This window comes from Carassius auratus, chromosome 22, assembly GCF_003368295.1.
Source record: "Carassius auratus strain Wakin chromosome 22, ASM336829v1, whole genome shotgun sequence".
NCBI classification, from domain to species: domain Eukaryota; kingdom Metazoa; phylum Chordata; class Actinopteri; order Cypriniformes; family Cyprinidae; genus Carassius; species Carassius auratus.
Window position 1 is genome coordinate 3879788 of NC_039264.1, and position 64338 is coordinate 3944125.

Sequence of the window (64338 nt, forward strand, 5' to 3'; positions counted from 1 at the left end):
AATTGTTTTTGTCTCGTCGATCTGGTACTCGGCATCACAGTATGTTACGGAGACTGATGAGTTTTGTAAAAATCTACACGTTTCAGAAGGCGGGGCATAGGGGAGCAACGATAATGTACATTATGTGAAAAATAATGTGTTTTTTTAACCATAAACCGCAGCTGTTATGGTGTGTCCACATCAAAAGTAAAGCAGGTTACTCTCTGGATGTTTTTCGGGCACTGGTGCGAAAAAAACCAAAGTCCCTTTCAAGGAAAGTCCGTTCACTCCAAGTCCAAGTCCTATCTAAATGAATGGATATTGTCTTTATACGTGTCTGAAAAGTTGTTTTTAGTTGGAATCTGACCCAGCAGAAATTACATTTTGAAAAATTTGCCCAATGAATCAATTCCCAGCTGGCATGTCAGTGTTTTTTGGCCAAAGCGTTCAGTGAAGAACATTTTAATCTCTCCTCAGAAAAACATACATCATATGACAGGACAGGTTTGGAAAATATATTAGAAACCTTTAATTAGCACTTGAGTAATTTGTGTATTTAATGGTATCAGAGAAAAATGAATGACAAGAGAAACTGACAAGGTAATTTCAGGATATTGGTTGCGCACTTGCCAATACACCCCCTTACAGACTGGGTTCACACAGACAAATCTCGCTGTCTGACCTGCGGGAGAGGCTGGCGTCCACATGCTTGGCACAAGCAAGGATTGGCAGGATTCAGCGTAGATGGCAGCAGGTGGTGCAGATGGCCGAGTCGCCACCTTCGGTTGGACGATTCGCTGTGTTGGGATTAAGTTCTGGAGGGTTATGGCTTAAAGAGTCAAACTGTAACCTTCTGTCAGACTGGAAACCTCAATGAAATTTGATGATTTATCCATAAATACTGCACTTCCATTGTGTGAAACTGATTTAATTATTGGAAATTAATGTTCGAGCTAACAACATCTGGTTTCCAGAATATTCTGGGAAAGTTCGTTTTTGGTTTTAAAACCTAAAAATAGCCTTTAGGGAACATTCTATGTAAGTTACCTTTAGTTTGTCACAAACTTTCTAGAAAGATTATATTAAGGTTACAAAAAAGAGAACATTCTCAGAACATTTTATTTGGTTCCAAAGAAAATAAACAAATTGGAACCAAATGGAACGCTCTGTGTTTGCTTCCGAAGATATCAAAGTACCAACTCCAGTGCAAATAAAACATCTTAATCTGTATTTTGATACTGTTTTCCAAAATATATATATTTTAAAGATATAGGCCACCCAAAAATACAAATTCTGTAATTATTATTCACCCTTACATCGTTCCAAACTTGCATGACTTCCTTTCATTTGTGGAAAACAAAAGATGATATTTTTAAGAATTTTGGTAACCAAACAGATTTGGCCCCCATTGACTTCCATTGTGTGTTCTTTTTTACATATAATGCAAGTCAACGTGAACCGAAACCATATGGTTACCAACATTCTTCAAAATATCTTCTATGTTCTGCAGAAATAAAAAACTTGTACAGGTTTGAATGACATGAGGGTGAATAATGATTATTGTTTTTATATATATATATATATATATATATATATATATATATATATATATATATATATATATATATATATATATATATATATATATATATATATATGTGTGTGTGTCTACAATGATTTTAAGAGTTTTGTTGTCCCTTCTTGTGGTTTGGATTCAAACAGAGATCTGACATTTTCTTTGATCACATCATGTTTTTTTCTGCATCCTCACTCGTTTAAATTTAGTGTTTTTGGAAAGATCCATGTTATGTAATTGGGTGGATGTGGTTTCTTGTTGGCAACAGATGGCCGGTGCTGTCATGAACAGATGGGGGGCCACATTGATCACAGAGGGATGTGTTGAGTTGTTTATTTCTGAACAGTCAAAACATAATTTTTATGACACTTCACATGCAACCCTGAAGCTGGTGACTCTTTAAATAAATTTATATTTAGTTAATAGATTTTGATTGAAATATGTCAAAATACCAGAAAAGCTCAAGTTGTCTTTAAATGAAACATTATATATATATGTATATATATATATATATATATATATATATATATATATATATATATATATATATATATATATATATATATATATATTAAAACTGTTATAGGCCATATTTGTTAAATTAATATATGTTAATATATATTTTATACAAATATCATTTTAGATAAGTGAATAATTTAGATTCTTTTATTAATCTTCAATTTTATTTTAGCTGAATTTAATAGCATAAACAAACAACAGCTTAATCCATGCTCTGTTGATTATTATAGATTTGTTCATGACTTATTAATGATTAGGTATTTATTTATGAAGTCCCACTGTATTCACACTGCAAGATCCAAATCAAGCCAACCCCTGTAAGTAAAAAGGAAATTCTATGCTCTGATTGGTCTATGTGGTGCACGCGGGTTCTTTAAGAGCAGGTCGCGCGCTTGTTCGCGGGCTCGCACTCTGTCGGAGCTGCCTCGTGAGCGCGCAGCTGCTGAACGCGCCCAAGTTTCGCGAGCAGACACCGAGGAGGATACTCTCCTCTCACATCACACTCAACAACGAACAGGTTAGTCAGTACTTTATTACTTATTTCGCTGTATTTAGATTTAATGCGTGTTTGAGGGCGATTTAGATGTGTGACGCGTTTTAAACGGCTTTCACGCGAGCTTAGGCGAAATCCGTTATTTTACAGAGAACCAACTAAATAACATAGATGTCATATAGGAAAACTTTAATTTATTCGACATGATTATATACTATAAAAAATATATTTAACCTTAAGGAAATTGAGATTACTGTATGTAGTTGTTTAAATCTTTATGATTATATAATTAGAGAGAAAAGTATGAAAAAGTAGGCTACCACATTTAATGTACATTTAATGTTTTTTATTTAACGTTACCTCAAGTAGCTAACGTTACTCAATCATTCAGTACTTTATGTATAAAATTTTGTCTTTTTAAAATTTTATTTAGATTGATTTATACATCTGAAAGCGGAATAAGATTTCCATTGATGTATGGTTTGTAGAGAGGCAACTATTTGAAAATCTGGAATCTGAGGGTGCAAAAACATCTAAATACTAAGAAAATCGCCTTTAAAGTTGTCCTAATGAAGTTCTTAGCAATGGAAATTACTAAGCAAAAATTAAGTTCCATCTTCATAGAACATGATCTTTACTTAATATCCTAATGATTTTTGTCATATAATAAAAATCAATCATTTTGACCCATATAATGTATTGTTGGCTATTATTGCTAATAAACCTGTGCTACTTCTGACTGGTTTTGTTTTCCAGGGTCACCTATATTACCTTATATTTTACACATTGATATGAATACCATTCAGTAGCCTACCATGGTAATTTCAAATTGCCATATTGACATTCATATTGCCAACCAACCTTTAAATCATGATGATCATCACCATACTATGCATATACTTTGTTCTTTTGGACATGTACTATAGCAGTACCATAGTATTTTTTTTTTCACCTTGTGGTAATGTTAGGACTTTTTTGTTCAGTTATGTGATCATATTTTTAATGAATACTAATATTATGTGGAATACCCTGATATTAGGATAATCTCTCATTTTGGGGCATTTCATTATTTTGAAAGCATGTGATGATGAATATGCAGTTTATTAAATATTAACATCTTTTCTCACACCATACATTTTACGAATATATATTAAAAAGCTTGAGACTCTGATCAATATTTTATGAAAGTCTGTAGCTTTATATCAAACCTAAAGAATTCAATTCATGGATTGTAGTGTGTATATATGGCTTGAAACCATTTATGAAAGGCTTCTTAAATAATGCAGTAATCTGCTTTTAATAAAATAAGACTATAAAGCATAAGCCATAGCTGATGTAATGCAGATGATATGGCACGGAACAAATACTCAGATCCAGGATCATTTTTCTCATTGGGAAAAATTTTGCTGATCTACTTCTATTCAATTAGATCGGTCTCCCACATCCATAAAGCAATGCTGAAAAGATCAGCGTTATTAATCTCAGTCAGCATGTTCACGACAGAAACCATTCATAAGGTTTTCGGTGCAAAAATAGTACAAGCGTCAGTCAAAATTAATTACAGAGTCAGGCAATTACACTCAAAAATTAGCTTGAAGGGACCAATGGGGCGTAGCTGTATGATAATATGCCTCTTTAGGCCTGATCAGACGAGTGATGTGAATTTAAAAACATGTCCTTCCCAGCCAACAGGAAACATTCTTAGAATGTTCTGGCAAGGTTCTCTCAAAATGATGAACGATAGTTCTTCAAGTTACATGTATTGAAGCTTCCGTTTTATCTGTAATGTTCTCAAAACATTAGCACTGAAACGTTATTTATACATGGTTCATGGAGCATTTTCTTCTACACTGTTTTACCTGGATGTTTGTGACATTTTCAGAACATTCAAAGAATGTTCAGTACTAACATTCTCATAATGTTTGCAGAATTCTAAAACTGAATGTTTCCTGAAAGTTGGATTACCAGGATAAAAAAAAAAAAAAAAAACGTTCTTTGTAATTTTGCAAACATTAAAAAACGTAATGTTCGTTTACTGTTCGCAAAAAAAAAAAAAAGTTTTAAAAATGTAACTCTGAATGTTCAAAATCTGTGGCATTTTAAATGTTTTAAAAATATATATAATAAATAATATAATTTAGTTTTAAGCGTTCCGAATACATTAAAAAAAATAACGTTTTCTTAATTTGCAGCACCTTTTAAAAACTGGATGTTTTGAACACTCTGAGAATATTCAGTAGTAATGTTTCCATAACGTTTGCAAGTTTACAAAATAGAAAGTTTTTGAACATTCAGAAAATCCAGTTTTGATAACTTTTATTTTTAAAACGTATTTATTATTTTATTTTTATTATATTATTTATTTAATTGGGTGTTTGTTTTGAACGTTCAGTTCTAATGTTCCCATAATGTTTGCAAAATGATAAAATGGAATGTTACATTAATGTTTGCATTACATTTTGAAGGTTAAGAACATTCTGAAAATAACATTTCCATAACTGACTTTTTCAAAACATTTAAAAAAACTGGATGTTATGTTCCCATAATGTTTGCAAAATGATAAAACAATGTTTGCATAACCAATAAAAAACATTTTGAAATATTTACAAAAAACATTCTTAGGATGTTTAAAAAATAAAATTTTAGAAGTTGTGTTTTTAAAACCTTTCACAAACTTGATGCTTTAAATGTCGAGAAAATTCAGTAGTAACATTTCTAAAATATTTGGAGAATTCTAAATTAAATAGAAAACTAAGTGTTTACATAACCAAGAAAATAACCGGTTTTTAAAGATTTAAAAAAGTGGATGTTTTGAACATTCTGAAATAGTGTTTTTTTTAGAACTTAATGGAAACAGCAAAACATCCCTGGAACACATTATTTGATAGCAGGGTGTCCTTTGCCCTCCAACACTACCTTCTCGTTCTCCAGCCTTTTTTGACTCTGTGGAAAGATGAATTTGAGCTTTCAGGGCCGGATGTGGGCGCAGGCAAAGCGATTGTTGCGTTTTCCTGGAATCAGCGTTTTTATTTCCATCTGCCGTGATTCAATAATCTGTTCTTAATAGCTGGGCTCGCGTACATCTGCGCTGGGATCTCCCATTGTCAAGATTTGGCTGGAGTCATTTTATCTCCTCTGGCGTCTCAATCTTGCCCTCCTCCCGACAGCGAGGCACATTTTTCAACACACATTTGCTGAGGTTTGACATGACACAGCGTCACTCTCTCTCTCTCTCTCTCTCTCTCTTCAGTATTCAGTGGCCGGTGTTAACTCACCTTAGGCAGCGATCGGTGTTGTCCTTTTGAGTCACTGTTGCTCAATGTTTTTAACCCAGTTATGTTAATCTGGTTGTGTCTGGTTTTATTAGTAATATTATTACTTTAAAGTTAAGTTTAAGTATGTAGTCAGGTAGTCCAAAAGTTTTTTCCGCCACCCCTCACTTCCCGTCCCGACTGACACCAGGTGGAGGACGTCCCGCTAAGGACCAGTGCTGTCCGAAGCGCTCACTCACTGCCGTCTCCTCTGTCCATCAAACGCTCTCGCGGCTCAATAATTCATGCTTTGATTTGGGATGTGAATTAAAGACGTCAGGAGTGCTGACAGATCACTTCCTCTCAGTCTCCACAGGCCAAGTCCAGGTTAACACTGACACGTTCAGACTGATCTGGGCCCAGCCGTCCTTACAAAGTATTCGGGTATTTCACTTCACAATACTCTATAGTAAGGATGCAAATAAATCAATGCATTGTGAATCAAGAAATGATTCAACATCGATTTCCTCGAGTCGATTCAGAGCCTAGTTTTGAACAGCAGATGGCGCTACTTCTGCTCGTTTCCAAATCCTGTACCACACACTTGAACCTAAAATAATCATTCATAAAAACTAGAGTAGAGTGCCATCTGCTGTTAAAAACTAAGCTCAGAACTGATTCCAGAGAGAATCGCGACACATTCTGATGATTTATCATCGTAGACCAACTCTGTATGCAATGTTTTTATTCAAATGCCAATATTTTCAAATTCTAATTCGGTGACTAGTTGTTGTTTTTTCTAAAAATAAAAGAACCAGAGTTGAGTGAATGATTCAGTGACTCGCATTCATGAAGGAAGCTGCTTGTTTCTGTATGAATCAGTGCTTTCAAACGAATCTGCTGAAATAATGATTCAGCGACTCCCTTTTCCTCAATGATTCTGTGCTTTTTAACAAATCCGTTTACTGAATATTCATCAGCTCCATCACAAAGACAGACACTTGTTTCATTTCTAAATGAATCAGTTGACTGTATGCTTCAGTGATTTGGGTATAAATACAGTCACTTGTTTTGTTTATAAAAGATGCAATGTTGTTGAAGAATCTGAAAATAAATAAATAAATAATCTAAAACATAAATGATTTTTTCCTTTAGGGCCAATAACTGATAAATGGAAGATAATTGGATAAAAAAAATCGGAAGAATATTTATAAAATATAAAAATATTTCTATTTATACTTTTTGGAGATCTTTAGTATCAAATATTGCAACTGACTTTATGATAAAACATTTGTATTTATTTTTTATTTAACATTTTTAAGTAAAAGTTTTCGTATTTAATCGTTTTCATTTGAAAAGCAAGAGCACTTAAGGTAATATTATAATAACAGTACATAATTTAAAAACTTTAAATGTAATCTGTACTTTTAATATTGTTTAAAGATAGTGTTATTAAATGTTAGCATGATCAATTATCGAAATGCAAAAGTACATCATTTTAAATATTTAAATGTGTTTTTTAAACGTTTATGTTCTTTTTATAACATTATTTTACTTTATTTGAATTTTACATGTTCTGTTTTATATGCTTTAAGTATTTTTATTTTACTTTTTTATTATTATTTTTATATGACGTTATAGATTTAATATTGTTTAATTTGCATTATTGTAATTTATTTACAATGTGCACTTAGAAGTTTATTTAAATTTTATTAAATTATTTCCCCTTCTAATATTTTTGCTGCTTCTCCTTATTGAATCTGCCATTTCTCATTGAATCGGAGGTCCAGATTCTCAAATCTCGATATGAGTTCATGAATAACTATGAATAATTTTACATCCCTGTACTCGTATGAAAACCCCACACTTCCCCATCATCCCCATGATATTTCACTTTGGTGGTGAGCTCAAGGTGAGCGGGACGTTTCCCGCAGACGTGCCGCCGGTGACAGTGATCCGTTATTGATGAATACACACGAGCACACGAACAGAAACATAAAGCGAAAAATCAAAGACTGTCAGCAGTAACGGTCGAGATGGATGGCGTCATCTCTCCTTTCCTTTCTCTTCCCAGACCCGTTCTATCTTGATAAACATCCAGCTGGCGGGAAAATTGAACCGAATTCGCTGTTAGCCCTCCGTTAGCATTTCTTCAATGCTAACACCATTCGTTTGTCATTATACTGTGTCCTTTAATTAGTTTCGGAGAGGGCTCTCGGACAAATAATGACGAATCCGGCCGTTTGGTCCGTCTCAGTGAATAATGAGCTGGGTTTCAGTCGTTTTCCTCACAAACGTTCCTGCGGGCCGAAAGCGGAGACACCACGCGGACGTTTCCTCCCCGAGGAGCTTGTTAATGAAAAGCCGTTCGTTTTCAGATGAGGAAGAGCTGAGGAGAGTTTCTTCCTCAAACACACACACACATTTACTACTGTGATGGAGAATCTGATGCGTCATGAGAAACTTTTAGTCCGGTGAGGGCTTTTCTGAAATAAATGAATAGGTTTGTTCTGCAAGGATGCATTAGATTGATCAAAAGCGACAGTGAAGACATTTATAATGTTGGAAAATATTTATGTTGCAAATAAATGCTGTTCTTATGAGCTTTCTAGTCATCAGCGAATCCTGAAAAGAAAAAACTTGTTTTCAACATTGATAATGATCAGAAATGCAGCAAATCGTGATTCCTAATATGAATTTTGAAGGATCGTGTGACACAAGAATGGAGAAATGATGCTGAAAATTCAGATTTGATCACAGGAATAAATTATATTTTAACAGATAATACAACAGAAAATAGTTATTTTATATTTTAATAATATTTAAGAATTTTTACTGTATTTTTGATCAAATAAACACCGCCTTGGTGAACATGAGAGACTTCTTTCAAAAACAGGAAATAAATACATTTAGATATGAATTATATATGTAGATAAATGCATGAATAAATGTTTATAAACAACAAATATTGTTTATAAAATGTTGTTAGTTCTTGTTATTAAAACATAATCTATCCTTGTGTTCAATTAATGAAAAAAAGCATAAAACATGCCTTTTTGAGTTTTGCTTTATTACACTATTAGAAGCCATAATTGAATATAATAGAAATCATAAACTGCATACAGAAATATCTTTCCAACTTTATAATGTATTATATGAAAGTAATGCATTATTTTATAATAATGGGGGAAAAAAGCACAAAACATGTCTTGACTTTTACTGTTATTTGTTATTATTATTATTATTATTATGTAATTTATTATTTTTGAAACAATATACATAAAATATTTAATTTTTGTAAAGTATAATACAAAATGATATATTATAATATGTACTGTTTTATTATAATTTTTTACTGTAGTGGTTATTATTATTTTTATTATTATTTCTATTTTTATTTCATGCATTATACCTTTTACTCAGCCATAGTATAATTTGAGAATAATTTTATAATGCATTATATAAATGTAAATGTATTGTTATAAGAAATTAAAAAAGCATAAAACATGCCTAGACAATTTTTTTAACTAGTTATACTACGTTTGACTTCTTGCATTAAACATTTAACTCCGTAAACAACTTCTATCAAATATAATATTTAATATTTAATAAACAGTAGAATATGAAATATAATATACAGTACACCATACAGCATATAAGTATCACTAAGGACCCTAAAGAAGGACCAAAAAGGTATTTTTGAACAGTTTTTAAGAGCACATTAACCACGGTTGGTTTCATTCATCATGAACAGAAAGAAAGATGTATTCCTGTCCTGTTTACTTGTTAATTGATCCTGTTGATGTCATTGAGGGGGTTTAACAGCCTGAGGATCTGGCAACCGGCCCTGTTATTGCACAAACATGCACTTCTGACCAGGTAGATGTTGTTTAGGGTCCCACAGATTCGTTGAGTGTTTGCTCTGAGACGAGTCCTCTGGCTGTGACCTGTGTTTCTGAAGACCTGCTGGGTTTCCATCTGCTCCAGCCGTTCACCCTCAGTGTCTGAAGGACAGAAAACACAAACCAGATCTCTGATATCTCCGAGCTGAGCACCAGCGAGGTGACGTGGCTCTCATTTGTCATCTAGGGTTTCAAACTGGGATCAGATTTGCAGTTAAGTGTCAGTATGAACTTGGACATTTTCATCAGATCCACAGACTTTTTGAGGCCATGGACTGTCAAATATGTGAATCATTGCAGAATCATATATAAAAAAATTGAATCGAAGGACCTCTTTTTTTACTGTTAATACTGAGGTAGTATTATATAGACCACAATATCAACTTTGGTCAATTTGAACATTTATACATATTTTAGTCATTATTATTATTATTGTAAGCATTATTAGTATTTATTTTTACTATCATTAATTTATTTTTATTTTTTTAAATAACATTATTAAAAGAATGAGTAAATAGAATCAAAACTATACTATAATTTAAATAAATATTTAAATATAAAATTTGCATCATGTAAATTCCTGTTCAGTAGTTTTATTATTAGTAGTAGCATTTTTTCTTAAATTAATAAAATATAACAATTAGTATAGAAATAGAAGCATCTTTATCCATTCATTTAATTATGATAATGATGACGACAATTATGGTGATGATAAGTTAATGAATGAATAAAGTGTTGAAAATAAAAATACAGTTTTTAATATAAATGATTTTACAAAATTTTACTAGACCTACAATAATTTACAGTATGTGGAAAATAAGGTTTTATTTCTTTCTTTCTTTTTTTACCTTAAACACATTTCATTACACCAAATACACAAAATTATGTGTTTTTTAGCAACATCATATGACCCCTCTAATTGAATAATAACAATAATAATAGTGAATTAATGAATTTATAAATAAAATGTTAAATCTAAATAAAAATAATAAAATTAAGCAAATGTTAAAAAAATAATTGTAATAAATTATTATTTTTTACTGGTTTATTCATATTAATTGAATAATAATAATAAAATTTACAAAAATTAATTATAATTTTAAATAAATTATTTTGCTGGTTTATTAATATAATATTAATTCATTTAATATTAGGGAATGAATTAATTAATGAAATGTTGAAAATCTAAATTTTATTAAATTTTTACTGGTTATTTATAATAATTATAGAAATAATAATTACATAAATTTTATTACTAATAATAACACTATAATTTATCGCTTATTTATTAGTAGTATAGTGTTATTTATTGTAAGTTATTAATTTGTTTTTGACAGCAGCAGCATTTATATATATATATAGGTTGCACTTTATTTTACAGTATGTGTACTGCCATGTACTTTATAGTGTACTTACAGTGTATTTATCTAAGAAAGTTCTGGTAATACAGGGTAACTACATGGGGTAGGGTTAGGTTTAGGGGTAGGTTCAGGGTTAGTACCTAGTTATTACAAGGTTATTGTAATTACTATAATAAGTACATAGTATGTACATGAGGAACAGGACTGTAAAATAAAGTGCTATATATATTTATTTTGCACAGTAAAATTTCCCTCTGCTCTGTAAGACCCTTGGGACTCTTGCTCTCGTGTCTCAGGGAAGAGCTGATTGATTAAGTCCCGTTGATGAAGTGGCCAGAGCGAGCAGCACAGGACGCAGAGATACGGCTCGCGTGAAGAGAGCGTCGTCCCAGATCTTCACATCGTCCCGTCATCCATCATGAGGCTTGGGCCCGTCCATTCAGCACCAGTGATTTCTGCGCCAGTCATCCATCTTTCCCCTTGTCTCTGTCTGATCGCTTTAATCAGGCTGCTGCTGTTCACAAGTTTAAGATAATCGTCTGCTGACATTTTGCATCCTGTGATCCCAGACCAGCGACACTCGAGAGAGTGAGACTCGTATTATTCACAAATGCTTATTTGGTTTCCTCCAGGAGGCCGCTAATGATTCGTTAAAAAGCCCCGCTGATGGATAAAGACTACATTTACAACAGCCGCTTTTGCTGGTATTGCCGTTTTGTAATCAGCTTCACCATTACGTAGAGTGTCAGGGTAATTATAGAAGTTTTGCTCGGATTAGTAGAAACATTCATTCAGGCGCTCAGATTTGACACATGACTTTATAAGCCTCCACATCATTAACATGATCAACAATCTACTGAAAACATGAGTAATGCGATCTTCTGCCATTTAATATCATCCTAATATATATATATATATATATATATATATATATATATATATATATATATATATATATATATATATATATATATGATTTTTATTTTATTTTTACTGTTTTAACAAAAAAATTAACGTGCCAAATGTGCCCCAGGCCAAGTTTAAATTTTTTTTTAATACATTGTGGTAACATCCAGTGTACACTTCTGAAATGCACATAATAGCTTCTTCACTGTGAGCTTTTTTGGGTTTAGGAACAGTTAATGGTCATGCAACTAAACAGATTAAATGCTGAATTCGTGTGTGTTGTGTGTTTACAGGGTGAAGTACAACAGACCAGAGGCCAAACGCTCTGTAGCGAAGGCGTCGTTTCTGTGACTCTGTGCTGTCCACCTACATCCCATCCTGGCCCTGAAATCCACACTATACCAGACATTAGCCAGCCTCCATCAATAGTACCAACCTTACAAGACGCTTCTGTGTGAGAAAACACAAGCACGAAGGAACAGATCATCTCTGACTCATCAACCTAATGCACACCTACTGGAGCCCACTCAATTAAACTCGCTTGAACACACGGCTTTCCCGGCTTCGCATATTTATCTGATCTGATTAGGTGTCTGATGTTCATTGTCTGACGCTTTCAGCGGCAGTTAGAAATGGGATGCTTGCCGTGAGGCCATCCATAAACTGGCGCCCAACGTAGGGACAACACCTGCAAACCGTGTCCCATCTGGAACCAATTAGCCCCATCCCTGCAGCCAAAAGAAACGAGCGTGTGACTCGAGTTCTTGCTGTTTTTATGCATTGTGGCAGCCCGTTGTGTCATGTCCCATCGGCTTGCGCTGCTCCACTTGCGTATCAGATACGATTTGACAGGTCTGGAATAAAAAAAGCCTGTCGTTTTGACCCCTCTTGGTCCCGGATTGCTCCACTTGTGTCACTTTGCGTGTCCGTCACTCGTTCGAAGGTGTCCACTTTGGCCTCGTTTGTTCACATCGAGGTCGCCGCATCAATCTGGCCAATCTCTCTGTCCCACCCACTCTTGCGACAGCTTGCAAGTTCTGTCGTCGCCCCCCCTGGAGGATGAGCGATGTGTCCACGTTAGACTATGAGCTGCTCTCGCCGGGGCCGTCATTTGCCGGGGTCCCCAGCAGCCCACCTCTTGGTGGCGATGCTGAGCAAAGGACGGCCTTCGCATTCGTGGGTCTCCTGATGCTGTTTTTGATTTTCCTGTTGGTGCGTTGCTTCCGGATCTTGCTGGACCCTTACAGCCGAATGCCCGCTTCATCTTGGACCGATCACAAGGAGGGCTTCGAGCGGGGCCAGTTTGATTACGCCCTGGTGTAGTCATGTGACCTTGACACACCACCTGCCTTACCCCAACCTGTGGCATGACTCCAAGCCTGTAGCTAATTGCGCTTAAACCATCATGGGTTTGATTCCCAGGGAATGCACGTGCCATGTATACAGTACCTTGAAATACACTTTGGGCGAAAACTTAACCGAATTAACAGGGTCGTCCATTTCTTCCGCTGTAGCTACTTCCTCAGGACGGTCTACAAGGTCTACAACGAACAAACACATGAAGTCAACGGTTCAAGGTGCCCAACACAATGCTAACTGTGAACCGTTACTACCCTTCAGCTACTGTACATACTTTGTTACTGTAGATGAATCTTAATTGTAAAAGACATGATGAAACCCTTCAATGGACTCATGTAGATGGCATATTTAATTTAATGCAACTGAAAATGTGGCTATGTCAATTGTTGCTGTAAACTGATTTAAAAGGAAAAGAAAGGAAAGGAAAGCACGTGTTGCCAAGAATGGTGTCCCATACTTGGAATTTGTGCTCTGCATTTAACCAATCCAAGTGCACGCACACATCAGGGAGTAGTGAGAAAAACACGTTAATTGTTTCAGTGAATTCAGCAAATGGTTTTCGCTAAGTTTACACAGATCACTTAAGTGTCATTAAAATGTCAATTTCTGTTAATTGTTGCGTTGAATTCAACAAATGGTTTATATACAATTTACACTGTAAAGATCACTGAAATTTCATTCAATTGTTGCTTTGGATTTAACTTGGTTTCCAAAGCAATTTACACTTTGTTCCTGCTTAGTCATTGCTGCCCTCATTGCCTCGTTTTCATTGGTGTAAAATTAAATAAGCCTTCTACCATGATTATGGCATACTCCATTTGATTTTGTCTATTTAGCATGGTAAATTTGCACAAAATACATCTTTAAGGAAAACTTCAGTATTGGAAAGTCAGAGTATGTCCGACATACCTGCTGCCTTCGACAGACCCGTTCTAAACTTTATACGTTTCTGAGGATGTTCTGGATTTGGAGCAAAAATCCCTTTAAGATTTCTGAACTTCTGTCCTTGTATTATTATTGCTGTTTCTTGTACTTTTGACTATGTGTATATATATATATAAGCCATATGTTCTCATATATTGAAGGTTGTTCCTGTCATTGGTTGTCTGTTTGCTGATGTACCGAGCTCTCTGAAACGGTTGTGATCGAAGAAAGGTTTAGAATCGTCCGAAAGATATATTTTTATATCCCCGCTCCGATTTGGAGTTCCCTTTTTGCTAATGTGTCGTCTTGAATTTGCAGCTCTCATTTGGACGGATGTGCAAAGAATGGTGATATGCCAAGAAACATTGGAGCTTGCGTTTGCTTTGTGAGTTTTGTAAGTAGTTTGGATATTTTCCTAATTCCCTTTTGTCTGAAATAAAACTGGGTTTATTCACTTAAGCCTTCCAAAATCTTCCAGACGAAGTGGCCACCCTTCTGAGATCAATAAGCCATTTCCACTTGGATACGCTCGCTAGATCTCTTTAGCATGGCTAAAAATAGCCTTTTGCACAAAGAGAACAGAAAGACAAAGGTTTAAAAATATAACCCATGTTGTTTTATTGCCATTTGTTGTTTCGTACAGATGTTCACAAACATTGTGCGGATCACTCCGATCTAACAGATGGATCAAAAATGGTTTAAAAACAATGCATTTGGAATTACTCATTAGCAGTGAACGGGGTGCTCAGGTTTCTCCGTCATGCATGTTTATGGCTCAAAGGAATTCATACAGATGCCCTAATCAATGCACCTCTGGGATTTATGGTATGGGATGACATCCTGAGCGACCCGGTCCACTTTCTTTGGTCTGTAGTTCGTAACCCAACACTAGCTTGATGACTATTTCAAGTTTGCTGCTGATTTTTTGACATACAGTACAGTCACGCACATTCGCTCTTTTACATGTAGTGGCATCAACAAAAACAAAAGATATGAAAGTATACAAAGTTCCCAAGTTAGACAAATGATTATGCATAAATATAGCTCAGGCTGTCGTACAGTGCAGTTACTGTGATGTTCAAGAAACAGTTTTGTCATTCTAGCACCAAAATCACTTTGTTTACAGCCTTTGAAAACAGTCCAATATTGCTGGTCGTTGCAATAAACTACAGTATTATTAATTTAGATGATCAATGGACAAGCTCATGTAAACAGTGATGTACGTCACGTAGTGCTCAGTGACAGTAAATTAAGTACGCCGTGATCATTAATTGTCAGTATTCAGAGGAAAAACAAAGTCAACAGCTCTTAAAGGCTATTTATCTAATGTGTACAAGTAAATATTTGGTTTGGCAGTCTTGATGCTTGAGAATACAAAAGAAGAAGAAATACAAACAAAAACTACATTTCACTTTAAAATATACAATTACAATTTTCAACAAGCTTTGATGGTAATGATTTTTCAGCATTGAGACAGTACAAAAGACAATCACACATGAAATAAAATAAAACACAAAAGACCTTTTGAAAAATGTCACGTTAGCGATCCACAAATCAGTTCGTAGTACAGCGTACGTTGGAATCTTAGCACCTTGTTTGTTTCGCGGTTACTGTGAAACTAAGAAACGAGGGTCACCTAGTAATCGTTACTACACTTGAAAGTTGAAAATGTGTGTTTGCGTGTCCGTATCTGGAGTGTTTAGGAGGACGGCTTGCCAAACAATCCTTATGTACAATTGAGACTGCACATCTCCAGCTGCAATCAAAAATGGCCTCTAGTTGGTTTACCCAGCAGGCTGCCAGTTCTCCATTCGTATGTGCTCTGTTTGCCAAGCAGGTCTTTGTCAAATACACCAACAAGAGCACACAAGTATGGAGAAGAAAATGCTTCAAATGTGAATGCCAAGTTTGTGCAACATAACATGCATATTCGAAAACCCTTTAGACAGTCGCAGCCATTTTTGGAATGATTTTTCCCTGATTAAATTACGCAGAGGAGGCCCAGTGCAAATTGAGCACCACTCCTGTCCTAACTTCGGTACATATATTTGTGTGTGTTCTCGTGCATGTGTGTAAAATGAGGTAATGCGATGTGGCAGCTCATGCAAACACTCCAGAATGTCCCAGAAATATTGTGTAAAAAGACTCGTAAAAAGTTTCGAGAACCATAAGCAGTTTGAAACTCATGTTTTGACTCATGTTTAAACCTGAAAAATTGCTGCAGTGTGACCTTTTTTGTGTTTAGTTTTAAAGACAGTACAATACTTGATGAATGACTAAATACTGAATGGAATAAACTTTTTACCCCAGTTTATACTGAGATATCGAGGTGAGTGAACAGTCTTTATATTTTTCTTCATCTATAATGCAACGTTTTTATGTGCACTAAAGACTGAAATGTCATTTCATGATAATTTTGACAGTTTACAACTGTAATAGCCATACTAAAATTAAATTGTCTTTACGACTGATTTTTCTGATTGTCCCTCTGGTAAAAGTGGGTGCTAAAGCTAGTGCTAACGCACTCCTGCTAATTTGTGGTGGTATATGTACATATTCCACCGAACCTGGTGGAGTCGGTAGGAGCTGACATGAAAGGATGGCAAAAAAAAAAACGAACCCAAAACATGGCGGTAAATTGACAGTCTTGCAGAGCCTACGCCCTGCAGTGAAGGGCACGTGGTCAAGGGTCAGTCTCAGTGCAGGTGGATGTGCAGCTTGATGCGCAGTGCATCGCCAATCTCGCCCAGCAAGTAGTAGCTGTCATGTTGGTCCTCCATTTGATGAAGTTTGCGCGGACCGAACAGACGCAAGCTGGCAATCTCCAAGCGGTACAAACCTGGAGGGGGTGGCTTTCGACCCAGCCGCAGAACGCTCTTCCCATCGCGACGCTCCAGGATGCGGAAGTGGTCACCTTGGTTTCCATGCGTTATGACATAGCGCACATGGTGCTCAAGCGGCTCCAGGGCTGGAAGCAACTCAAGTAGGGGTTCCTTGTTTTGCAGCTGTGCCAGACTGAGGTTCATGGGGATAGCGGTCTGGACATCCATGCTGGCTAAGCTCACCGTCTCCTGAGGGAAGGACAGAAGAGTTGGAAACCTTAGAAGAAGCATCTGAAAGATTTAAGTCTTACACCCTTTCAGTCTTAGCACTTTGGCTATATTGACAACAAGACATCTAAAGAGAGATGGACAGTACTCAAAAGTACCTTGAGCTCATTAGCGTCAGAATTACGCCTATGGCGACCTTTCTTTCCAAGGTCACCATTGATCTTGCATTCATAGCAGGCCTCTGGTGACAATGAGTCTTCGTCATCCACTCCCTCTGAGCCAAACTGACCCTGGAAGCCCGCTCCTGTGATGCAGTGCCTAGAAATGAAAAATGGTGAAACATTAATGCATTCTTTGCACTTATACAGTTCAGGGAAGTGATTTCCAAATTCTTGTTCTGGAGGCCCAACAACCTATAGAGCAGGGATCTACTCTGCTCCTGGAGAGACCGTCCTTGCAAACTTCAGTTCCAATGCTGCTCCAACACACCTGTCTGTAATTACCAAGCAACCTTCGGTGTGGTTGACACAGGATGTAACTGAACTTTGAAGTATGGTAGTTCTCCAGGAGCAGGGTTGGATGGAGACTCCTGTGGATTCTAGCGCTAATCCTGAAGACCTTTGTAACCTGGGTTTGCGATACTTGGGGCTAAAGCTAAACCCTGCAGGACAGTGGCCTTCCAAGACCAGAGTTGACCTCCCTACTATATAGTGTACAGTATGTTCAAACTATTTGGGTATCCAGTCCTGCTACTGAAGGGCCACCTTCTTAGACTTTATCCCTTGAACTAGCTAGTAAAGCTCTTCTGGATTACTAGAAGCATCCAAGTTGGGTGCATTGTAGAAAGGTGGGGCTGAACTCTGAAAGAAAGTTGTCGAGCAGGAATGCACACTTGTGGCATACACAAAAATGAGCAGGCTAGCCTTAATTACTCACCCTTGTCCTGCTCTGAAGAAGCCCCCGGGACATCCGCACAAGTATCCACCATCTGTGTTGGAGCAGCCATAGCTGCAGGGGTTATTGTTCAGCGCACATTCGTTAACATCCTGGCATCCGCCAGCAGAGAGCTCAAAGTCGAAACCTGATGGGCACATGCACTTATAGCTGCCCAGAGTGTTATAGCAAGATGCAGACCCACAGACTTGGTTCCCGGCACATTCATTCTCGTCTGGGTGAATGGAAGACGCAGAAATTAGAACAACTGTGCAACTGAGAATCGCTATTCATCTGCGCAGAAATACTCACCCACACACTGATTCCACTGGTAGTGCTGAACGTAACCCTGCGGACATCCGCAACGAAAGCCTCCCAACATGTTCTGGCAGCCATGTTGGCACCGGTGGTTTCCACCACATTCATCAACGTCTGTCAGAAACCAAAATCAGGTTAGCATGTGATTCTAATCTTGTCCGTCCACCTTCTAAGTGGTGTTGGTTCCTTAAGTACTTTCTTTTCAATCAATTTTCCTATTGGGATTTTGAAAAAATGCTTTGTTAAAGCATTATATGCGATGAACCAAACCAAACAATTCCAAGAAGTATTGCAAATGACAGTCTAAAGCCCAAGTGTACTTCGGCCGGTCATGATCCGTGATGGTCCGCACACTGTCCGTGTGATGCAATTTTTATAATCAGAATGGTCCACTGACATCTACGTACAACAGCGCTGGCATGAGGTGAGTGTTGAGACAGAACGAGTCCACAAGGTGCTATGTGCTGAATATGCTTTGAAAGCCACATTGAAACGGCCGTGTGCGAGATGGAGCAGAACGCGTAAAAAGTTTAGCTAGAACTTAAAGACAGTAAAATTTGTATAGACGTAAAAACATTTGTACTAATTAATCGCATATTTTTTCTAAATTTAAAGTTGTAGTGTGCATTTGGGAAAGTCTCCCATTTGATGTGGTCGTAAAGAGGTGTAAAGAGATTTGTTTTCAAGAAAAAATCAAATACGTTTAAGGCCCTGCCTTAATTGCATTAAATATTTTAACGTATTAAACAGGAAAAAATGTATCGCTTGGGTTAACGCATTTTGACAGCACTAATTTAAGTAATTTGAGAGCGGCTTGATTATGTCCTTTATGGTGCTTTGTGGGAGTGCGCAAGTGATATAGGCACAATTTTAGCACCACAACTCTCTGATTGGTGGAATTGTCTGTAAAGCATCATGGGTAATGTAGTTTTCCACCAAAAATTCTGCTGTTACACATGATTATGCACTGAATAGATGGTTTCAACAAAAGCATATGACAGCTTTTAACAAGTGATGTTTGCATTGGTGCTTAGTGCAAAAATATTTCTAATGGGCCTAAAATTTAAAACCTACCGTCACAGTTGAGTCCGGTGGCATCCAGAGAGAAGCCCTTCTGACATTCGCAGTTGAAGCTTCCGGGGGTGTTAAGGCAGGAGGCGCGGGAGCCACATACGTTCGGCTGATTGCTGCATTCGTTGTTGTCTACGAGATGAAGCATGGAGGCAATTTTAGCTCCAAATGACCTGCTCAATTATTTAGATTCTGGGCTAGGCATGTTAGCGGGTGGTTTGAGTTCATATCCCTCACCTATGCATGCCGTCTGGTGCTGCATGAAGCCCGAGGGGCATTTACAGGTGAAGCCACCGATCGTGTTGACACACAGGAACTGACAGTTGTGCTGCTTGGTTGAGCACTCATCCAAATCTGGGATGAAATAAGCCGTTTTTCATTTTAGCACACACATTGGGACTGATTATTGCTATGAGCATATTTTATTGCATCAAGGACAAATATACGCTTTGATTATGAGCTAACCTTTGCAGGTCTTCCCATCAGGCTGTAGGATATATCCTCTGGGACATGAGCACAGGTAACTGCCTTCAGTGTTTTTGCACAGGAAATTGCACGGCTTGGGCGACTGAGAGCACTCGTCCATATCTAATTGAAAAGCATCAAGTATTGGATCAAAAACAGGCTTTTTGAACCGTACCACACTTTGTTGTCTTAAATGAGGGTTATGGTGAGCGAGGAGAACGTACCGACACAGGAAGTGCCAGTGAAGTCATTGGTGTAACCCACGTTGCAATGGCAGCGGAAAGAGCCGACGCTGTTGATGCACTGGCCGTTCTTACACAGGTTAGGCATCACCTCACACTCGTTAATGTCTGCAAAAACATGGTAGATATGGTAAAAAAAAAAATGCATCTAAATATGCATATTACATCTAAAAGAAATGCCTGAATTTTAATAAAGTACTTCTAACTAAACATATTTAGCACTTATTAAAAAACAGTACTAATGTTAATATAATACTAATAATGATAAATTAAATATTGTTTATATATATATATATATATATATATATATATATATATATTTCACATGTACATTACTGGTAAATAAATATCCACTTCCAAAGCAAAGAAATGGATGTGCTTTTTGTATAATTTATTACAGTGCCGAATAATTCACTAAAATATTATTTTAAAAATGCATTAATGTAAACCATTCATAATTCTAAATTTAAAAATGCATGGATATTTTATAAATGTATATATTTATTAAATACATTTCAAATATCCATAAACTTATTTGAAATATTGATGAGAACATGAATATATTAAAATGTATTTTTAAATATTTCCCAGTAAATATCCACAATCCAATATTTTTGCCAAAAATTATTAGAATGATAAATAATTAACTATAATAAAAAAAAATGCATTGATGTAAACATTTATAATTATCGACATAAAAATACATATTTCTGAATTCATTTATATATATATATATATATCCAGATTATTTACACTTAATATAATCAAATGTATTTAAAAAAAATAATTTGAAATGTTTATGAAATATGAATATACAAATATTTCAAATATATTGAAATAGCCCAAACACTTAATCATAAATCACAAAGAAAAATAAAAAAGATATTTGATCATTTGTCCAAAAGGAATTATAATAACAATTTATTCCAGTAAAATTGTTTTAAAATATCCATTAGTGTAAATATACATAAGTATAAACAAATATGAAAAGTAACACACATTTTCTTAATTTATATGTTATATATATATATATATATATATATATATATATATATATATATATATATATATATATATATATATATATATATACCCACTGCTCCGGGTGTGTGCTCACAGTGTGTGTGTGCATTTCAGATGGGTTAAATGCAGAGCACAAATTCTGAGTATGGGTCACCATACTTGGCTGAATGTCACTTCACTTCACTTCACTTCATATATATATATATAAATCCTATAAATTGTATAGATATTTGAATGTACATAAAATAACTGCACTGGTCTAAAAGAAGCTAATGTTGATTTTATCATAGAGACTGTCGCTCAATGAAATCTCTCCACAGTGACTCAGAAGAGCTGAGATTTCTTACCTCTGCCGTCGGTGGTGTATCCGGGTCCGAGCGGACACATCTTCTTGTACTGGATGGTGCCGGGCAGAGGGCAGAGTTCACAGAGCGAGCCCCAGCCGCGGCCGGCGTTACAGCAGCACTCCGACTTGGTGACGGTGTTTCTGTTAGTGGACGACTGCTGGCACATCGTCTGCAGGACCTCCGTGAAGCAGAAGCCCTTCCTGTTATCTGACAACAGTACAGGCCAGTTAGACACAATTATTCTCATTAAACCGGCAATCCTGTATTAAATGATTGAAAACTGGGGGTTTGATTCAGTTGTAACATTTGGTTTCATGCGATCTGTGTACACATTCTGATTGGCCGCTGCCTCTTTCAGATGTGTTCTAATTGGCCGCTGGCTCTTTCAGCCGTGTTCTAATTGGCCGCTGGCTCTTTCAGCCGTGTTCTCTGATTAGCCGCTGGCTCTTTCAGCCGTGTTCTCTGATTAGCCGCTGGCTCTTTCAGCCATGTTCTCTGATTAGCCGCTGGCTCTTTCAGCCGTGTTCTAATTGGCCGCTGGCTCTTTCAGCCATGTTCTCTGATTAGCCGCTGGCTCTTTCAGCCATGTTCTCTGATTGGCCGCTGGCTCTTTCAGCCGTGTTCTAATTGGCCGCTGGCTCTTTCAGCCGTGTTCTCTGATTAGCCGCTGGCTCTTTCAGCCATGTTCTCTGATTGGCCGCTGGCTCTTTCAGCCGTGTTCTGATTGGCCGCTGGCTCTTTCAGCCGTGTTCTCTGATTAGCCGCTGGCTCTTTCAGCCATGTTCTCTGATTGGCCGCTGGCTCTTTCAGCCGTGTTCTAATTGGCCGCTGGCTCTTTCAGCCGTGTTCTCTGATTAGCCGCTGGCTCTTTCAGCCATGTTCTCTGATTGGCTGCTGGCTCTTTCAGCCATGTTCTGATTGGGGACGCTGGGTCTTACCAATGCACTCCGTGCCCGTGGAGCTTGGTTCGAAACCCTCGTTACATTCACAGCGGTAGCTGCCCACGGTGTTGATACAGCGGCCGTTCTTGCAGATCCCCGGCTTGCTGCGGCACTCATTCAGATCTGCCAGAGAGAGAGAGATGATCTGAGACGACTTATGCAACAAGACAGACGGCAACAGCACCATGAGCACCTGCTGTATAAAAGTGACTTACTTGTGTAAATTTAAATGATATCCAGTATGCAATACAGAAAATGGTTTAGGTTATATCAAATAAAAATGTTACAGATTTTAATTGTGTAATATTGGTCAAATTTGACCTATTATTATGTAATTATATAAAATATAAATAATTATTTTTATTATATTTCTTCTTTATTTTAAAGGCTTTTATATTAATATTGCATTAAATACAAGATTACTTTTATTATTATTATTATATAGAAAATATAAATATGAAAATATTTGTCTTATGGTTATTTTGCATTAAATTTTAATTATTGTTATTAATATTATTATTATTCAAAATGCATGTTAAAAACTTATCATTTTGTCCAACTACATTGTCTAGGATATCACTACATTCTCAATATTCCAGTTTACATTGATATAAAGTAACATTAAATATTAGTATTATATAAATATTACTTATTTAACCTAGTAAACACTATGATAACAATTTGCATAAAATGCTGAAATAGTATTATGACTATGTAGAAAAATATAATATAATATAATACATAATATTATTGTATATTTTGTGTTTTTTGTTTTGTATATTTTGTGGCTATTGTATTTTGCCAAACTTTATGTTTTTAAAAACATTTGTATAATACTAATTTAATATTTTATTAAAACTGCATGTTACAAATAGCCTTGTAAAACTTTTGACAAAGTACAATAGTTACTGCAGTCACATTAGACAAATGTATATTTATACTGCATAAAATTTAAAGTTATTATTATTATCACTAAACAAATATATATATTATTGTTTTATAGTAATTAAACAAAATATTAAAGCATTATTATTACTACTATATATTTAGACATTTTCTGAAGAAAATATTTTTGCTCATGCAAAATTATTAGTCACTATTAGTTTCTGCAATATTCTGGTCTTTTCCACCAGTTTTCTCGTCCACCAGTTGAAAATCATGAGTCTGTTCTTTTGAATTACTGTCTATTTTTCTGATGAAGACACACAGGCATCGTTCTCTCTTTAGAGCTTGAGTGAGTCTCTCTCTCTCTTACACACACACACACACTCGTGCTGGTTTCTCACCCATGCACCCCTCTCCGTCGGGCCGGCGCGTCATGCCTGGAGGACAGATGCACATGAAGGTACCGATCTGGTTTTTGCAGGCCATTCCTCTGGAGTCGCAGTCATCCAGCCCCTCTGCGCACTCGTCCTGGTCTGCAAAGAGAGAGGGAGGACTAATGATTATCATATGCACTCCCGTTTGTGTGTGTATAATGATGATGTGGATCGTCATACAGACCTCGGCACATTCGGTTGTCGTCGCGCAGCACGTATCCCGTCGGACACATGCACTCGTACGAGCCGAAGGTGTTGACGCAGCGGAAAGCACAGAGCAACGGGTTCACCGCGCACTCGTTAATGTCTGAACACACAGAATAAAGATGAACACACAGATCCTAAGAGAAAACCGCCACTTTATGAATGTAGTATGTGACTAAAAAACACGTTTATTTCCAGTAGAAACATCTTAACAACCTCAAAGCAAGCATCATTTGTTGAAGTGTAACTGTGTTAGGTCATTTAAACAGAATTTATTCACTTAAGAAGCATAATTATGTAATTTATTAATACTTTATTAAGAGGCATATAAAAAAATGCAAAAACTAATATAATTTAGGGGTTGACCGATATGTGACCCTGGACCACAAAACCAGCCTTAAATTTAAATTTTTCGAAATTGAGATTCATGTACCATCTGAAAGCTGAATAAATAAGATGTATGGCTTATTAGGACCAGAACATATTTGGCAGAGATACAACTATTTAAAAATCTGGAATCTGAGAGTGTAAAAAAAAATATTGAGAAAATTGTCTTTTAAAGTTGTCCAAATAAAGTTCTTAGCAATGCATATTACTAATAAAAAATTATGTTTTGATATATTTACAGTAGGAAATATATACAAAATATCTTCATGGAACATGATCTTTACTAGGTCCAGGTGCACATATGTGTTTTTCAGGGCTGATACTGATTATTACAGATAAGTTGACTGATAACCGATATATATGTCTGCCATTAAAATTAAACTAAATTCAAATTAAGAATAACAGGGGCTTGACAAAACTTTTTAAAATGCTTTTATGAATTATTTTATAGGCAAATGACCGAAAACCATAAAAGCATTTAATATCGGCACCGATAATGCCGATAATCGGTTGACCCCTACTATAAATTATGTATCCTTACAATTATGCTTCTTTGGTAAATAAATCTGGTATTTTATATATATAAATTAAAGAAAACAAATTTAAAGAAAACACACACATACATATAAAATATTAAAATCAAAAATATAAATTATTCATATAATTATATGAAACATTTTTATAAAATTCATCAATATTTTAATTAAATTAAACAGCCATATTATAAAATTGTGAAAAATTTAGTTTAAATTTAATTTTGTATTAATTATAAAAACACACTTTATTAAATTACATTGAATTTTACATGGTATATATATATATTAATAATATATATATATATATATATATATATATATATATATATATATATATATATATATATATATAATTAAATAAAAAGAGCTTAATTAATAAACTATAATTAAATTTAATAAATTTTGTGTTAAATAATTATAGTAGTTTATATATATATATATATATATATATATATATATATATATATATATATATATATATATATATATATATATATATATATAATTATTATTTTTTTATATAAAAATATATGTATGACTAACATTTTGTAATGTTTTATTGTGAAATACAGTGTAGCTTATCTCCTGTCCGTACCTTCACAGGTCATCATGGGTCCGGGTTCGAATCCCTCCTGACAGGAACACTCAAAGCCACCAGGAACGTTTGAGCACGTGCCGTTTCCACAGGGGTTTCCGATGGAGCACTCGTCCGTATCTGTCCAATCAACCATCAGACCATCAGAACGGTGCTGTTAATAACCCACATGACTAACTAGTCCATCATTTGCTTGATACTTTACTTTAATGATGTTGTAAACTAAGGGATTGAACCCATAACCTTCCCGCAGTGATCAAAAAGAGCGAGAACAGAGTGAATTAAGGTTAAATGAGACACTGTTAGCCAGTCGGAAGTTTGCTTAGGAGTTTGCATATTTTTCTGGTGAACTCACCCACGCAGTTGACGCCGGTGAAGTCGAGGTTGTATCCGAAGGGACACTCGCAGCGGAACGAGCCGTCAGTGTTGATGCACATGCCATTCCCGCAGATGCCCGGGTTCTCTACGCACTCGTTCATGTCTGCGGAGACACATGAGATGTTAGGAGGGGGATTTTGGAAAGGAAACATGCTTTAGTTGACAGAGTTTAAGCGGTTTTCTCACCCTCGCGTCCCTCGGGCCGTGGGACAGCTTCGTGACCATAGGGACACAACGTGTGGAACGCAGCTGCGGGAGAAAAACACCACAAAATTACTCTGATATTTAAAAATGCATATGGAGACATGAAGGGTTTGATTTCTTATACGTGTGATTATTAAATTACATTTACTTTGACATACTAAAATATTACGATCTAAATAATATTAAAAAAAAAATTATTAGATAATGAAATGAAATTTTTATAGAAAACCATATTAAATTACCCAACACTTTTTGTTCAATTAAATGGTCAAAATTACCAAATTACTATTTATTTTATAAAACGGACAACTATTTCTTTTATACTAAATAGCTAAGTTACCCTTTTTCCGTTCCATTAAATGACCGATATTAAAATGACAAAAATGTATATAATTAATATTTTATTAATTAAGCTTTTTTAATGAAATTATTATTAATTGTTACATATGAGAACAATTTAAATTATAAAAAATGTTTTTTTTAAATGAACAAAATTAAAATTATAAATGTATTAAACTTAGAACGATATATTAATTATATAAAACATTATTCAATTAATTTATTTACATTTTCATGAAACTACAGTTTTATTTTGTTAAATTAAATGATCAAGTAATATAACAAATTATATGTGATCAGAATGAAATTTAGTCATAAAATGACTAAAATGTATCGAAATTATAACCATTTATTAATTAAATAAAACATTACTAAATTATTTAATTTAGTTACATTATCATGAAACTATTTTTTTGTTAAATTAAATGATGAAAAAGTTGCAAATTTTAAATGATCAAAAATAAAATAAATTGATTAAAATTACATCTATTTAATAATTATATAAAACATTAAATTATTTCATTTAGTAAAATTTGTACGTTTTTTTGTTTATTTAAATGATCAAATAATATTATTATTTTTTAAATGTAGGACTATTTATTAACATATTAGATGACTGTCTTATACTAACTTACCTATACTAACTTAATTTACTTTTTTGTTGAATTAAATGATTAAAATAACAGAACTGTCTCTGTAATGATGAGAATGATGTATTAATGACACAAAGCAGTTGTGTTCAGTTACCCTCGGTCTCGCGCGGACACAGTTCGCAGGGGTCGCCCCATCCCTCGCCCGGCAGCAGGCTGCAGCAGCACTTGGCTTTGGTGGTGTTGAGTGGTTTGGGGACGGAGCATTTTCCCGCTTCAAACCGCGTGAAGCAGAAGCTCTCGCGCGTGTCTGATCACAAAAACACACATTCATGTGAGGAAAACACACAGAGCTGCTAAATACAGCCATATACCTCGCTTCAGAGTGACTGATTTATTCATTAAATGAAACAGACTTTATTAAAATATTAAATGGTTTGTTGCATTTAAATTATAATAATTAATTATTTTTTTTAATGTAAAGAACAATTGCAAAATATCAATATTTAAATAAATGAATAACTAGGAACATTTTATATTTGATTCATTAATTCACAAAACCACAGTAGTTCCCCTAAAGTAATAAAAATAATCGTTACAAACAGCAGCATGATAAAAAAATTTTTATAAAACGGAGAGTTCCGGTCCTTGATTCTGATTGGTTGAGCCGTGTTCCAAGCTGTTGTTAATTACTCTACAAACACACGCCTTTGTTTACGTCAGTGTTCTTGTGTTGCTCGGCAACCACTTTATTGGAACCACAACTGATTCTGAGGAACTACATTGTTTGGTGGAAGAATTCTGTTTTTATTTATATGGTTTACTCTGTGAAACCTTACTACGTCTATGGAATAACCGTTTTCTAAAAGCAATAACCCAAGTGAAGCCGTGGTCTACAGTGAATTAATAACAGCTCAGGGGCTGTAAACTACTAATTCACTGTAAACCACAGCTTCTTGGGGCTCATTGCTTTAATTGATAATAAAAGCGGATTGATGTGATGAAATGTGTTCTCACCGAAGCAGCGGCGGCCGTTGTCGGACAGCACGAACCCGGGCTGACAGAGGCACTGGAAGCTGCCCGGAGTGTTTTTACACGTGCCGAACTGACAGATGTTGGGCTCCACGTTGCACTCGTTGATATCTGTGCAGGACGGGATGGGTCAGCACGGCTCACAGGTATGTGTGTGTGTGTGTGTGTGTGTGTGAGACTGAAGCTCTTACCCACACACTTGTCGTTCTGCACCTCGTACCCGATCGGACAGATGCAGCGGAACGAGCCGTCCAGATTCTGACAGGTCCCCGGCTGACAGGCCCCCGGCAGCGTCACGCACTCATTAATATCTGACACGCACAAACACTCACATTATTACATAACAGTCCTGCACAACACAACACAACACACATACATGATGATCAGAGAAACTAAACTACTGTCGGAAAAAGTCTTTCAGTTACTAAAACAGCAGCTTTTATAGCAAGTTGATGAGTTTTTAATTATACAAAAAAAAATGTGGTTAAATTTGTATATATATATATATATATATATATATATATATATATAATAAAAGATAATATATATACATTATAACTGTACATTATATAAAATATAAAAAAGTGAAAAACTTTTAATATAAAATCTTTAATAAATATAATTTGATAAAAAACTGATAAAACACCCCTACATCTAATTCATTTGCAAAATATCAATATTTAAAGTTAGTATTTATAAAGCAAATATTTTACCATTTTTGCTAATTACAAAATAGATGAATCACCATATTTCATCTAATTCAATTGTAAAATTCCAATATTTAAAGAAATTAATTATATATTTAATTTATCGTCATCGTTTTCAAAAGCCTCAGTTTTCACAGTCCACACTAAAACACGAAAACAGCGTTTTCAAATTTATCCACTTTGGAGAGTGTTTCCTGGACTAAAAACACCATCTCAGAGTGGACGGAAGGCCAAAACAGAGAGAAAAAAAATGCGTTTTCAAATGAAAACATATTAGTGTGGACAAGGCGGTCTTGTCAATGCATTACACAAGATGCGTTGCTGAAATAGTTTTTCAGAGTTTTCCCTGGAGATCAATGGTATGGATGTCAGAGAGGTGTCTCTGATGACTATCTGTACAGTAAGAGTCTCACCGACGCAGTTCTTGCCGTCTGGCGTCAGGTTATATCCGTCCAGACACAGACACCTGAAGGAGCCCAAGCTGTTGATGCACTGGCCGTTCCTGCACACCTGACTGGCGTGAACGCTGCACTCGTCGATATCTGAACACACAGAAACCACCTCTGATGTCATTAGGATATCATACATGTACATAGTTTTAGAAATTACTTTACAATATTAAGTAGTTAATTATGTATTTAAAATTATATGGTTAAAATCTAATTCAAAAAAGTTTTAAATGCATTGGTATATTTCAAAATGGAAATATATTATTAACAGGTTTCCCGTCACATGATGGTCGCTCTATGAGCAGTTGTTTTCTCACCCATGCAGTCGTTGTTGTGCGTCAGCTCGAAGCCAGGGAAGCACAGGCAGTTGTAGGAGCCCACGGTGTTTTTACAGGTGCCGTTTCCACACGGCTGCCGCTCGCACTCGTCGATATCTGCCAGAGACAGTGAGATTCAGCCCATCACACGTGGTTCAGAGCAGCTGACGCTTGAAGAGTGGCCGCAGACACTCACCCATGCACATGGTCAGGTCCGGCGTGGTCTTGAAGCCGTTGTGACACAGACAGCGGAAACTTCCCTGAGTATCGATGCACTCGCCGTGGCTGCACACGTTCGGGATCTCCTGACACTCGTTACGGTCTGACACAACACATTAAAGCCACAAAATCAGCCAGAAATTACACTTCATGAGTACATAAAACTGTGTTTGCATAAATAGCAATAACATTACTATACACTAAATATAAATAGCAATAGAGGCTATGTACACTACGTGAAAATAGCACATTTTCTTAGCGATATATGCTATGTACACTAAGTGCAAATAACTATAGATTCTATTTACCCTATGTTAAACTTTTACTACTTTTTTCAAATAGTGTCAATTATATGCACCTGCACCTCAGTATTGTAGTACATTGTAAATTGAACTTCTAATGCAAATTATTAAATGAACCTTACTGGGACAATAAAGCCTCTCCCTACACCTATCTTAACGCTAGCCGGTACTTTCTTTTCAACTTTTTGAGTATACTCTTCATTTTCATAGAAAAAAAAAAAAGATTTCTGATGTGATTTGAAATTTGAAAAGGGAGAAAAAAGTTCACCAAAAGGCGGATTCGAACACGGGTCGATCGCGTCAAAATTATTATTCTGTGCCACTGGATCTGGTTGATTGTTGGTTGAGTGTTGACTAGCCAAATCACACGTTGGTGGGTGGATTTACTGTGAAAATCTTTTAGTCAACAAGGCAGGCTACTTTAACTAAGTGTTAAAAACACTCTGTAACATTATACCTGCACATGTTGTGTCTGCTAAAGTCGTGAAAGTGGTTTTGCACCAAAAAAGAAATGCGTGCAATTAATGCCTACGTAATTAATTTATTTTGTATATGCAATTAATGCCTACGTAATTAATTTATTTTGTTTTGTTTTATTCTTGACTGAATTTGAAACCGAACCCATCTAAAGACTGGTTAAATAATTGTTATTTTATTACACATGTAATCGTATTTTATTTAGTAAATGTGCTAAACAGTGGTGGATGCCGTGAAACTCACCGAGGCAGGCTCCGCTGGGCGACAGCTTGAATCCGGCCGAACACTCGCAGCGGTAGCTGCCGGGGATGTTGATGCAGTTGGCGTTTCGCTGGCACAGATTGTCGCCGCTATTGCACTCATCGATATCTGTGGCAAACAGATGGAGTAAGTCAAGAAACACGACAGCGATCTTCAGCACAGAGGCATTGGTGCGTCGGTACCTTCGCAGATGAGCAGGATGTTGTTGTAGCTAAAGCCCATCGGACACTCGCAGCGGAAACTGCCGATCTGGTTGATGCAGACACCGTTCATGCAGATTCCCGTGATCTCACGGCACTCGTCGATATCTGGGGGGAATATAACGAGCCGTTTGTTTGAAAGTGCTGACGCAGAGCTTATGTTTATAAAGTGAGATGTTTCAGGCGACTCACCGATGGGTTTTCCAGTGTGAATGTCGATGATGAAACCGGGAGCCTGATTTCCACACAGCAGCTGATACTCGGCTGCAGGAGACACAAAATAAACACACATCAGTGAGAATATAATCTGTGCAGAGACTGAATTTAATGCCACAGCCTCAGAAAAACAAGACCCAAATAATAGCCACTTAAATATTTATATACATTAGTTTTACTTTAATTTTGTTATGCAAAGCTAGATATTTCAATGCCAAAAATGTCTTAAATTATTAATATTTGTTTATTTATTTTTTTATAGTTTATATGACCCACCAAAATAATTTCACTGATTAATAATAATTTTAAATTTGTATATTTTCATATATTCATCAATTCATATTTTTTTAATGTTATGCAATGCACCTCATTTTTTATTTGAATCAAAGCTTAGCAATGAAAATGGAGGGTAAGTTTGAATACCACACCATCAGGAACCAATGTCCAACTAAATTAAATTATTTATATTAATATTGGTTATTTTCTATATGTATTTGTTTTATTTTATGCAATGCATTTTGTTTTATATAATTTATTTGTTACATTTTATTTTGTGCAAAGCAATGCACAGTAATAATGTCTGTATTTCCTGTGCCATTGGCATTCACTTTCATTATGTATTTAGTCCTGGTTCTCCCACACTCACACGTGGCCGGCGTGGGACAGGCCTCGCAGGGTCTGTTCCAGGCTTTGCCCACGTTATAGGAGCAGCAGCACATCTTCTTGGTCATGTTGAAGGAGAGCTCGTTCTCGCATGTGTCGTTGAAGTTGCGGTAGCACACGCTCTTTCTCATATCTGTGAAACAGAAACACGGATGAGCTCAGGAAGCTGTGATTCAGTCCTAAACGCTTGCCGAGCGGCTCTTACCCATGCAGTTGTTTCCTCCGTTCACCTGCATGTACTCGGGCGGACAGACGCAGGTGTAGTTTCCCAGTGTGTTGTAGCAGGTTCCCGGACCGCAGATGCCGATGTGCGCTGTACATTCATCAATATCTGAGAGAATCCATAAGAAAATATATCAGCATTCAGACACTCGATCCACTCCAACTCTTTCTGTCTCATTGCTACTTTTATAGATGTTTGCAGAAATCTGCATGTCTTTATTACAATTACAAACATTTAAAAATGTCAAATTAATTAAAAAAGTTAAAATGTGTAAATAAAACTTAAGATTTTATTTATTTAAAATGACACAAAGTAATTCAATTTTTTAGATAAGTCAATAAAAATTATTGAAATATTAATTTAATTGTTTATTCCTAAAATAGTTTACTAAACAAAAAAGTAGTTAAAAGTTCATTTAATGCTTAAAATATTAATATTTAACTTCAGTATAAACATTTAATTGAAAGTATTATTAATTAAAATCCTACAATAATGAATTATTAAAATAATTCATTAAATGTACATTTAATTAAATTAATTATTATAATATTTAAATATTTTTTTAAATATATTTTGTAATTAATATTTAATTATTTAAATGAAGTAAATGATAATTAAAAATAAATTTGATTTAAATAAGAAAAAAAAAGATTTAATATAGATTTAAATACATTCCTAAAATAATCAAGGTTACTTAACATTAAAATTCGATAAATGTTAATTTGATTAAAAAAAATATAGAAAATCATTATATTTAATATAAATATTAAGTTGTTAAATCAAAGGTCAATTATTTTTATACTCATATTTCAATGTTATATTTAATTAAAAGTAAATCAAAAACATAATGTGTAAATAATAATTAATCTAATAAATTAATTTGATTAATTAGATTGTCGGCCGGACCTTCGCAGATGCGCGTCTCCTCGTTGAGGTAGTATCCGGCAGGACACTCGCACTGGAAGCTGCCGAATGTGTTGACACAGTTTCCCCCTTGACACAGACCAGGCAGCTCCTGGCACTCATCGATATCTGTGAGCGAGACAGAGAGATTATTAATGTAGGCGCCATTAGACTCACAGACCACAGGCGTTGTGGTGTTGATCCGCTCTTACCCTCCAGGATGACGGTGATGGGATTTGGCCGGAAACCCTCTCCTCCGGGACACAGAGTTTTGTACTCGGCTGTGAGGAGATAAACAGTTCATCATGAATACAATCAGTCTGTCCTCATGGCAGAATGACTAAGTGGTGATTACGACTGTTTTTAATTGGCTGATGCTTGTAGGGATATTTAGGGAGCAGAGTGAGCAACAGCTGTTATAATGATGATATATATATATATATATATATATACACATTACTATTAAATGACAGTAAATGAGACAAAAATTGTGGGAATTCATGCTTTAGGTTTTAGTTTTATTACAGCAGAGGTATCGGCTGATGGGAAAATAGCTAAATATTTACCGATATATCGGTCTCCTACTTGTAATTTTGTTACAAAAATCTAAGATAAGATTCAAATAAGCGGTAATTAAAAAAGAATAATATTTTATATATCCTTAATTTATTGTCTGATTGGAAAATAGCTAAATATTTACTGATATATCGGTCTCTTAATTGTGTTTTTGTCGCACTTTACAAGAAACTAAAATAAGACTGAAGTGGAAATAATAATAATAATTGTATATATTCTTAAAAATGCATCAACTGATAGGAAAATAGCTAAATATTTACAGATATATCGGTCTCTTTATTGTGTTTTTGTCGCACTTTACAAGAAACTAAAATAAGACTGAAGTGGAAATAATAATAATAATTGTATATATTCATAAAGATTGCAAAAGCTGATAGGAAAATAGCTAAATATTTACCAATATATCGGTCTCAAACTTAAATAAAAATAAAAAAGGGATTAGGATAGGATAGAACAATATGTGATCTATTTGAAAATCTGGAATCTGAGAAAAATCTAAATATTGAGAAAATCGCTTTTAAAGTTGTTCAAATGAAGTTCATAGCAATGTATATTACTAGAAGTTTTATACATTTACAATAGGATATTTACAAATTACATTTCATGGAACATGATATTTACTTAATATCCTAATGATTTTTTGGCATAAGAAAAATGGATAATTTTGACCCACATGATGTATTGTTAGTTATTGTTACAAATAGCAACTATATTTGTGCTCCAAAGTCCCATTTAATAACATTTCAGCATATTCGTTATATATGATATGCATATCTCTATATAATCGTTATATTAGCTATCTTCCACCATGCTTTCCAGATTCATTACATGCCACTGAGAGGAGTGATATGTTTGTACTGCTAGAGGTCAGTATTGAGGTAGTGTTGTTCATACAGGAGTTGATGGGTGGGCAGAGTTCGCAGGGGTTTCCCCAGGCTCCGCCCAGCGAGCAGCAGCAGGACGCTCGGGTCACGCCCACCCCGATCTCAGCGCTGCACGAGATGCCCCCGTCGCCGCGGTCCAGCGTGTCCAGGAAGCAGTTCCCCACGCGCGTGTCTGACAGAGAACAGAGACTAGATGCATTACGTTTACAGTGATGGTGATGAATGTGGAAGATTCAAGTTGGACGGTTTCAGTACCGACGCAGCCCACGCCCGACGGGTTGAGCTCGAAGTCTGGAGGACAGTTGCACTGGTAGCTGCCGGGCAGATTCACACACACGCCGTTGATGCAGTTCACAGGGTCGAAACACTCGTTAATGTCTGACAAAGAGAGACGAAAGTGAGAAACGACACATGGTCCAAAAATAAATACGTTTAATAAATGTAATTAATTCGTTTGTTTTAGTACTTTATTAAAACTAAATTACACAACTAAATGCAAAACAAACAATAACATTAATAAGTTGCTTAACATTGAAATTCCATAAATAAGCAATTATACAATTAAATACAAAATAATTTCGCAATTTTATTATGGATTGAAATATAAATTAAAATACTGATATAAATGTAAGACAATTATTTCGTTAAAATTATTTTATTTCAACTAAAATTACACAATATGGTTCATTAAAATAGTTACTAAACATTAAGATTAAATGTCAAATTGATTCATTACAATTTAAATGTATTGCATTCAATTATCTAAAGTAAAATTAAACAAATAAAATTTATTTGAAAATAAAAGTGATTTAAGTCTATGACGCTCAAAATTGTGGCTCTTTTGTTGATGTTTGCTGAAATTAAATAAATGTAAAATACAAAATGTAAATAAAATAAAAACGTTATTTTTATTATTTCACCAAAAGTAAAATACACTGACAAATAAATGTATTATAAGTAATTTTAATTTTAATATACATTTAAGCAAAAGTTAATTTTTATTATTATTGTTATTATTATTAAAATAAACAATACATCACATCAACAAATAAAATGTTAATTAAATAAATCAATGTTACCAAACAAGAAAATTCAGTCAATTTAAAATTAAGACAATGAATCTAACTTGATATAAATGTAATATATTTCATTCAAATATTAATCTACAAATAATAAGTTAATCAAAAGTAAATTACACACAAACTCTTGTCAAATAAATGAAGGAAAAATATGTATTTGATTTCAAATGTAAATATTTGTATTTTATTAAATTGAAATAAATACATTTTGAATATAAAATGATTAAATTAAGCTTTAATTATTTATTATTTGAAAGTAAACTACAAAAAAATTATAAAATGATTAGGCTACCCTCACATTTAGTGCGTCTTTTGTCTGCATTTGCTGAAATAAACACAGACTTGAGATCTCCATGATGCAGTGATTCGTGTGTGTGTGTGAGTATGAGTGTGTGTGTGTGTGTGTGTGTGTGTGTGTGTGTGTGTGTGTGTGTGTGTGAGTCTCACCTGTGCAGTTTCCTCCGCTGCGGTCCAGCTCGTAGCCGTAGTCGCAGATGCAGCGAAACATTCCCGGCAGATTCTGACACGATCCGAACACACAGATGTTCTGGAAGTTACACTCGTCGATGTCTGCCGGTCGACACACACATAGAGGATCGAGTGAGTGTGTGTGTTACTGTAAGAGTGTGTGTGTGTGTGTGTGTGTGTGTGTGTGTGTGTTTACCCTGGCAGGCCTTGCTGTCTTCCGTCGGGGTGAAGCCCATCTCACACTCGCAGCGGTATCCTCCCGGCGCGTTCAGACACTGACCGTTCTCACACAGATTCACGTTATCAGCGCACTCGTCCATGTCTGCACACAAACACACAAACCAATAAACAATCCTGCCGTTTATGACAAGTTTCATAGCAGAAACAGAGGCTGGACAAACAAACTTAGGACCAGAGTCTGTAGCAAAGAAAGAAAAGAAAAGTGAAATGTAAAAAAAAGCTATATATTTATTATAGTGCTGTCAAACGATTAATCGCAATTAATCACATACATTTTTTTTTGTTTACGTAATATATGTGTGTGTACTGTGTATATTTATTATGTATACATAAATACACACACATGCATGCATATATTTAAAATAAATGTTACATTTATAGATTTTATATATTTATATATGATATAATTTATATGAATATAAATATGTTAATGTATATACATGTAAATATTTTCTAAATATATGCTGTATGTCTGTATCTTTATATATGCATAATAAATATGCACAGTAGGTACACACACGTATATTATGTGCACAAAACATTTATTTTGGATGCGATTAATCGCAATTAATCGTTTGACACCACTAATATATATATATATATATAACATCGAAGATATGGAAAATTAACAAAATAGAAATATAGAAAGTAATAAAAATTTTAAGATTAAGGAAATATTACTTTATAAGGTTACATTTTAAGTAAAGATCATTTTTTTTATTTCATTTTAAGTTAGGACAATAAAAATAATAAAAAATTAAAAAAAATAAGCGCAAACACAAAAAGATAAAATAGATTTCTGAACAATACAACGAATGTCAAATTTTATTCAGTTACGTTTACGTTCAGATTACTTTTTAAGTAAAGTTTTTTTTTAAAATAAAGATTCCATTTCCTTTAAAGTTTAAAAAAATAAATCAACACAAACTAAAAATAGAAAAATAGAATTAACATACATTTTTCGTTTCGTATACGATCAGATTACTTTCTAAGTAAAGATTAGTGTGTTTTTGTATTTAACTTAAAAGTTCAAATTAAAAGTGAGTTACACAAACAAACAAATGCAGTAACTTGGTAAAACAAAGGCGATTGAACGTGAGATGTTGGGTGTGTTGTGTGATACCGGAGCAGGAGAATCCGTCGCCGTTGAACCCCTCCTTACAGGCGCAGCGGTACGACCCCGGCGTGTTCATGCACTCAGCGTTCGGGTTACAGTTGTGTTCCTCCGTCACGCACTCGTCCACATCTGCAGCGACGCAAGAACAGCCTCAAACCACATCCAGGACTCTAAGGTTAACGTTACCCTGCGGATCGTCACTCACCCACGCACTTGATCCCGTCGCCCTCCCAGCCGTCGCGGCAGCGGCACTTGAAGCTCCCCGGGACGTTGACGCAGGACGCGTGCATGTCGCAGTTATGAGCGCCCACCTCACACTCGTCGATATCTGACACAGAACAGACACTTTACAGAAGCTGGTCTTCATTTGGGGTTGATTTGACTCGATTCTTGAGGAATCAGGGGTTACCTGTGCAGCCGGTGGAGCCCTTCTTGACGAAGTAACCCAGCTGACAGTGACAGATGAAGGAGCCTTTAGTGTTTTCACAGTCACCGTGCAGACAGATGTTAGGATTCAGATCGCACTCGTTCACATCTGGACCAAGACAAGACAGGACAGATCAAAATAGGACATAATACGAGCCTATTTAAATATACAGAAGTGGTATTTACACTATCATGACTAAACATCTAAAAATATATATATATATATATATATATATATATATATATATATATATATATATATATATATATATATATATATATATATATATATATATATATATAAACGGAAGTAATCAAATAATTGCAAAAAAATTATATATATAAAAATGCAATGAAATCAAAATCAAGCTTACTTTGAATAAAATTAACATTAAATAATTTTAAAAAATGTATTCATAAAAATAATTCATCATATAAATCAAGGTTACTACATATTCTAATTACATAATGTCAAAATTAATGAGGTAAAAGTTAATTATTACTTCGTAAATTACAAGAAAGATAGAAAAGTAACGCAAACATAAAAATAAGAAATAAGATGGCAAACATTTGAGTAATTCATAAATTATACAATAAAGCTAGGTAACTAAACATTCAAATTATTTAATTTAAAATAAATGATACATTTTTATTTAAAAGTAAAAAAAACAAATTAATTATATATGTAATAAAGTCAAGGTTACTACACATCCAATTAAAATTGACAATTTTTTTACCTTAAAAAGTAAATTGTTAGTTAATGAATTACAATAAAGATTACAAGAAAGGATACAAATAAAAGAAATTGAATGATTCGTTAAAAAAATTTAAGAAAACAAAAATCAAGGTAACTACACATTAAAGTTACTGAAGTATTTAAAAGTAAATTATTATTAGTTTTATTTAAAAGTTGAAGAAAATAATTCATAAAGTAAATCAAGTTTACTTATCCCCGTAACAATGTAAACAACTTTAATTTTCAAATAAAGAATTACTGTTTTTATTATTTAATTAAAAGTAAACAAAAAGTACATTTCAGAAATAATTAAAAATCATTAAATAAATCAAGGTTACAAAGCAAGAAAATTAAATAATGTAAATACCCTTCAAGCCTTTTTATAACTTAAAAATACAACAAACAAACAAATTAAAAGGAAAATGAAGCTAATTAGTATTAAAATTACTGTTTAATATTGAATCAAATGTTTGGCTTTTTTTTACTTTTTTCATTAAAATTACATAAATACAATATTTAAAAAATCAAGGTTACTAAGGATGATGATTGAATTAATTTACTACTTACTTAGATCACACAATTTTTTAGAAAAGAAATTCATGAAATAAATCAAGGATACTGTAAAATCATTTAAATAAAAGTAAATTATATAAAAAATGGTTATAATGTAAAGTAATGTGTGCATACATACATATATATATATATATATATATATATATATATATATATATAATATAATATACAATACACAAACAGATGTAAACATGAGTTGAGTAGCGTGTCTCACCGATGCAGGTGCGCATGTCCATGGAGGCCATGAACCCGTCGTAGCAGAGACAGCGATATTCTCCGGGGATGTTGGTACACTGGCCGCCGTCGCAGATGTCCGGCGTGTCTTCACACTCGTCGATGTCTGCGGGAGAGACGAGGCTCAGTCTGAGAGTCACAGTGTGTGAGTGTGTGTGTGTAAGTGTGTGTTTGTTAGAGATGCACAATTCTGGATGAACTTAAGAGTCACGATTCTCCCACGATTCTGAGCTAAACAATGTCAAAATATGAATTGTTACAGTCTATTTATAAGTATTGCATTTTAATGAAGTATAAACATTTGAATATATGTTACCCTGGACCATAAATCCAGTCTTAAGTCGCTGGGGTATATTTGTAGCAATAGCCAACAATAAACAAAGTATTGTATGGGTCAAAGTTATAGATTTTTCTTTTATGTCAAAAATGATTAGTATATTAAGTAAATAATCATAATCATGCTCCATGAAGATATTTTGTACATTCCCTACCGTAAATGTCTCTAAACTTAATTTTGGATTAGAAATATGCATTGCCAAGAACTTCATTTGGACAACTTTAAAGATGATTTTCTCAGTATTTTTATGCACCTCAGATTGCAGATTTTCAAATAGTTGCATCTTGGCTAAATATTGTCCGATCATAACAAACCATACATCATCTGACAGCTGATGATGAATAAGCTTTTCATTTGATGTATAAATCAATCAATTACAAAACATTGACCCTTTATGATTGGTTTTGTGGTCCAGAGTCAGATATGAGTAATACTTCACTTGTTTCATTACTGGATGAATCAGCATCTTTGATTCAATAAAAAATGCATTTTTTAAAAGTCACTTGTCGCCACCTTCTGGCAAAACGATGCAATCGACACGCGTTATTTGAAGCGCCAATTACTTTCAAAAGACGACTTGCTCTGTTTTGATCGTAACCACAGACTTCAATGTTTGCATCCGAACTATAAACTTTCATCCCAGTATTTCTGAGATAATATGACTGACTGTAAGACAGAAATAATAGCGTGTATTATTAGTTTGATTATTAGTAATACTATAAATAGACACGGGCATATAATCGTCATTTAGAAATCAGATGGCGTAGGTGTTTGGGTGATCTTTTAACGATTAATCATGCAGCTCTAGAGTGTGTGTGTGTGTGTGTGTAAATGATTCAATAACAAATCAATTTTTAAAAGTCACTTGTCGCCACCTACTGGCAAAACGATGCAATCGACACACGTTATTTGAAGCGCCAGTTACCTTCAATGATTAATTGTTCAGCTCTAAAGTGTGTGTGTGTGTGTGTGTGTGTGTGTGTGTGTGTGTGAATGAATGATTCAATAACAAATACATTTTTAAAAGTCACTTGTCGCCACCTACTGGCAAAACGATGCAATCGACACACGTTATTTGAAACGCCAACTACCTTCAATGATTAATTGTGCAGCTCTAGAGTGTGTGTGTGTGTGTGTGTGTGAATGAAAGTCACTTGTCGCCACCTACTGGCAAAACGATGCAATCGACACACGTTATTTGAAACGCCAACTACCTTCAATGATTAATTGTGCAGCTCTAGAGTGTGTGTGTGTGTGTGTGTGTGAATGAAAGTCACTTGTCGCCACCTACTGGCAAAGCGATGCAATCGACACACGTTATTTGAAGCGCCAGTTACCTTCAATGATTAATTTTGCAGCTCTAGAGTGTGTGTGTGTGTGTGTGTGTGTGTGAATGAATGATTCAATAACAAATCAATTTTTAAAAGTCACTTGTCACCACCTACTGGCAAAACGATGCAATCGACACACGTTATTTGAAACGCCAACTACCTTCAATGAATAATTGTGCAGCTCTAGAGTGTGTGTGTGTGTGTGTGTGTGTGAATGAATGATTCAATAACAAATAAATTTTTAAAAGTCACTTGTCGCCACCTACTGGCAAAGCGATGCAATCGACACACGTTATTTGAAGCGCCAGTTACCTTCAATGATTAATCGTGCAGCTCTAGAGTGTGTGTGTGTGTGTGTGTGTGTGTGTGTGTTACCGGCGCAGGTCCTGAGGTCGGGCATGAGCGCATATCCTTCACTGCAGCTGCATTCGTAACTTCCCTCCGAGTTCGTACAGTGCGTATCGCAGCCGCCGTTCATGATGGTGCACTCGTCGATGTCTGCGGAAATGAAAAGATGCACGTTTATAGCTTCTGAACTGATCAGGATCGTTAGTCTGATGCATGTGGATGTCGGTGGAGGTTTCTCACCCACGCAGCCCTGTCTGTCAGGGGTCACCTGGTATCCCGTGTCGCAGGAGCACTGATAGGTGCCCACCATATTCACACACTGACCGTTCCTGCACAGGTTATCACTCAGCTGACACTCGTTCACATCTGAGCGGAGGAAATCAAATAGTATATATATCATGTATCAATAATCAATAAAGGTTATTTATTGTTTATGTTATCACCACTAGAGTTTCTAGTGTACCTTCACATGCAGAAGCTTCTGCGCTCAGCTGGTGACCCTGAGGACAGTCGCACTCATAACTGCCCTCGGTGTTCAGACACGTCCCGCCCCGGCACAGCAGGGGGTTGCGCTCGCACTCGTCGATGTCTGCGGGACAGAAACAGAGAAGCTGTGACACACAGGCTTTCAGAGGACGGGGAGAGCGTCCAGGGTTCGAGTCTCACCCATGCAGTTCTTCATCATCATGAAGCCGCTCTCGTAGCCGTCGAAGCACTCGCACTCGAAGCTGCCCGGCGTGTTGACGCAGACGCCGTGTCCGCACAGGTCCGGAGAGATGGTGCACTCGTCGATATCTGCGGGAGCGAGGGGAACAGCGTGAGCGGTACGGATGGTAAAATAATAATTATTATAATAATCAAGATTTTCTTAATGCATCGCGATTCTAAGCTTCATTTTAACCAGCAGATGGCGCTGCATGCTTCAGAAACCGCTGTACTCTGCTCGTTTCCAAATCTTTACACACACTTGAACCTATAATAATCATTTATAAATTCGAAAAGGTTTAAGCGAATTACTAGGTTGTGGGCTGTGTTTACATTAATCTTGCGGCATAAAAGCAGAATCGCGATGCATTCTGAAGATCTCAGAGTCAGTCCATTCTGCATCAGTTTGTTGTAGCCTGAGTGAGCGGCGCAGTGAAACGCCTCTCAGCTTTGATTTAGTGTTAGTGTTTGACCTGTGCAGTTCCTCTCCTCCATGGTGAGGGCAAAGCCGCTGTCGCAGCGGCACTTGAAGCTGCCGATGGTGTTTCGGCATGTCCCGTGAGTGCACAGGCCTCTGAAGACCTTACATTCGTTCACATCTGCAGAGAAACACAGGCTCATAACCACATTATTCAACACAGAAAAAAAAAATCCCTAAAGAAATGCCACAAATCTGACTTTCTGTGTCTCTGTTTTTGTAACCTTGTTATACTTTGGGGACAAAATTGCAGAAAAATACACAGAAAACAAAAATAACTATAATTATAAAATGCCAAAATGTTTCTTTTCTTGGCTAAATAAATAAATCATTATATTTATTTATTTATTTTAATTGTATATATATTTAAATTATATATATATATATATATATATATATATATATATATATATATAACATTATTTACATTGATTTGTATTTAATTTCATAAAAAAATTCAATGTAAAAAATATGTTATTTTACAGTTACAGTTTGTATATAATTTATATTAAATGTGTTTTTATTTAAATTCATAAAAAGATTAATGGGAAAACTTCAGGTAACAAATCATGTTTATTTATTATAATATTATTATTATATAGTCAATTTGTATTGTTATTTGTATTTAATTTAATAAGGATAATGTGAATGTTTTAGGTAACAATTATATTTCTTTATTATAAATGTATTTATATTTAAAACATTTCAATATTTGTATTGTTATTTTTTAGTTTCATTTGACTTAGACTTTATAATATATATACGGGAGAAATTTAGTATTATTATTATTATTGATTTTTTATACAAAAAAATATAAAAATCTAATTTTAGATGTACAATATCGGGCAATATCGGTTATAGACCAAAACAACATCAGTATCGGTATCATATCGGTTATAAACTTTCTAAATCCGCTCATCCCTATGAATAAATGAAAGACAGCTGTGATGCTGCACCTTTGTAGAAGGGTCGTCCAGTCAAGATGTCTCCTCGGTTAGCAATTCCAGGTCCCCGCGGGCAGATGGTTTTGAATTCGGGTGTGTTTGGTTTTGGACAGGCCTCACAGTCCACACCCCATGCCGCTCCCACCGTACAGCAGCACATATCCACACGATACCGGCCCGGTAACGGCTCCACGCACTCGTCCTCGTCCCATTTCATATAACACTGCTCGCTTCGGATGTCTACAGGACACACAGACCACTATAAATCACAGCTGTTTTGTTCTCACATGTTGGGCTTGTTTTGGATCAGTTGTCCACATCTTAAATCAGTAATAAAACCAGTTGACAGTTTCTGTTTTTTGTTTAAAAACAGTTTCATGTTGATGTATTATGCTGTCTGAAACCAATAAATTAACTAAAGCAATAAATAATTTGAGAAACTACTATGTTTCCATACCAACACATGTTCGTCCGGCTCCGTCCAGTGTAAGTCCCTCCGTACACTCGCATCTGAACGAGCCCTGCGTGTTCACACAGCGTCCGTTTGTGCACACGCCGGGAAAAACCTCACACTCATTAATATCTAAAGACAAAGCAGAAACAGGATGCATCATCATACAAAGCTCTAGATAGATAATATTGTTAATGCAGCAAAGCATTGTGGGTAACGTACCTTCACACACAAGTCCCTTCATGCGACCGAAACCTTTCGAACAGGCTGGATCTGTAGAAAATACGTGTCAAAAACGTTGTTTTTTTCTGTTAAAGATTGCGTCTTTAAAGCAAACATTGGTTCATTTAGCTTTTTTTTAATATATTACATTTTGGATTAATTAAATTTGGCGTACAAAACTTTAACATACTCTTTTCTTTTTTTTTCTTGAAATATGAATTTCATTTAATTTATAGAAATTATTACAAATTAGAAATGTATACACAATATTGAAAAAATATATAATTATTTAAATATAAATCAAATAATAATAAATATAATTATTTGTTATCTAAAAGTTTGGCAAGAATATTTTATTAAATTAAATAAAAATGAATTAAATGAACATAAATTGTAAACAAATAGGCAAACCTTATATAAAATACACAAATAATCAAATTATTTTTTAATATAAATGAAATTACAACAAATAAATATCATTCAATTACCTATGTAACCAAACAAGCATTTTCTTTAATTAGCATTTTTAGCATATTGCTTTTTGCATATGAACTAACCAATTTCGCAGCGTTCACATGGGCTTCCCCAGGCTGCCCCTAGCGTAGAGCAGCACTCTGACTTCAGCGTGGCCCCGTTTATATTCACCTCACAGCGGCCATCCTGGATGTTTAGCCAGCAGGTTCCTTTCATGCTGTCTGCATGGGGCAATTACGTGAAAGAGAAGCAAAAAAGTGTGACAATGACAAATGGACATTCTGACATTTGGAGCGGCTCCCCTGCGGAGAGTCATTGCATTTCTGCAGATATATAAAAACTAACTCTGATATCTAGCGGGATGGGATCACAGTGGGCATTCATGCTGAAAGCACAAACGCGCGACCTATTGCCTTCATTCTCCATTAATTTCAATCAAACGACTTTCGGTTTCAGACAAAGAATGAAAACTGCCTGGCTTGAAATGAATAAAAGTAACAGAATGCTGTTCGGTTACATCTAAATACAAAATAAACATTGACACGCACAGTGTTAGGTTGTGTATTTAGCAGTTGCATATAATAAAACACATTTAATAGCTACTAAACTATCCATAAGAGCTCTACCAATCTTGTTGCTACCATTGAAGCACTTCTTTAAGCCTAAAATGACTTTAATTACATACCCACGCAGATGGTGTTAGTGGAGTCCAATTTGCTGCCGTGAGAACATTCACAGTTGAAGGAACCAGCTACATTTCGGCACACACCATTGATGCAGGGGTTGGAGTCGCATTCGTTGATGTCTGAACAAAAGGATGATAGGTAAGAACGAAAGATACAATGTTTATAATATTATGTGAAATTCACGAAAAAACACAATGAGCGAAAAAAAAAATTGTCGTAAGAAAACCTTCGCAAGTCTCAGAGTCAGCTTTGAAGGAGAATCCTTTGGGGCAAGAGCAAGTGTAACTTCCAGGCGTGTTTCTACACATGCCATTGTCGCACAGTAACCGATTCACCAAACATTCGTTAATATCTGAAAGATACGCAAAAAGTTAGCAAAATTCATTAAAACACAACTACTACTCATAGTTTTCAGAGCAATGTTGTACAAGAAGTCTTTTGTACCCAAAACATAGTAGAAGCTAAGTTTTGCTCCCAAATAAAAAGTTGCATAATAAAAAAAAATTGCGCAACTTACCCACGCAATTCTTGCCGCTAGCGTCGGACTCGTAGCCGATGTTACAGATGCAACGGTAACTCCCACGCAAGTTCTCGCAGATCCCGTTTTGACAGATGTCTGGATCCAAAGCGCATTCGTTGATGTCTGCGAAAAACAAACAAATCTAGTTCATTAGCATTTAGCATTCATAAATGATTAGCAAATTAGCAAAAACAGACTTACCTCGTCCGTCTGTTGTGATTCCAGGTCCACTGCTGCACACCGCCTGAAACTCGGCTGCGAAAAAACAAACAATGTTAGCCACGTGCTAGCACACGTCAAAGCTAGCATATGTTGCATTAATATTCAAGTATCGTTAGCGACTGTGCCAATGAAGGTGAATCGGTGTGGTTTACCAGAGTTAAATGCAGGGCAGGGTTGGCAGGGCTCTCCAAAGCCATGTTCAGGGTTGGCACAGCAGCATTCTGACTTCGTGACTGCCCCGGGTAATGGACGCGAACACGTGCCCATCTTTATTGCACCGTAGCAGGTGGTGCGCATGTGGGTGTCCACGCAGACACGGCTGTCCACGTCTATGGCTAGTCCTGGTGGGCACTCGCAGCGGAAAGAGCCCTCGGTGTTCATACAGCGGCCGTTCATACAGATGCCTGAGGTCTGGCATTCGTCGATGTCTGTCAGAACGAAACAAAGAAGGAAATAGCGCAAGCCATTCAAGAATAACGTGTCAGTAATGAATAAAGATGTCAATGGCGGTCAGTAACAACTTAAATTATGGTCACTAAAGACATTGGTGAATGACACCAGATGCGAGAACCAAAGACGTCTCAAGATGTGTGACATTACGATTGTAATCAAAGTTAAGATTTTAATAATTCCTTGTGACAGTTTGCTGTTGACGTCAAATATGCGACAATGACTTGCAGTTACATGCAAAGCCATTTTGAAGAGCTGCACTGAAGAAACATTGTTCAGAGAATAACGACTATGGTCTTTAAAGACTTTTATTTTGTCTCAAGTATTTTTTTGATTTTCTTAGGTTTAATAATCCCAGAAATGCTTACCAGTGCAGTAGCGTCCATTGGGAGCCAATGCAAATCCAGGTTTGCAGATACACTTGAAGCTCCCGTCTTCATTTATGCACATGCCGTTGAGACACATGTTGGTGGATGCACATTCATCATGATCTAGAGGACAAGAAAACAATGTTTCAATGTTCCTAAAAAAATACACTATGAACAAACATTTGATATTCAGTTTAGTTCTTGGACTAGCTGTATTCATCAAAAAGATTAATTAAAAATGATTATTTAGACCTTCTGTCACCCTCCACCTTCCGCAAACTCCAAAAGAGATTTATAAAACATTTTAAACAATTTTAAGCACTTTATTGCAGGATTTATAGTATATTATCTAATACTCCGCAATCAAACAGGTGAAGGATCTAATTTTGTGTGAATATTTCAAAATACTGAGTGTAAAAACACAAAAAACATATTAATATTAAGTGGTTCAGAGTTAGTTAAAGTTGAAGTTTAAGCTCTTACCGACACAGTTCTTCCCGTCAGGACTGATCTCAAAGCCAGCATTACAGATGCACTGGAAACTTCCATCTGTGTTCACGCAGCGTCCGTTACGACACATAACGCCGTTCACGATACACTCGTCGATGTCTGAAGCAACAGGAACAGATTAGTATATATATATACATTTTAATTGAAGGTGAGGTAGACATCAGCAATTTTAAGTTGAAGTATTAAAATGATAATAATATAATAAAATAAATAAAATAATCATAATAAAACATTTTTTGCAGTGAAAATTGAAGAAATTGTAAAAAAAATAAAAAAAAATAATAATATAAATTCAATAATAGTGTAGGCATAGAGCACAAGCCTAGACAATTTTATAGTATAATTATATTTTTGCTTTAAAGGTGTTGTTTTTTTAGTCCTAAAGATTTTGCATGTAAAAATGTTAGCATTAAACTTGTTCTTGTCCTAAACTGCGAAACCACAGACATGTTTCTGGCATATAGTATAATTATATCATGCCACAAACCGATGCAGGCTTGTTTGGTGGGCGTTCCCTGATATCCCTCGTGACATTTGCAGTGGTACGATCCCTGTGTGTTGACACAGTCTCCATTCACACACGGGTTACTGACGCACTCGTCCACATCTGAGCGTAGAAAGCAGATGTATGAGAGACACTAATAATCAATAACATGCTGAGATAATGACAAAATCAGCTGTTTATAACCCTCAGGCCTGTGGAAGACAAGCAAACCGCCTACAGATGGCAGCAGAGGACATTTCAGATCATGCCAGCATTCAAGGCACTGACTTTTCTTGAGTGAAAGATGAATGCACAGGTTTACCGATGCACTCCCCGCGCACGTCTTGCCGGTATCCCATGTTGCATTCGCAGCGGTAGCTGGTGGGCGTGGGAATGCAGCGGCCGTTCAGGCACAGGTTGGTGAAATGCTTGCACACGTCGATCGTGGTCTCGTTCAGCTGGCCTGAGCACAAACAGGAAAACACCACTGAGTTCTTAGCTTCTTTCAGTTAGTTGAAAGGAAAAGCTGGCAGCTTCCACTTACTGATCTGAATCTTCTGGCCACCGTTGCCTCCATTGCCATTTCCAATGGTGTGCTCGCGGCCGTAAATGTAGCCTCCGCCGTTTCCGTTCTGTGACGGGCCTTTGCCATAGCTGCCGATGCCGATATTCAGAACGCCGTTACCATCATGAATGACGCTGCCGCCGTTACCGGTGCCAAAGGGAAGCCTCTGGATGCACAGTCTCCTGTATTCATCTGCAAATCAACAATAGTAGCTTTAACACTATACCAGTTGCAGGGAGATGGAAATATATAGCAATTTATAGAATTCCTACAATTGAAGAAGTTTCAAATTGCAGAAATTCCTATGTACATTCCCACTTTAAATGCAAACTTTTTAATAACTTTAAAATAATTAAATTTTTCAGTATTAGATATATTATTTATTTATAATGATATTATATGTTTATTTATAATGAAATATTGTGTTTATATTATATTATATATTATATATCTTTTTTTTTTTTACTGTAAACAAATAATGTCATCACATTTAGATAATATTAATAAAGATCTACTTATAAATGGTTTAAACCATTGAAAACCATGAAATAATGAGCAATCTGAGCTTTGCTTGCGCATTAAACGAAAGCAGAAAAACTAAGCATTTGGCAGCCGCTCGACACATGCATTCCTGTGGAAGACACATGACGGTGTCAAAGAGGAGGGAAGGCGTAAAACAGACGGGTGAGAAGAAGTGGGAATGAAAGAAAACGTTTTATTATCCCGAGGGACGATGGCTTTGCTGACCTGACATGTATTTATCATGATTTTGTGGTGAGGTACAGTATGTCTGGAGCGATTCATCAAAGAGCTCTACTTAAAGGTCAGATGCTTGCACATCTAAAAAAAATAGCTCCATTGAAATTATGTTTTTATTGTAATACAGTACAAGAAGAAAGGATCATAATGTACTTTGAAATCTGTGCCGTTCAGAACTACATTAAAAACACCACAAAAGATGGCATGTAATACAGTTTTATTTCTGTACTTCTTTATGTATTTGAAAAAGAAAGTTTGGACCTTTTTTGAAGGTGCCAATAGTCTATAGCTTGCTTTACAGCCATGAACTATGCTACTTGCTATCGCTATTCAAAAGCAAAAGTTTAATTTATAAAAAAGTATAATTTTAAATGTGAATATATGCTAAATATCTTTTTAGAAGCATGCTAGCATACAGATGTTAGCCTCAAAGCTAACAGATATGGACTATAAGCATCAATTTATATATATTTTTTAAGACGCTAGCCGCTAACAGACGCTGACTAAATGTTCTTAAAAGCTCATTTAAAAGTGCATTTTAAAAGTATGCTAGCATACAAATGTTAGCCTCAAAGCTAATACATGTGGACTTAAAACGTAACAAAAAACTTTTTAAAATGTGTATTTATGCTTATTGTCTTGGAGTATGCTAACATACAGATGTTAGCACCAAAGCTAACAGACATGGTCTATAAACTTCAAAAAAGTTTAGATTTGTATATAAACTAAACATATTTTTGAAGTATGCTAGCATACAGACATTAGCCTCGAAGCTAAAAGACATAAAAATTTTAAATTAACCAAAGTTAATTTTATATGTGTAAATACATTAAATATCTTTTAGGAATATGCTACAATATGAACATTCACCTCAAAGCTAATACTCTAACGTTCACATTTCTAGCATTAGCAATAGTAACAGTGATGGCTGACGTCTTAGCTGTAAATGCTAGTGATTAGCATTAGCCCACTCACCAGATCCTCTGACGGCGCACATCTCTGGGATGTGTCCAAGGGCCCAGCAGCGGCCAGTGTCGCAGCAGCACTGCATCTTGGTGTATTGACCGGACAGCTCGCTAGCACACCGGCCATTCGCTAAAGACGAGAAACACGTACCGAGCCGATGATCTGTGAGAGAGAACGAGAGAAATTTCAGAAATGCTACTGTTTTTGCCTAGTATATGCATACTGTAAACAATATGTGAATTTTGTCAAAATGAGCAATATGAAATAACAGTATACTGTATCCCACAATGCAACGCGCTCAACTTAGCCTTTTATTTTAAGTGAGAGGCAATTAGTACCAAATCGTGTACTTATGTACTAATCTATGACGTTTTGTGGTACTGGTAGTGTGAGGAGTGTATTGAAAATTCCAACTGAAAATCCTGAACATTCCAAAATTAATAACATTCATAGTCTACATGGTTGAGTGCATAAGTACATGGTGTATAGTGCATCATGTGGGCTGCAGTTATTGACCAGGAAATAACATCATTTAACTCCCCTTTTTGACACCGATTCCCAGAAGTGATGACATTTATACCAATTTATTAACTCCAAATACCACAAATGCTTCTCTCTCAAGTACATTCGCACTTCACAGGAAGTCCGGTCCATGCGTGCCCTTTTACACGGCCCCCTAGCAGGAAGTGAATTTATGAGGTGGGAGCCTGAGAAAGCCACTGGAGGGCCAAAAACATACAGACTTGAGATGGGACGTTTTGCTTAGTCAAGGTCAACGAAGGGGGCTGGTTGCGATAGGGTGTGTACACTGCGACATTAGCGTGAGCGAACCATGCGAAAGGGGGGTGAGAGTCGATTAACTCGGCTAATGAGCCAGCACTCTGCCATAAATCAAGTCCATGTGGAGTAATCTCAAACAATTATGTCGGACATAAGAAACCCTTCGTCTGGAGGTTGCAGCCACACACTCCCGAACTGCAGCCTCCTGGGATTGACCCGGCCTGAGGGGGGCAGGGTGGGTTTTGCAAGCATGGTGATGGGAAACTGGCTTCAATTGGAACCAGAGCTTCTCTCGAGCCTCAAAGAGAGATTTTTCATGTTTGCATTGGGGCCCTGCGGTGCATTAACGCTGATTAGCGTCAGGGTAAATGACTCCCAACGGCCTGGTTTTGTGCGATACAAAGCACCAACGCAAAGATACCATAAAACTTTTGCGCCACCTTTGGTTTCTGGCCTAAAACAATGTCTAAATAGCTTGTTGATGGTTACTAATAGCATGGTTTGCCTTTGGAATAACATGCACTGATGAATTACGCGCAATTACACAAAGTCAATTTTGATTTCACATCAACTTTCGAACATTCTCCCATGACATTGTGCTCCCAAAACCATTTTGGCTTCCTCTTTCTGTATGTCAACATGTAGAAAATCATGCGGGCTGCCCACATTCTCCACGGATCCATATGTACAGTGAACGTTTGCCGTAAATCCACACGGGTTTCTGGGAACGAATGAAGGCCACGCCAATGCGTCATCCAGGGCCGATAGCTCACGTTTCTGTATTTGCACCCGGGGACCAGACAGATCACAGGGTTACGAGAGACATATGGGGTGGCGGGAGTGAGAAACTCAAGACGGCGTGTATAAAAAGAGAAGGGAGTGTGAGAGAAACGGACAGTTAAGAGAAAAGACAGAGGAGATGCCAGAGACAACAGTGCCTCTGCCTCACTGTATTGGAATGTTAGCAGGAGGAAATAGCATCCATGTGACTCTGTTTTCACCGTTGTCTTCTGGCGTCTGATCCCCCGAGACCAGATGAGACCACGCGAGACCTATTCGCCAAAAGAAACTAAACTGAAGTCTCAAACTAAAAAAAGACTAGTTCACTTGGATTGCGTTTTTAAAGGCAATTTGCAACGGTTTCACATTTAAATACATTTTCATTTGCCAGTGCATTTAACCTTTGTGACGTCAACAGAAAAAAAATACGAAATGAAATCACCAAACAAATTTCCAGATATTTGCAAAACCAAACATTTTTCGTAATGCCAATTTAAAAAGAAATTTGTTCTTCATGTGTTTCCCAAAATAATTTGATGAAAACACATGAAAAAACATTTTCTTATTGAAAGAAACGATTGTAAGATGAGCATGAATATGACAAGCGGTTTTCATTAGTACAAAGTTTCATTTGTATATAAATTGTTGCATTCATTATAAATGAACCAAATACATTTCTAGGTAAATTATTTGCAAAACCACAATTTGTTATACAAACATTTATCATAATGCCAATTCATGCACAAATTTGTTCTCCATGTGTTTCCCAGAATGTTTTGATGAAAGATTATGAAAACATAATTAACACATTAATATTACTTCTTTTACCCCAAATATTTTCATTTATTTATTTGTATGTTAATTCATTGTTGCGTTAATGAAACGAAGCCGAACAAATTTCCAGCTAAATTATTTGTGAAACCAAGAAGTGCATAACAAAAATAAAATTCTTACAAATAAACATGTAGAAATTATTTCTGCTTGTGTTTCCCAGAATGTTTTGAAAGAATATGACAACAAATATATTTTATTTAGAAATCAACAATCATTGTAAGATGAGCCCGAGTTTAACCTCTTTTATTCAAGGGATGTCAGACCACAGTTTTTTTTTATAAATTCCATAACGCAAGCATGTCCTTCAGCAAAATTGGATTTTTCTGTGTCAGTGTCGTTCTGATATGCACTGAACTGTGCAACACCTGGCTTAGGTTTCACGACAGCTGCTTCACAAACATGATCGAGTTTCTAAAAGGGTTTTACAGCCCAATACCATAAGAGAACATTCATGAGTTCTTATAATGAAATTCTTATAACCTCTTTTAAATCCTTATGATTAAAAGTTTGTTTCATGACGCAATCTTTAAGTTTTATATTTTAATCTTTATAATTACATTTTAAGTTCTATTAATTAAATTCTTAGGATGAAATTCTTATAAACTCTTTTTAATAATTCAAATGTTGAACCTAAATTCTCAGAAGAACCTTTTGCTAAAATGGACTGACAATTTTATGTTTCCTGAAAAGAAAAACAACGAAAACATTAACAATTAACATTAACATTAACATTAACAATTCTGACACAAAAGGAACCTATTCGAAACCTAAAAGCTAAATGATACCTAAAAAGAATATCATGATACAGAATAACTTCCAGAGATCGACTGATCATTTTACGTTTGTTAATTATCAAGATGTTAAAAACACCCGAGCGTAATAGTTAATCCTGACGCGAAAAATGTTATCAAAACAAGAACCAATTCCAATCTTAAAAAGATTCTAAGTTTTTGTGAATCAATTTTAAAAAACAACCTTTTTAGGATCATATGATGCTACAGAAGAACTTTATTGCTAAAATGAACTGACTATATTAAGTTAGCTAACAATAGAAATAAAAAACAGCAAAATGTAATAAAAACACGAATGTACAATGAGCAAATCCTAACAATGAAAAATGTTAAGAGCTCGAAATAACAAACTTATTTTAAACGTATACATTTCCGCACTATTAGCAGCACCAGAACAATTTTTTTTCCCGTCAAACAAAATTAAATTCCATTAGGTGCCACTAGAGTGGTGCAGAAATTACACTTTTGACCTGAAACAATATGTCGCCAACTCGTCCAGGTTTATTTACATTTGTAAAACAACAGTTCTGTCCTGTTTGCAGATGAAGAGACAGGCCTATATACACACAAGCACACTTGCCCGGGCTTGAAGTGCTTGACCACACACAACTTCATCCCATGAGTCATACAAGCAATATGATGCACGGCTCAGATGCAACCCAGGAGTGTAAGGTCACAGGAACACGCATGGGCATGCATGTGTGTTTATATGTGTGTGTGTGGATGAAAGAGTCTCACCGACACATCTGGAGCCGTCTGCGCTGGTGACATATCCCCGCGGACAGGTGCACACGTAGCTGCCGGCCGTGTTGGTACATTCCCCGCCATCACACACTCCAGATATGGTTGTACATTCGTCGATATCTAAAATACAACACAATGATACATTTCCTAGAACTGTTAAACATTTCAAGATGCTGATGTAACCGAAATTGTAGTAGAAACCAAACGGTATGAACTCAAACGCATTTTTTTTCTTTTTTGGAGAAACATTTAAGGCAGCAACTCTCGTTTGGATTCTACGATGCGAGCATTAATTGAGAAACCAGAGAGATTTGCATTTTGGCTTCATCCATCTCCTCATGGTAACGCAGGGGCATGAACTCAAAGCAAAAACTGACAGATGGTTAAGAGATTTCTTGGTTTTTATTGCGTGTCGTTCTTATTTTTATACACACGTGCAATTTAGTAAAATTAAATGCGGACGCTGTGTGTGGGGTTTGTCGCATGAGATTAAGGCGGGATGTGGGAAGAGCATGACGAGCGATTACGTGTTTGATGTGTGTGGAAACTGGGAGTCATGGTGTCCCACTGCAGCTGAAAAAGGCCCTGCTGAAGTCATAAAAACCTCTGCAAAACAAACCCTCTCGTCAGCGGAGCCCCAGAAGCGGGAATAGACTTTACTCAGGGCAGAATGACAAATGACTGCTGGAGTGTGTGTGTTTGCATCCTCATATGTCACGAGGAGAACACTTCTTTGGGTTTTTGCATTGCAGATGCAGTTGGTTCTCTGATCAAATGGTTATGTTTAGTAAAACTCTGAGAGAAAAAGGAATTATGAAGGGTGGGGTAAAAAATAACATTCAAAAATGTCATGTTTATGAAACTACCCCATTACTTGGGCTTTTTTGGCAAGCTTAAAAAGTAATGGACTAAAAATGGTCGAAAAAATAATGGTTTAAATAATGAGAACATTCCAAGTTCTTATATTGCAGTATAAGAACTCTTTTTAAATTATGATGTCATGAAAGTTCTTCTGTGACATCAGAACGTAAAGAAGCTTTTAACAATGGTCTTTACAAGTAGTGTTTTACAAAATTCTTAAAATGTTACCGAAGAAACTTTAAGTTATTATAAAGCCATCAAAAATAACTTTTTCTTATGACATCGTAAAAAGTTTCTTCTATGACAACATTACTTAAAAAAGGTTCTTCTAAAGGTCATTGCAGATTGAGTCCAAAATTCTCGTCCGAAATTGTAATACGATCTCACGTTGCAAAAAAAAAAAAAATTGGATCAGGTTCATTTTTCTGCGTTTTCTTATCCGTAGTGAGCATTTTGATAGGAAAGGATGACGAATATGAAAAAAAAAACTTTTGTTTTTGTAGTTTTATTCAGTTGCATTGAACGTTGAGACAAAAAGAAAAAATTATGAAGGGTGGGATAAAAAAAAAAATTCAAAAATTCAATGTTTATGAAATTGTACCCCATTACTTGGGCTTTTTTGACTAGCTTAAAAATTAATGGACTAAAAATTGTCAAAAAAATAATGGTTCTAAATAATGAGAGACAATTTAATTCCTATTAAGAACTATAGACAATTTAAGTTCCTATAAAGAACTATAGTCTCTTATGATGTCACAAAAAGGTTATTCTGTGACCTTAGAACTTTGAAAGGTTCTCTTTTTCCAATGGAAATGATCTAAAATGATCCTGATCTGAAGAACTATAATATAACGGTAAAAATCTCCAAAGCAGCATGACTTCTCATCTCAGGAGCTCATGACAAATCAAAATCCCTAAATCACTAAGTCTTTAATTAAAGAACCTTTATATGTGCATTTTCATGCAAACTGTGTTTAGCTTTCTAGACCTAGTTTCTCTGAAATGAGCTCCTGGCTTCTGTAAGTCAGAAAGTGCCCCGTAAGCAGTGCGAGGTGCGCCTCATTCTGTACCTCCTCGCCCGGGGCAAGACTCTTTCCACCACACCACTGTCTTGTAATTAAGCGCCCCTCCTCACCCCACAGAACTACCACCTGGGTTTTTATTCCACCCTCCATGCAGCTTCAAAGAAAACACTTTTTCAGCAAACTAAAGCCATTCAGCCTCATAGTTCAGGTGTTTCAGTAATCGCACGAGTATCTAATTTACAGACGTTTCTCTTTCGCTTGCTCGAGGGAAAACGCTGCTGACAGAGGTCTGCTTCTTCTCCAAACCTTTATTTTAGTCATGGCCTTGTCATTCGGGGTCAAAATGTGATTCAGAGTTAAACTAATAACCTCAAGGGTTGGGATTCCCTCTGTCTGGCTTACTGGAAGTATATCGAATCAAACTGGTTCATATGCTTAACTCTTTGTTTTGAACGAGAAGTGAAAATGTAGAAACTTGCAGGAATGAAAAGTCTCAAATGAGATCTCCGTTGTTTCTCCTAGACGCCGACAGGATTAACCTGGGAGTAAGCGTTTTCACTTTTACTTAAGTTTCTTGCTTGCCAGATGCAAATAAATGTGAATTTTTAACAGCGCTGTACTCTTGCTGTATATCAAAACAGCTCATTTGTGCCTTTTAGTATTCCTACTCAGGAATTTTATGACAAATATCTGAGACAAAGTGCACACTGGAATGAAAGTTAAATCAAGCTAATGGAGCCGTGATAAAAACAACCTCTGAGTTATGCCATTTACTTCAGGTGGGACTCGTTTCATTAAAAGGCTGTCTGGAAACGCAGAATGCAATATGTAATCAATGCTGACATTTATAAAACACAGTTTAATGAAACCGCAGTGTAAAATAAAATATTATATTTGAATACACTTATTTTTAGAAATAGTGCAACAGTGTAAATTGTAAAAAGAATACAATTAATACATATTCTTATTTTTACACCTATTGTTTTACTATTTTCTGTTGTTAACTCACTTGCATTTTTCCTAAATTGAAATATAATACTGGGGGTAGATAAGAAATAAGCTCAGCCATCTGGTATATAATAGCTGTGATCCACTATCTCTCTCTCTTTATCTCTCTATTTAGGTTTATCTCAATCCGCCTAAGAACCGCAGACCGTCGCTTTACAACACGCCTGTTTGTTTTCACTCGGCATTGTTCAAATTCCACCCAAACAGCACTGTCTAATGTTAAAGACGAACCTCAACCCCAAAACAGCATAAACCATCATGTACTGTAGTCTGATTCAATGCAATTCTCCCGGACGTCAACTTTTCATGCATACTAACTCGCTTACAATGTCGACGAAGATGCCAAGTGTGTGACTCAACTTCTTTTTTTCCAGTTACGAATAGGACTGAGATCATCCTCGTGCTGTTTTCTGACAGCTTGTGTGGTTTGGACTCGGTGCAGTAAGTGACGTACCTTCGCACTTCTGGTTGGTCTCACTTTGCCGGTGACCCGCGGGACATTTGCACTCATAGGAGCCCACGGTGTTAATGCAGTTCCCTCCAGCACACAGTCCTGGGACGGCCTGACACTCGTCCACGTCTAATGAAATGAAGAGAGGAAAGTGAACACAAACTTGACCAAATGGTTTTTAAAAATATATATTTATCTCATAAACAGTACTTTTACAAAATGCAGTAAACAACCAGAGCATATTGTACTCAAGAATACTCCATAAATCCAATGCACTCAACTCGCTACCAATAAACTTTCAAATTAAACTAATTTTTTACAACCTGGAAGGAATATCAACCACGTTTTAAGCTCAATCATTTCATATATTCCACTGGACTGCAAAATTTAGTAGTTTTTTAAACAATGAGCCTTATTTATTAAACATTTTTTTTAATCGTTCATATAAAACTAAATATACGAAGCCATTTAAAAATGGACTTTACAATTTATTTACAGATTAATTAGTTCGCAAAGAAGCAAAAACAGTGTTGTTTACATCTAGAGCAGTGTTTATCTTGCATATTATTTCACATAACAAAAAAGACTATATATGCTTCGAAGTATGCAATAAGTACACAAGTATTTTATTCTAAACATAACCTGTGTTTTTCTTTACAGGTCAACCAACATGACCGCACTGATCGCAAAACCTTTTATTTTTAAATTCAGTTTTGTTTGGATAGGAAATAGTAATTTCTACTAGAACAAAAACAGCAGTGTCTAAAGTTCTTAAATGGAGATCCATTATTGGTTTTCGCCCACTTTAAAGGATCTTTCATAGGTTATTTTATGTCCATGAAAGGGTGAAACACATGTATCATCTTTGTTTGCTCACAGTCTGGGCATTTTCAGACTTATTAAACACAACTACAGATCTTGGGTATTGTCTGGATTGGATAGCGCTTACATATCTGGCTAGCACTGAATCAATCTGTCTCTTTTTGTTGATACGCACATCCGCAGACCTTCAACCTGTATCCAATAAGCACCAAATCATTGGTTCCGTCTACTAATATAGACTGAAAATAGCTTCTTCCATTAAATGCCGTCAAACACAAAAAGACTCTGGAAAGCTCGCTGCACGGTACGCAAATCCTCCCGCCCGAATGTGCACATGTGTGTGCTTTGTACTTCAGCCAGACTGACTTTTGCAAAAGCACTCCGTCTTTGGGCAAATCCAGGCCAGACTTGGAGCTGTCTCTTATGTTGTATATTAAGGGGAGGGAAAGAATATCTTAAGTTTAAGAGAGACGTCTGGGAGTGGTCGTCTTTGAGATGATGTGTGAAATCAGGGTGGCATTTGCTGTTTTGGCTCACAAAATATCTAATATTGTAAGAACTGGTTATTTTCATCTGTGCTGCTGCAGAATCAGGGTTACTGTCGGTATTTAAATGTAAATGGTATATAAAACACTGTGCAGAATCTACAGCCTCAATGAAAAAGGAACTGAGAACTGAATGTAGTAACATAAATGTACTGGATACTGCAAAATAATACGTAATTCCCATTAAAATAGTTTTGCTTGCCCCGATTGCAAACAAAAAATTGTATCTGACTGAAGAAAGCCTCTCCAAACCAGTGTTAATCATGCTATGGTAAACCTCATCTACTGAATGTTCATGACCTAATCGAATAAGTTTATAATGTGTTACAGGCCTTGAGAACAGAATTAAATCACGTCCATCTGTGTCCCTGAAAATCAAACAAGAAGTCCAAACAATACCCCCTATAATTACAAATAAATGTGACAAGCCATTACGAAATCCCATTTAAAGCACTCCCACTGGAAGTCATCTAAATATTTGACTCTACCAAGAAGCACAATGGGGAAGTGTCCTCTTGGACAGGGATTGGAGACGTAGGGTTTACCCTAAACGGCCCATGACTGCTCTTAGTGTCATCTGCCGCGTCAGGCTGCTCATTAGGACAAGAATTTGCCAGACGCTGAGAAGGAAAGAGCTGTTTGTTCAGACGCCAGACGCTCATTCTTACCTTGGCAAGCACCAGTGCGGATGTTGGGGATGAAACCTCTTCGGCAAGGGTGGGGTTGGGCAGGGCACATCTCGCATGGGTGACCCCATGCTCGCCCGATGGTGGCGCAACACAACGTCTTGGTGCACACGATGCCACTCAGCTGACCTTGGCACATCTGGTTGTTGACTTGTGTGAAGCATGGCCCGGTCCTGTAGTCTGATTATAGGAGAGATGAAGAGCATTAGAGAGTTCAGAAGTATGTGAATAAGATTACGTACAAATTGCAGTCCATTACTGATTCCAAATTTCATTCATTTAATTGTATTTAGTAACGCTAGTCCATTGCATTACACTTTTTAGGCCATATAGTCAGACTACTTTTGGATTAACTTTTAGAATAATTTTGAACCAACTCGTTAATACATGATCTTGTACCTTATATAAAAAGGCAAATATATTACATTCTTTGTAATTAACAATGTGAAGTCCATTAAAATATATATTACTTCAACCAAAAGTAACACCCAAACCAGCCAAGACCAACAGGCCAACACTGGCATGGAAATCCTTTCTATAATATGAAAAAACAAGCGCTAACAAACATGAACATGCAACCAAGAAATTACGACCACAAGAAATCCCATTTATGGATAAAGAAGTAAGCAGATGCATCTTCTCCATCACGCAGCTGTTTCCCATGCTGGAGGTGGGTCTGGGAATGCTCTGACAGGGATTCTCTTTCAACGGTCTTCTAATAGGATAACCAGATAGTCACTAAGAAATTGCTGGGTTGCACCAATAATGGCAATTTCCATGACAAACGGTCTTGTTTTTGGCTGAGGTCAAAATGTGGGATTGTGGTGCTAGCACTGTATTGACTGTTGGAGATTTGGCCAATGACTTCCTTTGTGCTGGTTGCCAATTGAGACGACTTACAGTAATCACATTAACAATGTTTTGAGCATCAAACAAACCAGTTCGACAGAAATAAACTGACCATTTCAGGATGCAGTCATTTCTGTTTAAAAGAACTCAAACAAATGCCCGGCTGTGAGGTATTGGATCCTCAAAGTCTTTGCTAGTGTTCTTTTGAAAATATAATTGAATGAGATCCTGCATTTGTTTGGGGCATAGTGTGAGAGTCAGTTTACTCTGGTGGGATATGAATGAGATCCTGACCCTGGTCATTTCTCAAAGAAATGAACAAATCTTTCATATCCTTCATAATATTGCATGCAAAACCAAAGCGAAATCATATATCCATACCCAAGAGGGAGGGAAATGGCACTAAGAAAGTAGGTCAAGAGGGGAATACAAGAAGGGAACCTTCATGTGCCTTCAAATCCGCTGCTGTCCCTTCTCCTCATTCCTCATGCGCTCCCCTGACCTGCCCATTCTTCCTGGACGATTTGAGTCCAGGAATGCAGGTCCTCTCCAAGTTGAGGGGACCCACTGCGAGCATCCTATGCACATCTGGGATTGGATTAATTGTGCCTGGTTGGGACTATGTTGGGACAAGCTAAGGCCCAGATGTGTCCGTGCATATCCAGTATTCCGATTCATCAGCCTCTCTATATTGCTGCTTTGACTCTTACAGTGAGTGATGATATTCATATGGGTAAAACCTTCTGGGTCATATCTTTAAAGTCAAAATCTTCTTGATTTGTGGATTTGGTCATTTCCCCTGATGGGAGCAAACAAATCCAGTGCAAAAAATAGAGTATCTATTAGCAAAAACAACCTTGCGACCTCTACTTTGAAGTAGCTAGAGTTGGAAATCGAACATCGATTCCAATTCCAGATCGGATACATGTGGTCAGAAATTGGATACTTGTAAAATTTAAATTTGTATTCTACCTATTGATTCCTGTGTGAGCATTTTTATTTCATCTATGAGGACCCAAACTTGCGATCTGCCAGGTAGAGGTGGGCGATACTGCAAAATTTGGTATCGATCCGATACCAAATACATATAGGAGCAGTATTGCCGATACCGATACCAATACCAATACGATACTTTAAAAAAAAAAAAACTTGTGTAGGGGGAGTGCAGTAGGTCTGTCATTATTTCTGAGGTGGATGAATGATCAATTATTTAGGCAATATTTTTTATTAATGTATTGAAGTCCACAAAATTATTAGTTATTAGGCATTTATTATTTACAGCTTTTAAAAAATAAAATGAAAAATAAAGAACAAAAAAAATCTCTCCCTTTTTTCTGGTTTTAAAAGCAAATGAAATAAAGTGCACACAATTATTACTGAAAACAAAGAAAGAAACAAATATACCTGTGCAATTACATTCCCTGAGCCCTCTTTCTGTACTTCAATGTGCTATCAGCTTCGCTCTGTTCGCTGCTTCTCGGCGCGTTGTGTCAGTGAGTCACGTGACGATGCAACAAAGAATCACAGCAGAGCAGCAGAAGGGGGAGGATTAGCAAAGTGGGCCAGGATGGAAAGGATTTCATCATTTCAGGATGAAAGCAGTGTTTGCTCAGGATTGTAGAGGTAGAAGACACGAGCAAAGTATAATGAACGTAGATGAGAGATATTTAAATTAAAATATCGATTCAATTACAATTGTATCGATCCGATATCAGTACCAGTGTTGGCATCGATACTATCAATATTTAGATCGATCCACCCACCCCTACTGCCAGGACCTTGCTCATTAATCGAAGCACTCCAAAGTTTGGCTACACTTGTGATCAGCTAAGTTTAATATATGTGGTAAGTTAAAGATTGCAAGAGAGATGTCACCACCACCATGACAAAGAACTTTAATTTAAGAGATCGTTAAAGATCACAAACATGATACAAACATGATACAAATAATGTGATTCTATTCCTAAATTACAATGATTCATCTGTTTCAGTAGGTGGTGAAAAATGATCTTTTAAAATGTATTTGTCTTTGAATCATTTAAGAGATTCATTCAAAATGCTGATTCATCCAGTAATGAAAGAAGTAAATCTTGACTTAGTCATTGAATCATTCATTCATAAATTACATGTGATTTTGTCTAGTTGTCTAATGTTTTTTCTCCAGATCCTGAGAAAACCATAATCTACATTTAAAGAAAAAAACTAAATTTATCCAGAATTATGCAGCTCTATTTTGCATACAAACGGCTCTTAAACGAGTCCAGTTTTTATGTAGCCTGCTGATTTTTGTTCATGCTATTCAGCTACAACTTAAAAGTTTTACAAAAAAAGAGACAGAATAAATATACTTGATATCATTCTTTAAATATCAAACATCAATATCAGAGTCGATAAGCAGAATCAGAATCAAATTCAAACGATAGCCAATCCTAGAGGTAGCTTGCACCACTGCCTAGTGCCATTAGTTGGTGAATGAGTAGTGACTTGTCAAAGGGTGTACTACAGGAGTATCCAGTATCGGTCCAGGTGCGCTAGTGTTTTGCATAGTTAAGCGCCAACCCTATTTAAACACACCTGAAGCAGCACATCAGGGTCCTACTAGGCATACTTCAAGACAGGTGTGTTGAGGCAATTTGGAGCTAAACTCTGCCATACACAATCAAGTTTGCTGACCCCTGGTCAACTTTTTTCGGACATTTACAATACCTACACAAAGGACTACATGGATGTCACAAGTTGCCTTGCAGTGAAAGAATAGCAATGTAGAAAGTACTGAGAAATTTCTGCAATAAGAACATCGTTGAAGCTGCTCAGGTCTGTCTAACAACCTTTTGATCTACAATGAAACTGGAGCCACTGAGTCTAAAGGCTCCTGCCAACATAATTCGGAAGCCGCCACGTTGTTCAAATCTGCCAATTTTCTGCACTGAACCATTTGTATGCGCACACGGCCAGAAGAATAAAGGCAGTGTAACATGGTAGGTCCATGCTAAAGACTGGACTCCTTTGAGGACTTTAATACACAAGATCGCAAAAGGGAGATCGGTTAACCTCAATGTCACGCTGGCAAATTTAGTGGCAATGCGCAGAAGCAAGGAGAATCATAATCCGTAGAAGAGAGTATGTGTCTGTGATACAGACAACATTCGGAATCAATTTTGACTTGATTAGAGTTTGAGTGGTTTGTCAGATCAAAACCATTCACCTACACCCATCCTCCCAAACGCTTACTCACCTCTACTTTCGTTTAGTCACCACAGTGTTTCTCTGCCAGTTACATCTGCCAACTATTCAGCAGTGAACATTATCATGAATCATGAGGCAAGAAGGGGGAAAACGATGCCCTCAGAAGGTCGCTGATATGTGGCATTCACACTTGTCCAAAGCTGAGCAGCAGCGTAATTTGGCAGGAGGAATTCCAGTTTTCTTCACACTCCAAAGGCTTGGCCTGTTTTTATCATCCTCAGTGCTAATGGACCGAAAGAGAGTAGACTGTCATGAAAGACTTCTAGAAATGAAAAATCAGCCAGAGGGAAGTTAATCTAGTCTGGAACGTTAAGCCGCGGGGACCAACTGCAGGTGGAAACCTCAAGCGCAGCCAAAAACCTGCTTAAGAGTGAATGACTGAGAATAGTCACTCGCTTTGTTGTGACCTATTTCGGTTTAATCAGAGTACACACCAAGATAAGAAATGTGTTTTCACTTGGGAGAAGCAGAAGTTCATTCACGTAGGCCTGAAGAAAAAAAAAGGCGGGGGGAAGGGGTAGGGGAAAATTAGACGGTCAAGCTTCCCGGAGGAAGACTTTTGAAGTTTTTCGGACAGACCAA

The 64338-nt window shown here is 36.2% G+C and overlaps 1 protein-coding gene and 1 long non-coding RNA gene across 2 annotated transcripts; one reads left to right on the top strand and one right to left on the bottom strand.

Moving 5' to 3' along the window:
- Nucleotides 1-2491: 2491 nt before the first annotated feature.
- LOC113039439 (uncharacterized) lies at nt 2492-16885 on the top strand. The gene is made up of 2 exons (XR_003275000.1): nt 2492-2591; nt 12281-16885. It is a non-coding gene; the product is annotated as an uncharacterized LOC113039439 (long non-coding RNA).
- On the bottom strand, nt 14864-59838 carry LOC113039405 (fibrillin-2-like). Its single transcript, XM_026197302.1, has 59 exons — nt 59644-59838; nt 57612-57737; nt 54258-54383; nt 50344-50496; nt 48589-48801; nt 48367-48507; nt 48048-48167; nt 47534-47659; nt 47051-47173; nt 46385-46660; nt 46212-46265; nt 46008-46133; nt 45717-45842; nt 45490-45609; nt 44888-45025; nt 44331-44381; nt 44115-44240; nt 43670-43897; nt 42709-42834; nt 42197-42325; nt 41994-42119; nt 41771-41896; nt 41558-41680; nt 39495-39620; nt 37955-38080; nt 37751-37873; nt 37552-37674; nt 36385-36510; nt 36168-36290; nt 34897-35019; nt 34652-34813; nt 33394-33462; nt 33185-33310; nt 32261-32386; nt 32039-32188; nt 31369-31440; nt 31159-31284; nt 30959-31084; nt 29914-30039; nt 29718-29834; nt 29365-29493; nt 28436-28555; nt 28230-28355; nt 27370-27522; nt 26266-26328; nt 26057-26182; nt 25702-25821; nt 24164-24286; nt 23947-24078; nt 22658-22783; nt 21720-21926; nt 20332-20457; nt 20108-20230; nt 19880-19996; nt 19646-19774; nt 18566-18685; nt 18257-18488; nt 17479-17638; nt 14864-17341 (listed from the first exon to the last, which is right to left on the bottom strand). Exons 1-59 carry the CDS (start codon nt 59798-59800, stop codon nt 16967-16969), a joined length of 8037 nt encoding a protein of 2678 aa, XP_026053087.1. The 5' UTR covers nt 59801-59838; the 3' UTR covers nt 14864-16966.
- Between the last annotated feature and the right edge of the window lie 4500 nt (nt 59839-64338).

Coding starts and splice junctions, on each gene's coding strand:
- LOC113039405 (XM_026197302.1), bottom strand. CDS start 59,800: ATGTGCCAAGGTCAGCTGAGTGGCATCGTGTGCACCAAGACGTTGTGT. Junction 46,134..46,211: donor AATCACAACAGACGGACGAG/GTAAGTCTGTTT, acceptor TGTTTTTCGCAG/ACATCAACGAATGCGCTTTG. Junction 29,494..29,717: donor GCACAACAACGACTGCATGG/GTGAGAAAACAA, acceptor CTGTGTGTTCAG/ATATCGACGAGTGCAGCGTT.